General features: G+C 40.7%; 2 protein-coding genes across 2 annotated transcripts; one reads left to right on the top strand and one right to left on the bottom strand.

Annotated features, from left to right (window-relative positions):
- Positions 1-1,423: 1,423 nt before the first annotated feature.
- Positions 1,424-15,557, bottom strand: ACOD1 (aconitate decarboxylase 1). Its single transcript, XM_084632753.1, has 5 exons — positions 14,360-15,557; positions 11,346-11,507; positions 7,763-7,852; positions 4,924-5,129; positions 1,424-3,374 (listed from the first exon to the last, which is right to left on the bottom strand). Exons 1-5 carry the CDS (start codon positions 14,369-14,371, stop codon positions 2,423-2,425), a joined length of 1,422 nt encoding a protein of 473 aa, XP_084488879.1. The 5' UTR covers positions 14,372-15,557; the 3' UTR covers positions 1,424-2,422.
- Positions 15,558-37,545: 21,988 nt separating this feature from the next.
- Positions 37,546-42,996, top strand: KCTD12 (potassium channel tetramerization domain containing 12). The gene is made up of 2 exons (XM_084649810.1): positions 37,546-39,814; positions 40,501-42,996. Exons 1-2 carry the CDS (start codon positions 38,862-38,864, stop codon positions 40,520-40,522), a joined length of 975 nt encoding a protein of 324 aa, XP_084505936.1. The 5' UTR covers positions 37,546-38,861; the 3' UTR covers positions 40,523-42,996.
- Positions 42,997-59,990: the final 16,994 nt, after the last annotated feature.

Here is a 59,990-nt window from a genome sequence, read left to right as displayed (position 1 = left end):
GGGACATCATGGTATGAGATAGGGAGCTGTGTAGCTTTAAAACCATGACCAGGCTGGAGAGAGGTGGGAGCTAGAAATCTTATGTGGGTCCCTTCCAGAGACAGAGGGGTCACACAGGTGCAGTTACCCTGAAGCTGTAACAGTAGCCCCCCAGCAGAATATCCTACACCTCAGATGCTTAGAGCACTCTATTGGAAAGTAGGATTTGAACGCAGGTATCCTTTCTCCCCATGGCAGAGAGGGGGCAACTGAACCAGGTAAGCACTCTAACCACTGAATTATAAGGTGGGAGATGCTTCTGCTGCCTCCTCCAGCAAAGCAGGCACCTCTCTCATTCCTTCAAGAAACTGCTTGGGCACCAAAGCCACCCTGTTCCAGGAGACATGTTCCTGTGTGTGGGTTACTAAGCAGAGATAGAGGCTTCCGTCAGAGAGAGGAGGGGCTTAGGTCATACCTCTCGTTGCCATCTTGCCTAGCTTAGCCTAGTGTGCTGGCTTTTAAGGCTTGCATTCTAAGGTTCTTCTCTCCCTCGATTCATTGTACAGGGAGCCCAGGTGCCCACCTTAGGCTTTGTGGATCACAGTGTTGTTCCTGTGATTTTTCTAGGTGCCTAAAAGGTGCCACAACACTCACTGTTGCAGTGCCTAAGTCCCTTTATGGATCCAGGCTTATGTAACTAGTGATGTGCGCTCTTAACAACCATTTGTATGCTGCCCTGTAGAAGTCATTCATCTAGCTGAGCTGACTGTAGATACAGAAGCTGATCATTCTTTCAGTATAATAAGTGATTGGATTCCAGTGTGGTGGTAGTTATGCTGAAAGGCCTCCGTCTACCATAACAAAATGTACTTAAACACAGGCTTTTCTTAATCCCAAAAGGCATAACATTGTGAGTGATCCATGCAGCCTGGATATGACAGTGGCTGAGGGGTGGAAGAGATCTGCCCCTATGAACAAATAGCTCATGTACAAAATTGAAACATCACAGAAAGTCTTAGTATATTTAGTAAAATTATACAAATAGTTACAGCTTTTTAAAAGTTGTATCACTCCAGACACATTAACATCCACAACTTTTGAAGATATAACAGTGATGTGAACAGCATATCAAACATTCCTCCTAAACTAGCCTGATTTTAAAACATAGGCACCTAAATAAGCAATCTAGACCCAAATGCTATTACAGGTGCCTAAATATGGCTCTAAATGCCTATTTTTAGATCCTCAAATAAGAAAATTAGTCCCTTAAAGCAGAAGACAAATGGTGCACATGGCTTCTACAGTAAAGCACAAGCTCCGTTAAGCACATGAACTAAGATATCCATCTGCCTGCAATAGTCACAATTACTGACTTAAAATATACCTTTCTGTACTGGAGAAAGACAAATCTGATTTGATAGACTTCAGTGTAAAATGTGCAAGGATGTGTTAGCAGCAGTGTTATGTTAATTTAAAAATATTATTTAAATCTTGATTGAGTTCTTTTAAAAGTGAAAACCCCCTCTAAAACTTTCCTGGAACAACAGGTTAGACAGTTCGGGTCAACGATGCAAGTCCTATGTACTGACAGTGAATAACAAGGGAAGCATCCTAAGGCTACATTCCTTAACATGTCTGGTCAGCTACATTGTGGCTGGAGGAATGTGACTTGACTGATGTTAGGGAAGGTATAGTGAAGGCAACCTCAGAGTTACAAAGAGCCAGTGCCACACAACTGGAACAAGTGTAATTTTCAGCTACGGTAGGAAACAGATTGTCAAAAGTGAGTCCTTATGTTTTTAGAGCAGCCAACTGTGGAAACAGAAAGGATCGTATTGTTTACCATTGGTGTGATTGTCAACCCAGCTTATACAAGACCAAGTTTGATGGGGAAGTTGGGATGTTTCTTGGAGAATACCAAGCACTACAACTTTGGTGCCTTGGGTTTTTCTTTTAGCGTAGACAGAATTTTTACATATATTAGCTATAAATTGCTTATTCTCTACCTGACCTTTCAACTGCTTCCCTCCCAGAAGCAGTGACTGCCCTATCCCTCCAAAATTCAGGTCTGCGCTACCCAATCCTCTAATATAAGCAGGATATTTAGGAAGAGGCTTTTGTTTCTGGCACCAGCATAGCAGAGAACTTGGTAGCAGGAATCCGACAGCAGCAGTGGTACTTGGTGGAGCCTGCAGCCAACACTCTTCTAGTAATGGTATAAGGATAATCAAGGGGGACACTGCCAGCACAGGATCTTCCTTCCAGGCAGTGGCACGGCACAGCTACAGCAGAACACAATCTTTGTAACTAGAGCCGCAATACTGGACTTAAAATGCTGCTCATGTTACAGGAGTGCAATATGATAGGAGTTTTCAATTCCTGATTCATTTTAAGCGCAAAGGAGTAGCTATGAGGATGTAAGTCAATAAATGTCAATTATTTTTCAAGGTAAGCACATTTTTGAAAGTACTTTGGTTGACTGTGTCCCTTTTAGAAATGCACTTAACACAGAACAGTCTTCTACTTTTTCTAAATTCTCCACAGTCTCTATAATGCCTTCTGTAGCTTCCACTGAGAGCACACTGGAAGCATTGGAGTGAAACTTTTTCTTCAGATCATCTGTACTCAGAGGTTTCCTCCAATGTCCATAGAATGTATCGCAGTGTTCACGAAACACCTCGCCATCCTGAAGAGTGACATTCACCTCACAATAAAGGTTCTCAAAGCTAGGCTTGTTATCGGCAGGATGCTCTAGCTTGGTTTTGCTGAGCAGTTCCTTTAACTCTGGCCTAGAAATGTTCTGCTCACTGAATGACTGAACAGAGATGCTGCCATCCAGTAGAGCAGTGCATGCAGCAAACTGGAAAGAATGCCGGGCTTCGTGTTCAGAGTTAGGGAAAGGTCTGTTCACATATCTAACATCTGGGACTTTGACAACAATTTTCTTAATTCTACTAATGGGGACTGGCTCATCACTCTCCACAAGGTGCTTCCTCAGTGAAGAGACTGCATCTGCCACCCAGTGTGTTCCAAGATGAGCAGGAAAGCGCTTGATGGCCACGTCTTGTTGATCCAAGAGCCAGGAATAAGATTGTAAAGTTGGCAGAAACCGGGGGGTATAGTCTGTATAAAAGGCACCCAACCCTGACTCCATGTCCAAGATCTGTTTGTTTCCTTGAAGACCCAGTGATGCTAAGCAAGCTGCTTCCAGGCCATGCCTAGCTGCATTGCCAATGTGGAGGGGTTTGGTTTGTGTTGCTGCATTAGCCATTGGGGCACCTGCATAAGAAGCAGCAACAGCCAAAGCTGCTTTACATTTAAACTGATCAAGTGCTAACAATTTAGCAGTAGCTGCTGCACTCCCCATGGTACCAACCACAGTTGGTGGATGAAACCTGAGAAAACAAACACACAAAAAAATGCTCTTCATTACCAGATTTCAGAGAGAGAGAGACATGAATTTTAGGAAAGAACTCACTGTAAGCACCTCATCCAACTCTTTTTGACATTAGTGGGAGTTGGATCAGACCATAAATCAGCATATATTTAAAAGCTCAGGGTCCAGTCTGGTAGTTCTAACTCTAGAAAAGCTCCCATTTTGCCTAGATGTTGACCCAAAATGCTGTATATTATTATTATTAATGCAGAGAAAAAGCTCTTCAGAACCTCCAAACACGGTGGAAGGAGTGCAGTTCTGTTGTGGGGCGGAAGAGCACAAAGTCTTTAGGGCAGGCTTAATGGCTTTAGACTAGATTCACAAAGGTACTGAGGTGGCTAGCTGCCTCTTTAAGCATATAACCAAAATTAAGGACCACTGGAATTCTCAAAAAAACTCTGCTCTAATGCCAACTTACCTTGCAGGCATCTGAATTTCCACTGGCAGGCATGTGAAAAGCCAGCTAACACCACCAACAGCTAATTAGCCACATGGAGCCCTAGTGCAAGCAGAGGCCCCAGGACCCTGAAGCAGACTTCTCAAACCAGGTCTGTCCTTCTATCCAATCTTGCCAATGAGGTCCAATCCTGTAGGCATTCTCAGAACATGCCTACAGGCTCGGATCTCTCACGAAAAAGTGTGTCCACCTATGTCTAGAATACCAATAGCCCAGTGCATAGGGCCAACACCTAAGTACCTGTGTGAATGTGGCCCTTTGTGATACATCACTAACTCCTCTACTCCATATGTAGTAAGCAGCAAGAGAACTCTAAGGCTGTGGTAGCAACAGCAAAGCGTACATCCTGGTGGAGGGGATTTTTTGTTCCTGAACTGCTTTGAGGCTATCTTCAGTCTATAGCCTGTTTGCTCTGGGATTATACTGAGCCGAAGGTTAGTGCTTGGGAGAGGTGAATCTTCATTTGTGGGAGCAACCGATGGTCTTCTGTTTGCATATTAAGATCTGATCAGATGCATTTCCATGTCCGATTAAAACTGACAGTCTGAGATTTTTCCCCTGAGCATTGTTCTCTTTTCACTATTTTGAATCAATATAAAGGCTAATAGAGTCTTTTTAAATGTCCCACTGACTGCACAGCAAACAGTGCCCCCACCCTAAAAAGACAATGCCATTTATTATGCTAAAAGGCAAAAATTACAATGGAATGGTTTTTTTGTTTTGTTTTTAAAGATTGGCTTCAATTCTTGTTTTTGAAATTCTGGACAGAACCACATAGAAAATGAGATTAGCTGTACAACTTTCATGACTTTGAATCCTGAAGTGGAACAGATGATAGTTACCAATTGTCTCTAGCTATGAAAGAAATTAATTTATTCAGACTTTGAAAAAAGTGTCACAAAAAGGCAGTTCTGGAGAGGTTTCTGACAGAGTAATTGGAGATTGGAAATGAGCATTGCTTTTACCTCTTAATCTTAATTATATTAAAAAATGAATAAATATAGCACCTCCATTCGACCCAAATACTATATTTCAAATATCCTTTACATACCTTTTTGGAACATTGCTGGCTTCGTTGGAAAAGTGCATCAATCTTCCTTGTACTTCAATCCCTACATTGAAAGCTAAGAGCATGTCAAGGCCAGAGAATTTTTGCTTTTGAGGCAGGACTTCTGATAGAGCAAACAGAGCAGGAAGCACAGCCCCAGATGGGTGTGTGGCTGGATGCCATGTATCATCAAAATCCATTGAGTGAACCTTATGGGAAAGAGAAAGGCCTCGATTTGTAATCAGAGATTCATTGTCTGCCTTGACAAGATCAGCTAATCCCAAATGAAAAGATTTTAACTACATATAAATAAACGTTGAAGAATTTAATTTTCATTCAGGATAATCTTTATTTTTACTTATGCTTTCTTTTTATTGAGGTATGCACAAAAATGATAATGAAAAATTAGAATATTATAGTATATACTTTGCGGAGAGGGGGCTTGATTCAGATCTCAGTTTCACCAGCTTTAAAGCAGTGTAACTCTAAAAGCTTGTCTACTCTAGAAAGCTTTGCTGTTTTAAATATATGGATATTATTTAAGCAGAAAAAAAAATCCTTGCGAGGGCACAGTTATACTGGTATAAAATTACTTATACTGGCATAGCTTATTTTGGTTCAGGAAGTGAAATTAGCTATATTCGTAAAGCAAGGGCTCTACATATAACTGCCTGCACACTAGAGCTTATACTGGTATATCTATAAAAACTCTCAACCCTAACTGACATAGCTATGCTGGTAAAATGTTTCTAGTGTAGACCAGCCCTAAGTGACAACAGAAGTAGGCTTATGAATGCAGACATTATTTATGTAATATTTATATTACATACGAAAAGAATGTTTTCAGTTTCAAAACACTAGAAAGTTAGGAAATGTCAGATTTACAGTTGCCTGTCCAATCGTATTTCTGCCCCTTTGAGCATCCATTCTGTGCTCCAAAGGAGGCAGAGTTCTTGTAGGAGAATAGTATGTGACCATGCAATAAAAGACTGTGTCATGTTTATGAACAAGAGCTAGAATTAAAATGGCATGGGCAACTGTAAACTGGCATCTCCTAGCTCACGAGTGCTTGGCTTTGCATTCTAAATAATGTAGCTTTTTCTATGTAATTGCCTAGGTTCTGGGAAAAGGAAAAGGTGAAAAAAACCTGTTATGTGTAACCGTAGCCACCTCCCCAACTGGTATCATCAGTGGGGTTTCAGCCCCTCACAACAGATTTCTACCTCTTGAGTAACAGCTGGTACCAGGAGAAGGCTGTTATCCCAGAGTTAGGATGGCCATTGGCCCTGTGGGGTCATGTGCTGCATCCATGGAGTATTTGGGGTGGGGAGGGAGGGGTCCAATGCAGTCTGGGCTGGTTCCTCAACCCCACTCCAGCTGCCCTGGCAGCTCACAGGTGTTTCCAGGTACAGTTTCTGCTACTGTAGCGGCATCATGAGTCCTGTACTTTAGAATGTTTGTGTCTTCAGTTGTTATTCTGGCAGGCTGCCAAATTTTTCCCTTCAGAACTTGAGCCCCACAGGGAAGGGATGTTTTTAACAGTTTATATCTCTGCAAAACCTGGATGGAATTAAAGGGACAAAAGACACTTTTCTTGCTTACAGACTATTACCTTGCCACATTCCAAAGGCCTGCTGCACACGAAGTATGTGTTAGCCCATTTCAAGAAAGGTGGCAAGAATCTTTTATAATGGAATATATCAGACAATCTAAATACAGGGCTCACTAACAATGTCACCTATCATTATGGTAACACAGAGAGCCTGTCAGGTCCTTGTTGTGTTTCATGCTGTACAAACAGAAGTAGACACTGTTCCTGCCCTGAATAGTTTTGAGGTCAGCTATGAAAACATCCTGTCCTAATGGGAGCTGAAGGTTATGCCTTATGCTACTGGTAAAGCAATTTTCCTTTGATGTTCAGCGCGGTCTTGTGTTTGACTTATGACCATGATGAATGAAGGAATTATCATATATAGGATTTGGACATTCTGAATGTATTAACTGTCATACTTGAATACCTTCTAGACCATTAGGGGTGCTAAGTGTCATGTCAAAAATAATTTTTCCTCCATTTGAAATGAGAGGTCTGATTTGACTTATGACCTCATTGTCACACTAGTTTGGGCATTCCTAATATACCATTTCCCCAGATTGGCACCTTCACTAGCTTTGCATAATTCAGAATAGGTCTAATTCAAATCTGGTGTAAGTGGGTGGAATGCCATTGACTTCAGATTGGGTCTGAATTTGGGCTAAATTTCTGCCCAAATCATGACTTTATTGATAAAACGGAGCAAGTACAAAATGTATGTTTTTTCTCAACATGTGTGACTAAAGATTAGAATATTTTCTTGCATATATTTGTGATTGCTATGATACTGTGTGTGTGTATGTCTTTCTATATTATTGCCTGCTGTGTGTGAAATCTGGGTCACATTGAAATCAGTGGGAGCTAGATTTTTTTGTGTGACATGTAAGTACAGTGCCTAGCACAATGGGGCCCTCACCTTTGATTATGGCCCCTACATACTACTACAATACAAGTGTCATAAGATGGACAATGAACTATCCTATTTCACCCTTAAAAATTGGTCCCCGGAATAAAGTTGAGGCACATTGGTAGGACAGTCTAGGGGAGTTTTATAGTGGCTGTAAATCTGGCATCAGTCCTAACTCCAGAAAAGCTCCTGTTTTGCCTAGATGTTGACTCAAAATGCTGTATATTATTATTATTAATAATAAGGATGAAGTAAATTAACAAATGTAGTGAAAATAAATGTAAATATCACTGCATATAGCATATAAAAGCAGATGTAGAATAGAGAGAGAAGATGTTTCTTACAGCTATTCCGTTCACAAAAGCTGCATACAGAGGAGGAAGTCTGAAATCCGAGTGACCCCAAACCGTGCTGGATGCATCTGAATGGTAGATCTGGGAGTAATTTGATATCATTTAATGTAAAATACTGAACTCAAGCATAAGACAATACATTGTGCCTCACTCTTACTGTTTTCATTATTTACAAAGCAATTATCTTTACCAGCTGTTGAGATTAAATCAGTGGAGTAATCAGAATAACCAAAGGGTGCAGAAACACAGGGCCAGATTCTGATCACACTAACACCAGTGTACATGCAGAGTAATTTCCTTGAAGGTAACAGCGTATTTTGGTAATGGAGTTAGTTTTAGTAATGTAGTTAATCAGCATCCATGCTGCTCTAACTAACATCAGAATCTGACTTTTTGGGACTGAATTTGAACCCTCTCATGGGAGAGGAAAGCCCCAAGAACGTCACCTCATTGTGACTCCACTACCGTGTTCAGTCAGGAGGTGTGGTGAGAAAGTTTGCTGTTCTGCAAACTAAACCATGGGACCCACCCCTCTACCCTGTAGATCTCAGGGGATCAGCAGAAGGGCAAGGCCATCAGTATGTAAGTTTTGTGCCTCCATAGCATCTCTAGTCATTGGTATCTCCTCCATCAAGGTCCACCAGCCACAACTCCCAGGGTCTTTCCCCATCCCCTTGAAAGACATTCCCCCCTTGCAGAGAGTCTCTGGAAAAAATGAGAGATTCAGGCTTTTCCTTGCAATCTTCCCTGGATGCTGGGGTGAACAATGTATGGCCTCCTGCTTCTGGACAACCCACACCACCCTTGGCCCATCATGTCCCTGGCCCTCTCCCTACATGGATCCCTGAACCACCAGAAAGGCCACCATGGGATTCAAGGAAAGGACAAAGTGCCAGAGAGGCAGCTAAGTCCCAGTCAGCTTGTGAGGATCCTCTCTGCATACAGACTTCTGGAACACAATCCCAACCCACCGTGGTTTTCTAAAATAAAACAATGGGCCCAAACAACCTCTCATTTATCCAGGAGTGATACCATTTGTTAGGGGGCTTATTCCTTCACCCACTTACTTCCCTGGTCCTTCTCGCATGAACAGAGAGCAACAATACCCAAAGTCCAAAGGCGCAAACAATTCGATGTTTATTGGGGAGAACTTCCAGCAAGCATGATTCCAGTTTCCTTCCTTAGTGTCCCCCTTCCCAACTCTGATACCACAGAGCCTTACCTGTGGCCCTGTTCCCATTCCTGCCCTTAGTTAAACATGATTCCAATTTCCCCACCCACATTCCCTGTTCCCATTTCCCCCTTTAGCAAAACATGATTCCAATTCACCCCCCCATTCCCTGTTCCCATTTCCTCCCCACACCCACTTCCTGACTGACTGCAGACTATATAGTAAAACTTGAGTTCTGCTTAGCTATACCTTAACCAATCATTTTCCTAAAATTTAACTCACCAATCCTAACATATTGTAACATGATTATGTAACCAATTATATCCCACACCTTAATTAGCTTACACCCAGCAAAATTAATTATACAGCAGACAGGAACAATCACAGAACCAGACAGAGATTATACAGACAAACAATAGCAAAGTGAAAAGGAGGACTTGTGACACCTTAGAGACTAACCAATTTATTAGAGCATAAGCTTTCGTGAGCTACAGCTCACTTCCTCAGATGCATATCGTGGAAACTGCAGCAGGCTTTATATATACACAGAGAATATGAAACAATACCTATTCCCACCCCACTGTCCTGCTGGTAATAGCTTATCTAAAGTGATTTCCAGCACAAATCCAGGTTTTCTCACCCTCCACCCCCCCACAAAAATTCACTCTCCTGCTGGTGATAGCCCATCCAAAGTGACAACTCTTTACACAATGTGCATGACAATCAAGTTGGGCTATTTCCTGCACAAATCCAGGTTTTCTCACATCCCCCCCACCCCCATACACACACAAACTCACTCTCCTGCTGGTAATAGCTCATCCAAACTGACTCTTCAAGTTTAAATCCAAGTTAAACCAGAACATCGGGGTGGGGGGGGGTAGGAAAAAACAAGAGGAAACAGGCTACCTTGCATAATTATGCAAGGTAGCCTGTTTCCTCTTGTTTTTTCCTACCCCCCCCCCCAGATGTTCTGGTTTAACTTGGATTTTAACTTGAAGAGTGGTCAGTTTGGATGAGCTATTACCAGCAGGAGAGTGAGTTTGTGTGTGTATGGGGGTGGGGGGGATGTGAGAACCTGGATTTATGCAGGAAATAGCCCAGCTTGATTGTCATGCACATTGTGTAAAGAGTTGTCACTTTGGATGGGCTATCACCAGCAGGAGAGTGAATTTGTGTGGGGGGGTGGAGGGTGAGAAAACCTGGATTTGTGCTGGAAATCACTTTAGATAAGCTATTACCAGCAGGACAGTGGGGTGGGAATAGGTATTGTTTCATATTCTCTGTGTATATATAAAGCCTGCTGCAGTTTCCACGATATGCATCTGAGGAAGTGAGCTGTAGCTCACGAAAGCTTATGCTCTAATAAATTGGTTAGTCTCTAAGGTGCCACAAGTCCTCCTTTTCTTTTTGCGAATACAGACTAACACGGCTGTTACTCTGAAATAGCAAAGTGGGAACTATAATGACAAAACAATACAGAAGTGAGGATTTCACATCCCAGCTATTGATAAGTGAGTTCTTGCCAGACAGGATGCTATCAAACTAAGTTTCCTTTTACATTTTCTAGGCACTTCCCTTTCTCTGGAGGTGATAGGCACTATCAGGACAGGATTGTATTACTAACAGCCCAATAGCACCTTATTTCAATGTGACTAGTTTGGAATGTGAGGAGGTGACCGGTGGCTTCCTAGCTTATGGCTGCCTCTGTTGCTTAGCCAAAGGCCTTAGCCTAAGAACAGGGCCTCAGTCTGTCACAGTAAGAGAAGGACCTTACACTGGCAGACAGTGATTTTGATTCTTTCTTTTATACCTCTAACTAGCCAAGTGATAAGAATACACTTAAATTATTAGAGTATAGGCTGTTACAGACAGGCCTGAATATCTATATCCTAACACCACTGAAGTGCAAAGAGTTTCCCTTGTGTAAAGGACAGGAGATTGGAGGGGAACCAGAGCCAAAGTTTCTATATAGCAGTATATTATATAGTAGAAATTACTTTAACAATGTTGTGTATTTAACATTCTTGTATCCTGTGCATTATAACATTGTAGAACTGTCTTCTTAATATTGTTTGTTTTGCTAATATCTTTCCTAGAATCTCAGATGTGAGAGAAAAGGAGTACTTGTGGCACCTTAGAGACTAACCAATTTATTTGAGCATGAGCTTGATGTGAGAGAAAGGACCTGCTTGGTCTGCAGGGATTTACCATACAGCATACTTTCTAGTGCTTTGTCCAGCATAAGTTTAAGTAACTCAAGCAATGGAGCTTCTCTACCTCCAAGGGAACTATTCCACCATCTAATAGAGCTCTGGGAATTTTTCCTTCATATCTTAAATTTACTTTTTCCTCAATTTTCTTTTAGCTACAACTTTTCTATAATGTGAAGTTCAAGCATCTTACTTTACTGTATTGTGTAACTTTGTGGAAGACATCCGTGCTGGTACCCAGCAATCCCACTCCCAGAGTATCCAGGATCATCCGTTTGCTTCTCTGAATGACTAGATCTGTCAGGTGGCTTGCATTCAAACCATGGATAACATTAGCAAAATTTTCAGTGACGGTCTGGGGGAAAAATAGAGGTCTTAATTTAAAAGAAAACATTAAAAATCTCCAACATTTTATTTCTACTAAATTGTTTTGCTTTTATTCTTTCAAGTCTAAAATATGGGACTTTTAATGTTGTGGCTTTACTCACCAATAATTTATATTGCTTCCATCACTCTGTAGATGACTGATTTACACAAATTACATAAAGTCAACCGAAGGTTTAAGTTAGCTGAGTTTTGATTCACTTCCCCTCTTTTCCAGTAAGCATATGGGAATATGTTTATTTCTCTTTCTCCATCTCCTTTCAACACCCACTCTTGCTTCCTTCTCTCATTGTCATACTTCAATGTATTTTTGCAGTGTTGTTGTAAGTATGGATGTCCCAGTATGGAAGCGAAAAGGTTGGGGGAGGTATTAGACCAACTTCTGTTTGTGAAAGTTTTGCAGAGCTCTGTGGAGTTCAAAAGCTTGTCTCTTCCACCAACAGAAGTTGGTCAAATAAAAGATATTACCTCATCCACCTTGTGCTTTTCATATCCTTTAATTATTTTTATTGCGTGGTGGGTTTTATTGTGGGGAAGTTATGGAGAAGAAATAGAAATGTAATCCTTGAAGTGATGAGGCCCCTGCTTTCATTCACAGTGGTTAAGAGTACCAGTTGTGATTGCACAGATCACTGTGGTCAAGTCTGCATCTGTCAAACTAGGACATAATTTCTTGGCTAGTTTTAGATGGAAGGAGGAATTTCTACTATTTGTTGGTCTTTGTGCATCTAATAACAGAGAGTCCGTAGGGCTGCGTACCATTTTGCCATCTTTAGGGCAGACTTTTCAATTGAGGGTGAGATTATGATGTTGGCTGGCTCTTCAAAATATCCCCTCCTCCCCATCCCAGAAATGGGTTCAGTTCTCCCCTGATTCCAAGTAAAGCTCAGGTGCAGGATAGACTGTGAGAGCTGACAGGGATCTGATGTCAGTTCCCTGATTTTGCTCTGTCCAACCCTGGCATAACTTAAGGCTGCAGGGGGAGTAACAGAGAATCAGATACAACAGCACCTCACTCCAGCATACCTCCTCACCTGACCCCTTCGTCCCCTTTGACCTACACCTTACCAGCCCTCACCCAACACACCCTCTCCTTGCCCACAACATGGCCCCTCCTCCATTTACGCCAGACAATGCAGCTTTGATGGAGGAAGTGTCATTAGTGGATGGTAGAGCCTGTGCAAGAGACAGCAAAGCCCCCTCTGCCTGCTTTATACCAGATGGAGATTCTCTCTACACCTCAAGAATTCTCCATAGGGTTTCTCTGGGCTATCTAAGTTCACTTTGCACTGCATAAGCAGAGTGGAGCTTCCAGCCCATCACCTCTATGTTGCCCAGGTTTAGTATCAGTCTTAATTCAGGAGTTAATCTGGTTCTAGCACTGGGAGAAGTGGGAGTTGTTTGCATTTCCTTCAATGTGCCAAGCAGAGGTTGGCTTCATCCAACTATTGCTGGCACTGAAATCAGTGACACCTCACAATCTCCCCACAATGTTAACTTGGATTGGGGTGAGGATAGAACCTTGGGTGATACAAGAAGTCTTGGCATGGAGGTGCAGCTGGTCATCATGAGCCACTGGGTCAATAGCATCTCAATGCTATTACAGTACTTCAGACAGAAATTCTCACATTACGATGTATACTTTTCATAGTGGTATCAATAGTTCTGAAATTATGCACTTTATTGGAGGGACAGATGCTCTCCATGGTTCCTCCTATACCTGGGTGTCCACACGGCCACAGATAGAGTGCTATTTTTAGTGTGCTGGCTTGATGGAAGCTAGTGCACACATGGCTGCCTGAATTAGGGTATGTCTATACTGCAGCCAGGGTTGTAAATTCTAAGTCACTTAGACCTTGTAATGCCAAGCAGAGCAACAGCTCAATACCTTTAAAAAAATGGGCCTTAGTCTCTCTGTGCTTCAGTTCCCCATCTGTAAAATAGGGATGAATAGCACTTCCTTACCTCACAAGGGTGTTGTAAGGATAAATGCATTAAAGACGGCAAGGTGCTCAAATACTATGGCAACGGGGGCTATAACTACCAGATAGATGTGAAACTAGTTTGGTATTATCAGTCCAGATCTTGGAGGCCAATTGTCTGTATCACAGAAACCACCATGACAGCTGGTAGGAATTGAGACCCTGTTGGTCAGTCTGAGTAGAAAAGGCCAGTGATAAAATGCACAGATACTTTTCAGCCCTCGAGGTGTTCTTTCCAGAACAGGACTGATATTGTGAGGGTGTTGTGGATCGGCTTCCATTGCTGCTGTCTGTGGGGACCAGATGTTTTGAGAATAAATACCATACTTCATTCACCAGACTGTCAACCTGGTACCTTCCCAAGAATTAAAGTCACTGAAAATACTTTAAAAAGGAAAGGTGAAATATAATGCTGCAAAAAATAGTTCTGATTTGGGTTCCTTGTTTTCCAAGATGGGTCTAATTTATAGCACAATGATTAAATCATTCCGTTGAGCAGAATTCCCCAATACACCAACAGAGCAAAATCCCCCAACAGCCACAGCTCCCTGATTACTCCCCTTACCCACTGTCTTCTCAGAAATCCATGTGTCCGAATAACAGGATTCACTCTGGCTAATATATTGATGGAACAAAGAAGGAATACACTTTTGTGTATCAAATCTGTGTGATTTTCTCCCTCTTTTCTTTTCTTTTCTTTTCTTTTCTTTGTTGAAGAACATATGAAACCTAAAGCAGATGAACTACAGGCCCCACAGGAGCCTACTGAAGAATGTACAGCAAAGATACAAAAGGTTAAAATGAAGACACAAACTTAAAATGCAGAAAAAGAAAGCAATACCTTTGCCCACATGTTGCAATGGATGACAACTGGTCCCTGGAGTGAAGATATGAAAGGAACAGCAATGGGTAAGCTAGTAGGAAGCTTTGTCTCTATATAAGCAGCTCTGGGCTTCTGTACTTGTCACCCTGACCCACCCCCTTCCTTCTCTACCCAGAAATTTCCCCCTTTCATAACCTCCAGTCTTCCTTGACTAACTTCCTCCACACCACAAATTGCTGAGACTCCTGGTTACAGCACTATGTGGGGCAAGTTCATAAGTCATGTGCAAATTGGCATTTGTTTTATGGCCATAAGAGTATAAATTGGGGTAATTTACATCTGGAGCCCATGGAAGATGTCAGTTAATGTGTGTTGGTCTTATCCAGATCTCACTTCCACCAGCATAAATCATGAGTAACTCAACTTGAAAGTAGTGCAGTTACATTACTGTCAAACATGTGAGAGGAGAATCAGGTCCTGTGTGTGGCACAGTCATAACTTACATAATCCTGTTATGTTTTGTCCTGCTATATTCCTCTGTCTTTGTACCTTATGTAACTTGAGCTTTGTGCAATTAGAAGCTCCACCAGAATGTTGTATTAAAACAGCTGTGTGCATTTAAACTACCCTTTTCTAGACTGAGTTGTCACAGTGAGTGCAGTGGGGATAGGCGTCACCCCCTTGCACCTAAGTGGGCTGCTGCACCCTAGACATGGATTCCTCCCCCAGGTAAGGGCAGGAATTGTTCATTCCATAGAATCATAGAGGTATACGATTGGAAGGACCTCAGTAGGTCCGTTAGTCCCGTCCCCTGCATTTAAGGCAGGACTAATTATTAGGTAGACCATTCCTGACATCACCCCCTTAAGAGGTTCAACCAGGGTAGGGGGCTCCGAGATTCTACAGGAGTCCTTGCTAATCAAGGCTGTTCAGAAGATGACTTGAATAAACACATCTCTTGGCTGCCTTGGCCAAACCTACCAGTCTTGCTGACTTTCTAGGCTGTACTGGCTGGTTCAATATTAGTGAAAGATGATGGCTGCTGGTACCATACCCTCCTGCAAATCTTGTCCAATGACTTCCAGCCATTGGGGATCCACCACTTGATTGTGCAGCATTTATTTACTGCAGTATTTGTTATAATGTCCAGTGTTATTACAGTTTACGAAGCAGAAGTTTTCAGACATCCTTGCTTCAAGTGCAGTCAGAAAATCTGAACCACAATGGAATAAAATTTGCTTTATGTGGGGTACTTGATATGATGTGTCATTGCAAGTTAACAAGGATTTCTAAAGTAATTAAAGTGAATACCCCAAGAGACATTTTATTACATTATAAATGTACCATGCTGAGCTATAACAAAGTATTACAAATTACTACAGAAATCATTAAAAAAAAAAGCAACAAAGTACTGGATGGTGACACTTAATTGAAACAAATATGGTTACAAACAATTTCTGAACAAAATGAACACCAGACACCATTTTTTAGAGGAAACGCTTATTTCTACCAATTAAGAGTATAGGAAATTCAAAGTGGAGTCTTGACTGATATATATGAATGCAAATTGCTGGGCTCATTCATGTAGGACTGATGAATATATTCTTAAAAAAGTGTAGCAAGTTTTGCTTGGAGTCCTAACTTATGCATCAAGTGCATGGTCAGTTGAAAATTTGGGACTGCATTTTTCTAAGTAACAGCAGTGTGCTTGATGAAGGAATATAGTTTGTTAGTAATTTTTTTAGGGTTGTCAAATGATTAAAAATTAATTGCAATTAATCACAGTTTTAATTGCCACATTAAACAATGATAGAATACCAATTTAAATTTATTATAAATATTTTGGATGTTTTTCTATATTTTCAAATGTATTCATTTCAATTACAACACAGAATACAAAGTGTAGAGTGCTCACTTTATATTATTGTTGATTACAAATATTTCCACTGTAAAAAAAGATAAACAAAATATAGTGCAATCTACAAGTCGAAGCATGAAGGGGCATATGAAGGTTTAGCATATCTGACATATAAATACCTTGCAACGCCAGTTACAACAGTGCCATGCGAACATCTGTTTTCACTTTCAGGTGACATTGTAAATAAGAAGCAGGCAGCATTATCTCCTGTAAATGTAAACAACTTGTTTGTCTTAGCAATTGGCTGAACAAGAAGTAGGACTGAGTGGACTTGTAGGCTCTAACGTTTTACATTGTTTTGTTTTTGAGTGCAGTTATATATATAAAAAAATCTACATTTGTATGTTTCACTTTCATGATAAAGAGATTGCATTAGAGTACTTGTATTAGGTGAATTAAAATACTATTTCTTTTGTTTATCTTTATTACAGTGTTTATCTTTATTACATTATTTTTGTAATAAAAAATAATAATATGAAGTGAGCACTGTTCCCTTTGTATTCTTTATTGTAATTGAAATCGGTATATTTGAAAATGTAGAAAAACATCCAAAAATATTTATAATAAATTTTAATTGATATTCTAGTACTGTTTAACAGTGTGATTAAAACTGCGATTAATCATGATTAATTTTTTGAGTTAATTTGTTTTATGTTAATTGTTTGAGATTACTGAGATTAATTGACAGCCTTTTTTTTCCCGTATACAAAGAACAACATGACTTTCTTTTGGCTAAAGGGGAAACAACAAAACAAAAGAATGAATCCATGTAAAGTCACAACAATGTATGTCCCCTCTGTAATGCAGTGCATCACTTCTGCCTTACAAAATGACAGTTGCCTCTGTAGACTAAAATAAAGTCAGAACAGTTACCAGCTAAACACACCAGCATACACCACAGTCATCCATACCCTCCCATGGGCCACTGAATATGGTGAGGGTTCCTTACAGTCCTAACATTGGACCTTGCAAATCACATCACCCTACCTCATCTAACTGGACCATCCTCATTTTCAAAAATTGACAAAAATTATCGAGCCAAATGGTAACAGAAATTCTGTCAGCTATTCATGATGGCAGAAGACTGAAGAAGGGGATGTTATGAAGGCTAAATTGATAAAATCCACACTTTTCTTCTTCTTTCAATTCCCACTTTCCTGCCAGGAAGATACAATAAAATGTAAGAGCTTGAATTAAATAAAAAGTTATTTAACCTTAAATGTGTGTCATTCTTTTATTTCTTTTCCATTTGACATTTTTAATCCCCATGCTTTTATCCCATTTTCATTCTTTCCATCTGGGATAGTCTCTGATCTAAGTGAAATTCTAGCTTCCACTATGGCTCCTCTATGCCCCAGTGTCAGCACAAAGGGTGTTGACTAACAATAAAAGCTGCACAGCCACATGGGGGAGAATTTCCCCAATGCAGTCACTGTGCAGTTCCCCTCATGACTCCAGTGCAAGGGCATGCCATGGTCATGAGGGGAATTTTTCATACTGAACTCAGATGACTAGTCCATAGTCCAGGGAGGAGAAGACCACAAAGTAGAGCCACTCCTGACTGTTCTCATTTATGCTAGGGCAGTGGTGTGCAAACTTTTCCAGTCATGCCCCCCTTATCATTCATGGAATTTGACAGGCCCGTCTTCTCTGGGACTGGGATCCCACAGGACCTGCTGCCATAATAGTTAGAGCGCGATAAAAATTTCAACAAACAATGTGGGAGCAGGTATTGTGGGACAGGGATGGGAGGAGAATTAAAAAATATGATCTTCCTGCACCGCAAACAACATGAATGCTCTGGCCAGCAGCCACTGTTCTCCAGCTGCCCAGTTCTGAAGGCAGCAGCACAGAAGTAAGGGTGGCAAGGGGCACTAGTAAGTGCTGTGAAACATACAAATATCACTCTTGTATTTTAAAAGGGCCAAAGTCTGAAATTTCTTCATGACCCCCCTCCAAGAGACTCTTGTCCCCCAATCGCCGAAGGGCATGCCCCCATTTGTGCACCACTGTGCTAGGGAACAAAGCCCCAAACTGGGATGGTGCAAGAGTGTCAGCCACCATTGCCCCCCTTCCTGGTGAGCTGCATCTTCTGTGCTGTGTCTCCAGGCGGCACAGCACAGAATCCTCCCTATGGGTATATACTAAGTGTAACTCTATGGAGTCTCAGAAGGATTTTATTAAGGAAGGTAAGTATCATAATCTGCAGCCTATAGGCAATATTAGTGCATAATACTTTCAAACACCTGTGATTTCAGGCAAAAGGTGAAATTTTCCCCTGTGCAAGTGGCTCGTACAAGGCCTACTCACCACTTAAGCTCTCAAAATAGGGTTTAAATGGGACTTAAGTGGAGCATAAGCCTCGTCCTGGCCCTCTGGCACAGAATAAACTTTTTCACTGGTCTCCAGTCACACAGATTTTGGATATAACTTACCTTCCTTCTGTAAGATCACTTGTAGGATACATTATTCAACACTTTATGACTAAATGACTTTAGAGGAGTTATACCAGGAACAGATTTAGCCATTTATGTGAAATGGACTTTTAAACCTTAAGTGGAACTGAGTTCTATAAAAGTAAATTGCTTGCAGACTGACAAAGGCTCACCTCTTTGACATAAGGGAATCCTCTTCTCTGACATAAAGGAAACAGTTCTGCAGTTTTGGTTGAAAATTGCTACCAAGTGAACGTACTGGAAAGGCAAAAATGCACTAGTTTCGTTTCAACTTTCAACAGCAGAGACAGGTATATATATGAGCATGCTAATTATAGACAGAGGCTTTGGGTTGTCAATGTCCCATTGTTGCTTGTCTCCTGCAGACATATATTTTTCTTAAGCTCCTTACTTTTCATTTTACCACTGCTGACTTAGGCTGAACTCTGCTCACAGTTACAAAACATACAGTCAGTGGGAAGGTTTCAGAGTAACAGCCATGTTAGTCTGTATTCGCAAAAAGAAAAGGAGAATTGTGGCACCTTAGAGACTAACCAATGTATCTGAGCATAAGCTTTCGTGAGCTACAGCTCACTTCATCGGATGCATACTGTGGAAAATACAGAAGATGTTTTTATACACACAAACCATGAAAAAATGGGTGTTTATCACTACAAAAGGTTTTCTCTCCCTCCCACCCTACTCTCCTGCTGGTAATAGCTTATCTAAAGTGATCCCTCTCCTTACAATGTGTATGATAATCAAGGTGGGCCATTTCCAGCACAAATCCAGGTTTCCTCCTCCCCCCCCCCTTTTCCACACATACAAACCCACTCTCCTGTTGGTAATAGCTTATCTAAAGTGATCACTCTCCTTACAATGTATATGATAATCAAGGTGGGCCATTTCCAGCACAAATCCAGGGTCTAACAAGAACGTCTGAGGAACAGTGGGGAGGGGGGGGGAAGGAATAAACAAGGGGAAATAGGTTACTTTTTATAATGACTAAACCATTTCCAGTCTCTATTCAAGCCTAAGTTAATTGTATCCAATTTGCAAATTAATTCCAATTCAGCAGTCTCTCGTTGGAGTTTGTTTTCGAAGTTTTTTTGTTGAAGGATAGTCACTTTGAGATCAGAAATCGAGTGACCAGAGAGATTGAAGTGTTCTCCGACTGGTTTTTGAAAGTTATAATTCTTGACATCTGATTTGTGTCCATTTATTCTTTTACATAGAGACTGTCCAGTTTGACCAATGTACATGGCAGAGGGGCATTGCTGGCACATGATGGCATATATCACATTGGTGGATATGCAGGTGAACGAGCCTTTGATAGTGTGGCTGATGTTATTAGGCCCTGTGATGGTGTCCCCTGAATAGATATGTGGGCACAGTTGGCAACGGGCTTTGTTGCAAGGATAGGTTCCTGGGTTAGTGGTTCTGTTGTGTGGTATGTGGTTGCTGGTGAGTATTCGCTTCAGGTTGGGGGGCTGTCTGTAGGCAAGGACTGGCCTGTCTCCCAAGATTTGTGAGAGTGTTGGGTCATCCTTCAGGATAGGTTGTAGATCCTTGATAATGCGTTGGAGGGGTTTTAGTTGGGGGCTGAAGGTGACGGCTAGTGGTGTTCTGTTATTTTCTTTGTTAGGCCTGTCCTGTAGTAGGTGACTTCTGGGAACTCTTCTGGCTCTATCAATTTGTTTCTTCACTTCCACAGGTGGGTACTGTAGTTGTAAGAATGCTTGATAGAGATCTTGTAGGTGTTTGTCTCTGTCGGAGGGGTTGGAGCAAATGCGGTTGTATCGCAGAGCTTGGCTGTAGACAATGGATCATGTGGTGTGGTCAGGGTGAAAGCTGGAGGCATGTAGGTAGGCATAGCGGTCAGTAGGTTTCCGGTATAGGGTGGTGTTTATGTGACCATCGTTTATTAGCACTGTAGTGTCCAGGAAGTGGATCTCTTGTGTGGACTGGACCAGGCTGAGGTTGATGGTGGGATGGAAATTGTTGAAATCATGATGGAATTCCTCAAGGGCTTCTTTTCCATGGGTCCAGATGATGAAGATGTCATCAATATAGCGCAAGTAGAGTAGGGGCGTTAGGGGACGAGAACTGAGGAAGCGTTGTTCTAAGTCAGCCATAAAAATGTTGGCATACTGTGGGGCCATGCGGGTACCCATAGCAGTGCCGCTGATTTGAAGGTATACATTGTCCCCAAATGTAAAATAGTTATGGGTAAGGACAAAATCACAAAGTTCAGCCACCAGGTTAGCTGTGACATTATCGGGGATAGTGTTCTTGACGGCTTGTAGTCCATCTTTGTGTGGAATTTTGGTGTAGAGGGCTTCTACATCCATAGTGGCCAGGATGGTGTCATCAGGAAGATCACCAATGGATTGTAGTTTCCTGAGGAAGTCAGTGGTGTCTCGAAGGTAGCTGGGAGTGCTGGTAGCGTAGGGCCTGAGGAGGGAGTCTACATAGCCAGACAAGCCTGCTGTCAGGGTGCCAATGCCTGAGATGATGGGGCGCCCAGGATTTCCAGGTTTATGGATCTTGGGTAGTAGTTTATGGATCACAACTCCAGGTTGGGGTTGCACGTAGATAATAGAGGGCAGAATCTGGCCCCTGAATCTTATGCTTTTGACATAAAATCCACAAGTTGATCTTGCTTTGCCCCAGGCACCTACGTACTTGTCTCTGCTCACTGGTTGTGACAACAGGAGTACATGGAAGTGAATGCATATATGCTCTGTTGCTACATGTTGGTATGTTTAATGGCTTTGCTAGGACATTTTAGCCATGGTATAGGGGTAGGAATGTTGCCACACTTTGGCCTTCTCCTCATGTAGAGTCTCTGTTAATGATCTGAATTATTTGACAGGTTTCAGAGTAACAGCCGTGTTAGTCTGTATTCGCAAAAACAAAAGGAGTACTTGTGGCACCTTAGAGACTAACCAATTTATTTGAGCATACTCAAATAAATTGGTTAGTCTTTAAGGTGCCACAAGTACTCCTTTTCTTTTTGATCTGAATTAGTTGTATTAGTATATAGTTAACAAACTTACAGCTATAAAATCCTTTGATTCTTTAATTCATATCACAAACAGGCCTCCCATTTTCACAGTAGCACCAGGGAGAAACTGATGAGTTAGCGTACTCAAGCAGAAACCGCAGAAGGGAATAGCAAAAGAGGCACCCGCACTGATTACACCACAAAGGACAGCCTGATATGTTTAACTTTTGAAATCATGTAAAATGCTGAAGGGAAAATTCCCCTACTTGTAGCTCTGTTACTCACTCAGTTGCGAAACTGAAGACAACTGAAACAAAATATACAAGTTACTTGCAACATCTGAGGTTCCCATTTCCAACTTCTTCAAAACAAATATCAGAATCACTATGCCCTATACCAGTAAGTGTTTACCCAGGTCAGTGCAGTAAGTCCAGGATATGTTCTTCTCCTTCCTCTTTTGATATAGTACATATGTATAAAGAGATGAACTTTCAAAAAGGATTTAAATTTACAACTAGCACTAACTATGAGATAGCCAGTGCTAATTAACAGACGGGAACTAGATGTGGCTGTAACATTCTGTGCATAGCATCTTGCCCAAAGGGGACTGAGCAATAATCTCAGCAGATTTAAGACGGGATATCGTGAACTGGACACCTGGTTCTCACTTAGGAACAAAGGTGTGTTTGAGGTGAGCCAAGGAGTGCATTGTTGGACTAACAAAAGAACCCATTGAATAGTGTTTATGGAACAGTATGACTGACAACAAAAGGTGACACCACAATTCCATGAAATTCCAACCCAACCCTGTGAAAATCTTACTCACCGAGTTAAACTGTTGCACCTGATCATAATAAATTACTTCCCCAATTTCAGCTATGTATATGGCCTTTTCTTGATCTTCTCTAAAGAAGGTGCAGATACTTAATATTAATTAGGCCTAACTCTCTTTGAATCAAGCCCTAACTCCTTGTTAGTCTTAAGAAATACACTGACTAGTATCAATAGTAGGTACATTGCTGAAGTCAGTCTTTTTACCTGTGCTCTAGGTTCTGGTACACCGAGGACAACAACATTTATTGAACATAAACATTTTCTCAATGAGATGCCAGAAGCAACTCCATGTACAATATACAGCCTAACATCATAAAAGTGTTGCAGGCACTGTACATTGTGGTCTGTCTAGGGACATTCAAGTAATTTGAGAAAAAGAAAATTTGTTGCTGTAACCGTGTCTGTGTGGGTCGCAACTGAGAATACCAAACAGGACAAACCACTGAGAAATAGGGCAGCTACACCCCAAAACTAGCAGTTATTTTTCCATAAGATATACCAAGCCAACAACAAAAGCAAACTTCTGTCTCACCACACTGGCTAACAAGAAGTCATAAAAGCAGTTTCCAAGGTATTCCAGTCCTTGTATTACCCCCCCCCAAAACTGGATTTAAAGGTGAGTGGTTCTTTACAACCAGTCTCATCAAATAAAAGGTTCTCCTGATCCCAAAGGACCAGCCACACACCCAGGGCAATATACAACTCAGATCTTACCCCAAAATCATGCTGTTGCCAATCCTTTAGTATCTAAAATCTAAAGGTTTATTCAAAAAAAAGAAGAAAGAGAGGTGAGAGTTAGAATTGGTTAAAGGAATCAAATACATACAGTAACTGCAAAGTTCTTGGTTCAGGCTTGTAGCAGTGATAGAATAAACGGCTGGCTTCAATCAAGTCTTTGGCTGCTTCCAAAACATTGGAAGGTCCTCAGTCCCTTGGTTAGAATGCTCCCATTAGTATAAGTTCATAGTCCAGAGGCTTGATCAGGAAAAAGGCTGGAGCAGGATAGAGGCAAAATGGAGGAGTTTCCATGGCCTTTTATCTCTTTTGCCACGTGGAGGGAAACCTATTGTTCTGACTGTGGAAAAGGAGAGTAACAAGATGGTGGTTGGAGTCAAATGGACGAGTCACATATCTATGCATTTCACCTAGTCACAGCAGGAAAGTCCATTAAGTGTAACAGGTATCTCCCGTGGTTCATTGTCAGTTAAATGTTTTTTTTGATGGGCCACTCAATTTGATTAGTCCCTCCAAGATGTGCTGGCTAACCACCTTGGGGGCATTACGCCAGGAGCAAACATTTGAAAATCCAGGTATAGAGCCAATACATATAACTTCAAATACAAAAATGATACATGCATACAAATAGCAGAATTATATTCAGCGAGTCATAACCTTTCCACAGACACCTCACTTGACAACCTTTGTACAAGATTTGTGGCAAATATAGAACAGTGGTTATATCATATAGCGGATGTCTTGGGTTTTGTGTATTGCCTTGTGTGCTCCACTCTACTAGCAATGTCCTGGCATATATCAGGTAGAGCAGTACCTACAAAGATGTAGAGGCTGTTGACTTGAGTAGACTTAAGGCAGCCTGTAATATACCAGTGGGCTGTGTTAAGTACAGTGTCAGGCTTCTGGAACTCTGGAACCTATATACTTCAGGGATCTTAAAGCTTCATTCCTGTAGCTGGTTGCATAGTAATACTGTCAGCCTAGAAGGAGTTCAGTCTAGGTCAGGGGTTCCCAAACTTGGTTCTCAGCTTGTTCAGGGTAAGCCCCTGTCAGGCCGCGAGATGCTTTGTTTACCTGAGCGTCCTCAGATACAGCCGCTCACAGCTTTCACTGGCCAGGAACACAGTTTTTTCATTCAGTAAGTGCCATTGCCAATGTTTTTTTATATGCACTCTGTGGATCAACCATCACTATCTTCTTAAAGAACCAAACTTTTTTTAAAAACCACTCTATAAAATTCTACAGCAGGGATAAACTTCCTTATTTAATTCTGTTGCTTTTAACGATGCTGTGATTCAATCTATGCTGATAAATGTGTTGTTAACAGATGTGTGTTGGACTGATTCCTGAATGAATTCCTACCTCCCCAAAGGCTCCAGGAGGTATCTTCACCTTAAGGCAAGGGATGCGAGTTTGGAACTAACTGCCAGAGAGGGGAACGAGCATGATTAATGCTGTTCAAGGTCCTCATTTTTTAAGTAAAGGAAAGCACAATTAAAAATAAAATTAATAAGAGCATTATAATATTTTCCATTTTTAAAAGTTGAAGGATCGCTCTCGTCCAAATAATAAAAACATTACATAGTGGAGCAAAAACATACCACAGGTATCGCTGGTTAAAAGCATTTATATAGTTTCATTCTGAATTTGGAGGGTATGTTGACAGCTACTCCAGAGAAGCTTGCAAGAATCTTTCCACTGCTTGTGGGCAGAAGCACCTATGATTGCTGGAACTTTAGCCATCTAGCATATTTCATGAAATGGCTTCTCTGAGCTGTGATACTTCAGTGCTTTGACACTTGGGAACAGAGACAACATTGCCACCTACTGTCCTCAAAAGCATTGGTCTCCCTCTTGCCAGGAGAATCGCAAGTTAAAAATCTCCAGCACAGACAGTAGGAGTCCCTTATCAGACTTTAATGATTAAAAATAAATATCAACTATGCCCTTTGCCAAACATCCTGGGACAAATTCTGCATCAGGACAGTCCCTTATCACATTTCAAAAAGTAAAATGGGCAACCTCCCTGTCTCTTATTTTGTTACTTAGAATTGCACCTAGACATTCACATTTTTTGTTGGTGCAATGTGTACAATCTTTAAGGAACTGTGCACTTCCAACCCCATCAATGGGATTTGAGTATTCTCGGCACCTCCCTGGACTGAGGTTCATGGTTTATACTGCTAAAACTATTCCCAAAGGAAGATTTGATGGACAGGGCCAGAAAAATGTAATTTTTCCAGAAAGGAAGAAGAGTAGAGAAGAAAATCAAGATCATGTTATAGTAGATGAACTAGCAGTGAGAATCTGTTTAAGGGTTTTCTATAGCATCTGTTACCATAATATATCTAAGAGCTGAACAACAAGTTTAAATCTGTAAAGCATTGCCCATGGCAGACATCACAGTAGATTCAACCATTACCAGAAAAATGCCTGAAAAGTGTTTACACTCTAAGATCATATGACAGGTTTCAGAGTAGCAGCCGTGTTCGTGTGTATTCGCAAAAAGAAAAGGAGTACTTGTGGCACCTTAGAGACTAACAAATTTATTTGAGCTTAAGCTTTCGTAAGCTACAGCTCACTTCATCGGATGCATAAAAGTGGAAAATGCAATGAGGATGTTTTTATACACACAGATCATGAAAAAACGGGTGTTTATCACTTCCAAAGGTTTTCTCTCCCCCCACCCCACTCTCCTGCTGGTAATAGCTTATCTAAAGTGATCACTCTCTTTACAATGTGTATGATAATCAAGGTGGGCCACTTCCAGCACAAATCCAGGGTTTAACAAGAATGTCTGAGGAACAGGGGTGAGGGGGAGGGGGCGGAGAGGGGGGGGTTGCGTAGGAAAAAACAAGGGGAAATAGGTTACCTTGCATAATGACTTAGCCACTCCCAGTCTCTATTCAAGCCTAAGTTAATTGTATCCAATTTGCAAATGAATTCCAATTCAGCAGTCTCTCCTTCACTCTCCTTACAATGTGTATGATAATCAAGGTGGGCCATTTCCAGCACAAATCCAGGTTCTCTCCCCCCACCCCACTCGCCTGCTGGTAATAGCTTATCTAAAGAATGGACACAAATCAGATGTCAAGCATTATAACATTCATAAACCAGTTGGAGAGTACTTCAATCTCTCTGGTCACGTGATTACAGACATGAAAGTTGCGATATTACAACAGAAAAACTTCAAAACCAGACTCCAGCGAGAGACTGCTGAATTGGAATTCATTTGCAAATTGGACACAATTAACTTAGGCTTGAATAGAGACTGGAATCTGAGCTCACTCAGCCTGGCAAGGCAGTTAGTCTAATTTTTTGCATCTGATGAAGTGGACTGTAGCCCACAAAAGCTTATGCTCAAATAAATTTGTTAGTCTCTAAGGTGCCACAAGTACTCCTGTTCTTTTTGTTCATACAGATTAACATGGCTGCTATTCTGAAGTCTAATTTTTGATGCTCAGGCTGAAAACCCTCTCTGCTCTTATGTCCATCAAGGAGTTGATAGGGGAACCCAGGCCCACGCACTCCACTGGGTTCCAGCTCAGGGCCCTCAAGCTAGATAAGGGTTCATTGACTCCAGCTATGCCCAGAGCTCCTTCCTACCCTCCCCTGGGTTTCTGAAGGCTCTTCAGCCTGTTGGTCTTGTCATCTCATTTTTGGGTGTTGTCCCTGAGTGGCTCTTCAGCAGCTTGCTGGCAGGCGTTCCCTTCTCCAGCCTTCTCACTTCTCTGGTAGCTGCCCCACCCCTCCACTTCCCAGCCCTTTTATCCTCTGAGCTGCTGTGAGGCTGCCAATCAGCCAGCGCTGGCAGTGCCTGGGTTAACCTTTTGATTGCTGGGCCAGAATGGGGTATGTGACACTACACCCCATATTCGTCATAGTAATATTAGTATGATATGATTATGGTATAATTATGAAGCATTTTGTACAAGATGGGTCATGTAAGGTATCATTGGAAAAGTTATGATTTGCTGAATATGATTATCCTATTTGTATGCATGTATCATTTTTGTATCTGAAATTATAAATATTGACTATGGATCTGTATTTCAAATGGGCTTTCTCTGGAAAACACCAGTGTTGGGCTTTCAGGTACAATAATGAAGAAGCCAGACAGTGCTAATGGCTCATCAACAAAGACAATGGGCTGTGGAATAGCTTAGCCTTCCTGTAAACGTTTCAGATGGCCTGTAAGTAATGGCAGCTATGACTCTGCAAGGGCATGTGACCAGGCCATATGACTCTGAACTCCAGTTTGGGTACCTGTATTTTTCCACAAACTGGTCTGGGAACCAAGTTTGGAACAAAGGTCTCCTGCCAGAGGAAAAAATGTTATATAAGGCAGGGAGTGACCTCATCTGTTCTTCACTCCCCCCACAACTCAAAACCTGAGAGAAGCTCTGAAAGAAAAGAACTTGGAATGTGGGTGAGGAGCCCAAGCTGCAAAGCAAGTCCAGCTTGTGCCTTAAGAATCTGCAAGCCTGCTTGTATCATCAGTCAGGGTGAGAAATTGCTAATTCGTATCCAATCTTTCTAGTATTTTAGGCTTAGTTTGCTTTTTTGTTTATTTACTAGGTAATCTGCTTTGACCTGTTTGCTATAATTTATAATCACTTAAAATCTATCTTTTTGTGGTTAATAAACTTGTTTTTGCTTTATCTAAACCAGTGTGCCTTTGAGTGAAGTGTATGGGGAAAAATCTCAGCTTGGTTAACACAAGTGTATTGTGCATATCCTTCCCACATTGAGGGGAGGGTGAACTTTATGAGCTTACAGATCCCTGTGCAGTGCAAGATGGTACAATTTTGGGTTTATACTCCAGCAAGGGTGCAGGGTGGAGGAGCTCGGAAATTGGTCATTGTCTCCTGCCTGTCTTTGAGTAAGGCACTCAGGTAGTTCAGTTTGGGTGTGTGGTGCCACCAGCTGTCGTGTTGGGTGACCACAGGGCCTTGAAAGGCTGTGAGTCACCAACAGAGCAGTGTAGGAAAGTCTAGCCCAACTGGAAGGTTAAAGGGGAGCAGTGGTTCCCATGGCTCCCAAACTGCACCCCAGGGGTGACAACATGTCACAGGGTACATATACCCCATGATCGGGTGACACTAGTAACTTTTCATGCTAGTCAAAGCTACAATAAAAAACCTAACAATGTGACTCTTTTAATATAGCTAAAATGACTAGGCCTTGCCCATCTCTCAAAATGCATATGAAAAAAAAATCCAACCTCCACAAAAAACCCAGAAACCACTGAATATGTGATGAAGTGGTAATAGGAAATGCGACTATGAAATTCAGACTTGCAGCATGGAGAGGGAGGGATGGAAGTTAACACACCAGTTATGCTGGTTAAATTACTGAACATGTGTGTGCAGCACTAGTAGGGAGAATGTATCAAGCTCTCTCATGTGTTTAGGAATATGTTATTCTCTCACTCTCCAGTAGAATATCTTGAGGGAGTATATGACCACTAACAGACTAACAAGCAGAAGACCATCCTTTAGCTCAAGTGACAGAAGCATATGCTTTAGGAGTAGAAATTCATTAATTATGCTCTCATGCTCTGCATGAGTTTTCTAAGTAACTATGGCATCTCTGCATTACACAATCAAAGGTTCAGATTTCCAAAGCTGATTAGTGGATTTAGCTACACAGCTCCCATTAATTTAAGAGGAAGTTGTATGGCCAAATCCCCTAGTTACTGTGAAAATTTCAACTCAGGTTCATTACAGTGGCATGCCACTATCTGTAGCATCAAGTGTTGGTGTCTGGGGACAACAGAAAGGCTGAATACTGAACGGTACAATAAAAGTTTAAATCCTGCAGGAAAACCCAAGATAGGAACACAAACAGAAGTGCCTGAAAGGAACTAAATAGGAGTGTTAATTTAAGTTGGTGTGATCTATATGTTTTAAATATTAAATATGCTTATTGCCAGTACCCAGCTTTGGGTAAGTGAGCCAAAATGTTATTCTGTAGAAGTGCAATGCTGGCAAACCTGTGGCTTTGCTCAGTGTATGGTACAAGGGTTACACAGAGAGAAACAATCCTGTTCAGCTTAGGGAAACTGGCCATATAGTGCTCTTTTTGCTACCAAATGTGGCTTATAGAATCAGTCACAATAGTTTCTATATATGATACCACCCTGAAGGATCTCAAATTGCTTTGCAAACGTATTACTGACATACAAGTTATACATCACTGCAACACAGCCAACCCGTTGGGGAATTCACTTTTAAAAGTTCAAGACTCTTCCTATTAATAACATTTTAAAATATATTTTTTCTTTGAATAGCTGTCTAAAGGACTTCCCCTTCACATCTAACTCTAGGGAGTCCTCTATTCCTGTTTCTATGGCCGTTCTTGCTCCTTACTACTCTGGATGCCTGAGGCATACCTTACTCAGCACTACTACAGACAAGGTCAGTAGGCCTAAGAATTGACCTAGTGCAGCAGTCTCAGGATCCCAAAGTGGGTCTTGACCCTGTTTTAATGGGGTTGCGAGGGCTGGCTTAGACTTGCTGGGCCCTGGGCCAAAGCCAAAGCTGGAGCCTGAGGGGTTCAGCCCTGGGTGCCGGGGCTTAGGCTACAAGCCCCCTGCCAGGGGCTGAAGCCCTTGGGCTTTGGCTTTGACGCCCCCACTCAGGGCAGTGGGGCGTGGACTTCGGTCCCCCCTCCTGGGGCCATATAGTAATTTTTATTGTCAGAAGGGGGGTTGCGGTGCAATGAAGTTTGAGAACCCCTTACTTAGTGTATTTTAACAACTGATAACCATTACACAGCATTCCTCTTCCCCCTCCATCATCCCTTCTATGGGAATTCTTATTATCACTTATTATATCACTTATTCTTAACTGATAAATAAATAGGTTAGTGCATATGCTTACTCTAAATGACGGAAAGCTATTAGCACTATAAAAGCGATGCGGTATTGTGTCTAACAGTGTCTGATAAAAGTGAACAGTAAGTTCTAACAAACACTACCAGTTACTTCTATCCAAAGACCGTGAGCCAAATTCTACCCCCACATACATATTCACTTCCTACTGAAGTCAAGGGAAGTTTCATATGCATATATAAGGGCAGAAGTTGATCCTTAAAGAGGAACGGGGGGAGGGATAGCTCAGTGGTTTGAGCTTTGGCCTGCTAAACCCAGGGTTGTGAGCTCAATCCTTGAGGGGGCTATTTAGGGATATGGGGCAAAAATTGGGGATTGGTCCTGCTTTGAGCAGGGGGTTGAACTAGATGACCTGCTGAGGTCCCTTCCAACCCTGATAGTCTATGATTCTATGAAGAGTGAAGGAGAGAGGTCATGTGTTTGTGTGTCTTGCTCTTATACAACAAAAGTAATATGAAGCAGCCATAAGAGCACAATGAAATTGAAATAACTATCTTTGCTAACTATATATAGTATGTAAGACCCCTCTACATACATATACTGTTGTTCTGGCAGGATTGTGGTAGCTTTTGAAACATAGAAGATGATGAGAGCCACTAGAGGGCTTGCTAACTATTTAAAGAGTGTGTAGCCTACACGCTACAGTTATGCTGATGTTTCTAGTTTATATGTTTTGTTTCTTTTCTTCCCTTCTCCTCCCTCCACCCCAACAAGATTTGTTCTCAGCTGCTTTGTTTTTACTTTTCTTTTTCTGGCTCTGACAAGAAGCTCTTTTCTTATCCCTTGAGCTTTTTGTCACTTGCCTTGCAGGCTTCATTTTCAGCCTCTGCCCTTTAGATAATCTTCCTTTTTACCAGAAGCCATCCTGCAATCTCATCCTGTCTCTGTGTGACTTAATAATGTCCCTAGTCTGTTTCAAGGCTTAAGAAAAATGGATTTCTCTTTTTGCTTTATTTGTGCTTGTAGCATAATTTCTTTAAAATGACATTAAATAAAAGATTCTATTCTCCAGGGCTGTTAGTCCAGCATTTACATAAAAATCTTAAAGTTAAAATAAAACAGAGCCTTTCCCTTAACAGAACACCCTCAAGCTAACAATAAGCTGTAGCAGTGACATACAATGAAACATCATTTTGTGGCACATATCACAGGCATGGGTATGTGCACGTACATATAGGCATGAAGAGTCCGAGGCCATGTCTACACATACAGCGCTGCAGCTGTACTGAGGCAGCTGTGCTGCTGCCGTGCATCTGGTGAAGACGCTCTATGCTGACCTCCTCTGTGAATGGCAGCTCTGTGAACAACAGAAGCTATGTTGTTGGGAGAAGCTCTCCCACTGACGTAGCACTGTGCACACGAGCACTTATGTTGGTGTAACTTATGTCACTCAGAGGGCTGGTTTATTCACAACCCTGAGCGACATAAGTTATCATAAGATGTAGTGTAGACATAGCTTGATTTTCAGACCAGCCTCAAACTGGCCTCCCTTTTTGCACCTGCAACTATGTACAGGTGCAGCTAAGACAGTTTATGTGCCTGAGTGAACCCACATATCAGATAATTATATGTCCAAGTGATCTTAATTTTGTCATCAACTGCAGGTGCTAGCTAGCCAATGGAAATGAGAGGTATTGGGGCCTAACTCTGTTTGGGATTTGTAATCTTACCCTCTCCTGGAGTTATGAATCTAAAGTCTGGTCTACACTGGGGAGAGGGGGGATCGATCTAAGATACGCAACTTCAGCTACGAGAATAGCGTAGCTGAAGTCGACGTATCTTACATTGACTTAGAATCACTTACTTCGCGTCCTCACGGCACGGGATCGACGGCCGCCGCTCCCCCGTTGACTCCGCTTCTGCCTCTTGCCCTGGTGGAGTTCCGGAGTCCACAGCAGAGCGATCGGGGATCAATTTATCGCGTCTACACTAGACGTGATAAATCGATCCCCGATAGATCGATCACTACCCACCAATCTGGTGGGTAGTGCAGACATGGCCTAAGATGTTCTTTTGTAAGAAATGCCATAGCAGCAGCAACAACTGTAGCCCAGTGTTTACAGCACTGTAAATATAGAAGACTTGGGTTTAGTTCCCCCCCTCAGCCTGCAGTGGAAAAGGGATGTGAATGCCCTCACTGGTGGGATATCCCGGTTTGGGTTTCTCAGTCTGTTCTGTTGAAACTGTTCACCTGTGCATAAATAAATATGCATTGCGCTAGCAAGAGTACGAGTAACTCTGTAGTCCGGTGGTTAGCGCACTTGCATAAGCAGTGGGAGACCCCTGTTCAAATCCCTTCCTTGCCTCAGGTGGAGGAATGAATTAAACCGGAATTGTTAGAGTGTATCTACACTGCTGCTGGAAGTGAGCCTCTCAGCAGACAGATGTGTGCTACAAACACCAAGGTGGATGTTCTGACTCTGGCTCTCAAGCCCACTTGAGAGCCTGAACTTCAGAGCTGGAACACGTGGACTGTTATTTTAGTACGCTAACTCAAGCCCTTCTAGCACAAGTCTGTCTGCCCAGGGATGGAGGCAGGCTTGCTCCCAACTGAACTGTAGATGTCTCCCCCACATCCAGGGTGACTGTGGTGTAACCACTGGGCTAACGGTTATAAGGGGGCCTCCTCACCACTCATCTGCTAGATTGGGCCCAAAAAGCAAGATAGATGAGGGAATGCCTAGTTTGCAAATCTCACTGGGGCCTGGAAACTGAGTGCCCATTCTGTCTGGTGGTCACTGAGAGTACTCAGAGGGAGTTAATACAACTCTGAACTGTGTTAACTGCTGACTAGAGATTCACACACAAAATGTCATGCGTCTGTATGGGACAGTGATTGAGAGAAGGGCTGGATGTGCTCTCTGCTACCCTGCAGATGACTGATTTCCCTCTCCCCCCCTTCATCGGGTTCTGAGAGAAGCTGATGTTCCAGAGGTAACATCTCCTCTCCCACACTGGCAGTGGGAGCTCTACCTACGGAGGGTAGAGCTCCAGACCACTATTAAGTTCTAGGTGATTGTCAATTGTGATAAAATACTTGGGGTCTGTTCAATGCATGACTTATGTAAAATATTTTTTCATAATGTCTGGCCTTTTAACAACATGCCATCAGATAAAGACAAATGCTCTCAGAATAGTCTTTATTGATGCACAAAGGATAAATTTGCAGATAACTTCCACTACTACTCCTGTGAAATAAACACTCTCATGTTAGCTGTGGAGCCACATAAAGCAGTTTAGGAGGGGTTTTGTAGGAAGTGATCTATTTTGTTTTTTTCTGGTTCAGATAACTTATACTTCAATTTTTTTGCCACCACCTACCCAACACTTGGGTCCCATGTGAGAGATTTTATGAACAGTCTACTTAATGGCCATCTGTGAATACTACCAATGATGTTAATGTGCTATTCAACTGAAGATAATGGGTGTTTTTGACAGTAAAAGTCAAACCTACAGAACTTCAAATATTTCAAGAGCACAGATACGGTCAGAACCATCAAAATACAAAACTTTAACAATCCCCAAGCTTTAGCAATTAAACTGTGCATGTTTTCAGTTACTGAATGAACTGCAGGAGATAAGGGAATCCTTACTGTCACCCCCACCACTTCATTCTTTAACCATGCATTGTCAAGCTTAAATAGTGACACTTGATAAGCCTTCAGTTCAATAAACAGTCCTATTCATCTAGTGGCATTTTCTGTAGTTAGTAAAAGTTAAATATTTTGCTTCAGAAGCAATTGAAGCATATTGAAAGGTGCCATCCGCTAATTAAAGTAATATAAATCAGTAAAATCATAAGCAACCCGTCTTTATGTGTAAAACATTAGACTCTAATATCCATATTGGTATAGGAGCAGAGGGTCAAGTTTCTTTTTTTGTCAATTCTAATGGGGAAAACTCTGGATGTAGTTACACTAGCTAATTTATAGCTATTCTTATGATAAAAAGGTTGTAATTTTCTCTTTACTGTAGATGTTCTGTTGTCAACAGTTTCGAGCCTTTGAGCCAACTTCTATTTTGGCTGCAACTTAAATCTCATACCACTAGGTGTTACCCTTTCTCTATCATAGGTGAAACTGCTTTATGAAGTAGACTGTTTTGAGTGAAAAGAAAAGGAGTACTTGTGGCACCTTAGAGATCATGTTTTGAGTGAAAAACTAATCTTGATTCCCAGTTTCCTCTGTGCTATCTGAATATAATTAGACTTCTGATTTTTATTAATGATTACTGTTGGTGGGGAACATGACTGAAACATCCTTCTAAACTCTGATACAAGGATTAAAAAAACCCAGCTAATCAATATCACTTGACATAGTGTTACAGCTTTCCTATAATGTAATCAGTAAAATTATTAGAACACAGATTAAAATAGCATGAATTCATGCACAGACAGTCCTGATATGATGCTAACAATAACAAACAAAAATACTTGCCTGTCTTCTTTCAAGTCACTGTTACTCATTTGGAAATGACAGGTCACTATACAACTAAAGAAGTTCACAGACTTGTTCATCTTTACAGAACCCAAGCTGTCTATTACTCCACATTTAGCTCTTTTAAATGATGATGTATATTTCCTAATAAGACATTTTGTTCCAAATGTAGCATTTTGAGTGTTATAGCTACTAATACTCTAATTGTGTCTCCTACGTAAAATTAAATGAGTGTAAAATACTGAGATTACAATAGTGTTGTACAACCAAGTGACTGAATATTTATCTGCCATATCAATGTGATGTATTTGTTATCCATTTTAAAATAGCTTATTTGAAGTGGAATCCAATTCCATTTCATGGAAATGTACCAAAGTGGGAGAGAAGAGATGAAAAATGATGATACTCCATTCTTACCCAAGATTCACCAGCTTGAACTAGTGAAGAGAATCTTGAAATAGCTACTGTCCCTTTCTTTTCAGGATATATTAAAACAACTGAAAGCAATCCCACTTGGAAAATACACAGAGAGTACAATATTTTTGAACAGACATTGCTTTACAATTGTGTTTATAGTTCTAGATATCATGATGTGAGGCACATTTATCACATAAAACGATCGCTATTTCACCGAGACAGGCTTCAAACACTACTTGTGTCATGGGCCAATATTTTGTGATACAGTCTGTACTAGCAGAGGCTTCCCCTTAGAAGACTCTTTCTTCACTTTATAGATACCACACCACACTCTGCATATGTCCTGGTTTATAGTACATTTTACTGTAATTTACCCAGAGATAGTTAGCCTTCTGTGGCAGGGATCTGGATAAATTTGTTTGGCACAACTCCCGTCCCTTAGTGTGCAGTGCCCATGTACTCAAAACAGTGCTATATAATGATACAGTAAACCAGTCAAATGTTGCTTCCCAGCAGATGCTAGGTTTGGAAACAATGAACATTTATAAGGGGTTGCATGTGAGGGAGCAATACAACTTATTAATTTGTGCAACTGCTAAATTAGTTATGCTCTAGACCTATTAACCTAATAAATAGGTTGCAATATGCTTTTGTTAACATATTTTAAAGCCCACTTGAACATGGAGAAAGCCACAGTTTATTGAAAGGTAAACTGAGCACCCATTTATGCTGATTCAAATATTTGAAAATCTATATATTTTATTGTAAGCTCTGTTATAAACAATAGACCTTGCCAGCATTACGTATTCTCACTTTCTGGATGCATAGTTCAAACACAAGGCTCTCAATACATTGCCTACACTGGGGAAGATTAGTTTGAAATATGAATGAGTGGGAATCTGTAGAAAGCCACCTCAAAACACAGGGTGCACTTGTAGGAAGTTACTAGTTTAAGAGAAGGAGAGCCAATATCAACCATCCCCTAAAATGGTTGCCAGCTAACCATAATCTGAAAATCTAGTGTACATATATACTCAGGGTCAAATGGTTCTAATACAGTTCAAGAAAAACCCCTTTCTAACCAGCAAACAGGTACAATAAATAATACAAATCATCTTTTTTCCTCATAAAAAACAATGCCAAAACCATTTTATAGTTACATGGGTAGCAGATCAGTTCAATTCAGGGTTCTTTTCCTGCTCTTGCCATGACAGTGCTATCAGACCAAAAACCAACAGCAAATTCTTTATTTTAAAATAAAATGAGTTTAACATTTTGCATTGTTACCCACAACAATGCAAAGTTATTGGTGGCTTAACAACCCTTTGGCAGCCAACTTTTTACCAAATAAAAAGTAATAGACTGCCTTTAAAAAAAGTTTTCTTGGTTCAACTTTTTCTTTCCTCAACATTTCCTGTCTCAGTTTTCTTCAGACTAGATTTGCTACAATGTTCACTTCAAGTGATGGTTTTGCCAAGCTAGTCTTGATTTCTTTCTTAGTCCAAAATACCTTTTCTGATTCTCTGTCATTTCGGCATTTTCCTTGCCAGCCAGTTTTTCCATTAATCCTTCTTTCTATATATACCCACCTGTTTCTTAACTGTTTTTCTTTTCCTTTGTAAAATGCCTCCCTTTTGAGCTAACTTCCCCCTAAACACTCTCTTTTCTTAAACCTTTCTAAAGTCTCTTCTTTCTCCATGCCCACCCCCCTCCCCCTGGACCTCCAAACCTATGATTGCTCAAAACAAGTTTACATCTGTAGATACCTACAGAGTGTATTGCCTGCTGCTATAACTCTCCTCAAACTTTCATGCCTATTCAGTTGTTCTCTGCTGGAAGTCAGAAAGAGCACTTTCACTCTCAGAGGAGAAAAGCTGAGAAGCTGGAAGCAGTGACTATCTCTGCTATTGCTTGCAATGCCCATGCCATACACCAATATGTATGAAATTCAATGGAGGTAATTTACAATCAAAAGAAAAACAAAAACATAAACTTTAACCAATGCATTTAAAATATATATGCATGTTTCGTACAAAAGCCTAATCAAATGAATCAACATTAAATCAGAGCTATAACATCACCTGATTAAACACATAGGTTCACACAGCCCTACATGTGTCATCTTGTAATTAAAGTACTGGTTTATTTGTTCTACCTCTGTAGGATGGAATATATCAGACCTACACAAATGTTTTATCATTTTGATATTGTCTCACTCTCTATTGACTGAATCAAGGACTGATATGAGGATTACCTCCCTCCCCATCATAGCTATCAGCCAAGGGAAATTCTTCATTCATTCAAGTGGCAGAGTTCTATGTATTAGAGAAGAAGATTGTAAATTCTGTTCCCTGTGTGGTAAGACTGGCAACTTTGGTATCTGTATGTACGTGACCACCATTCATGAATAGAACAAACATGCTGCAGTACTGAAATTCAGTATTGGCTTTCTTGGAACTTGTGTGTGTGACATTAAGGATCAATGTGACAAAATACAGAAACTTATCAACGAATTTATTTGTTGAACAACATGGTGAACTACTTGTGGACTACATCCTACTTCAGCACTGATGGTAAACCTGTAAGTGTTTTCACAGATGCCACTATTTTAAAGAGCAATAGACATTTATTATGCAAATGACAACAAGTCTTTTAACTCCAGGGAAATGCACTGGACTAGAGAAAAATACATTAAGATAGAGATAAACATGTCCATGTTGGAAATAAATTTTCTTTAAAAAAAAAAAAAAAGGTGCGTGGATGAGGAACATACTTCTCATCTTGTCAGGGCCCAAGGGGGAGATACAAGTTTGGACAAAAGCTTAAAAAAGACTAGTGCAGCAAGCTCCCTGAACCATGCGGGATTAATTTCTTTACCATCATTAACACTTTTAATTTTATTTTCACGATTCTGCATTTGTGATGTAAATCAATTAAAACAATGAAAATGAGAGAACACCAATTGTGTGAAAAGGAGATTAAATTGGACTCTGAGGGATGTCCTTCATCAAGAGCAGATGAGAGGCATTGGGTATAGGGGTGTATGGAAACAGCTTTGACTGGTGGCAATCATTATTTGCAGTACCAATCCAAAATAAATGCTTGAAGTTAATTCATAACGTTTAGAAACTTTGCATTACATTGTGCTATACATATCCAAAGCACTGTCCAGCCATTAAATCCTGATTCCTGCCTGCGCTGTGTAAGGTAAGCGGCTAACTACTCTGATGATGTTTATTTAGATGGATGAGCAAATGATCCGAAGTACGGACATTCCCGCAGTGAATCTCAGAGGCCGGAGCCACATTTGGAAAAGGAACCCGGCTTTGCAGTGGATTAGGAAAGGGACACAAGGGCTCTGGAGTCTCCTTTGTAATTGGGGAAGGGAGGGTACGTCAGTGTAAATCCACCCCCTTTCGCTCCGTCTGAGAGTCTCTGCGCTCAGCTCTGCCTCCCAGCCACCCTCCCACGCCTCCTGCGAGGTGCAGCAGCTCTACATAAACACAGCCCCGCTGCTCGCGCAGGGCACTCGCCTCTCAGCCTGACCCAGGAGGCTCGCCCAGCGGGCAGGGGGGACGGAAGCGGGACATAAGCGAGGCGGCGGCGGCGGCGGCTCCTTCAGCGCTTGGCGTGAGGCGCTGCGGCAGCTCAGCCCGCGCCCGCAGAGAGGGAAGGGGCCGGAGGAGACGCTGCCCGCGCCCGCAGCGAGAGGCTCTGCCAGCGCGGAGCAGAGGACGGCGAAAGGGGCCGAGCGGCGGCGGCTCTTCCCAGGGCCGGGGGGAGGAGAGGCGGCTGCACCCCCGCCACCGTAAGGGCAGGAGGCGGCCGCGGGCTCGCTCCGGGATGGCCCTGGCGGACAGCGCCCGGGGGCTGCCGAACGGGGGCGGCGTGTCCCCGGCGGCGGGGCCGGGCTCGGGGCCCGCGGGCTCGACCGCCTTCCCGGAGATCGTGGAGCTGAACGTGGGCGGGCAGGTGTATGTGACGCGGCGCGGCACGGTGGTGTCGGTGCGGGACTCGCTGCTCTGGCGCATGTTCTCGCAGCAGCAGCCCGGCGAGCTGCCCCGGGACAGCAAAGGCCGCTTCTTCCTCGACCGCGACGGCTTCCTCTTCCGCTACATCCTGGACTACCTGCGGGACCTGCAGCTGGTGCTGCCCGACCACTTCCCCGAGCGCAGCCGCCTGCAGCGGGAGGCCGAGTACTTCCAGCTGCCGGAGCTGGCGCGCCGCCTGGCGCAGGGCCGGGGGGCGGCCGGCGCGGGGACGCGCCCCGCCGCCCTCCACCGCGACGGCTCCCTCTGCCCCGACGAGCCCCCGCCCCCGCTCGGCTCCCTGGAGGCGGAGTCGCCCGAGGGAGGGGGCGCCGCCTCGGCCCCGTCGCCCCCCTCCAGCCGCAGCCCCTCGGGCGGCCCGCTGCTCACCCCGTCGCAGTCCCTGGACGGCGGGGCGGGGCGGCGCTCGGGCTACATCACCATCGGCTACCGCGGCTCCTACACCATCGGGCGGGAGGCGCAGGCCGACGCCAAGTTCCGGCGGGTGGCGCGCATCACCGTGTGCGGCAAGACGGCGCTGGCCAAGGAGGTGTTCGGCGAGACGCTGAACGAGAGCCGCGACCCCGACCGGCCCCCCGAGCGCTACACCGCCCGCTACTACCTCAAGTTCAACTTCCTGGAGCAGGCCTTCGACCGCCTCTCCGAGGCCGGCTTCCGCATGGCCGCCTGCTCCTCCACCGGCACCTGCGCCTTCGCCCCCGAGCAGGGCGGCCCCGCCGACGACAAGATCTGGACCAGCTACACCGAGTACGTGTTCTGCAGGGACTGAGCCGGCAGACGCGGCGGGGCTGGGCGTCCCCAGCCCCTCACACACGGCGCCCTCCCCGCCCCCCCCATCAATCTCTGCCCTGCACCCCCGCCATGCCCCCAGCTGCGTGCCCGCCCCTCCTCCCCCACCCGATAGCAAGTGTGGAAAAAATTGGAACAGAGGGGAGTGGGGGGCTCATTCGAGCCTATATAAGGAAAAGCCCCAAATATTGGGACTGTCTCTATACAATCGGACATCTCCTCACCCTTCGCACAGGAGATGTTCAAAACTCTGGCTGTCCGCTCTCCACCCCTCAGACCCAGCCGGTGAGGGGAGCTCCCTCTCCCTTACTCCCAGGGACTCTCTTTCCATAAACTGGGCACTCTACCCCACTGAGAATGCGGGGGCAGAGGTAGATCCCATCCTCATGTTTTAACTTCTCCTCCCATCCCATCGTTTTAACTTCTCCTTCTTGCCCCTGGTTGGCAACCTGGCAGATTTACAACTGCCCACCCAACTATGATATGGTGAGTGGGACAGCTATCTGTGATGATGGGTTACCCCTCTTGCTCATGATTTTCCTCCAAGAAGAGTGTGTGATTGGTGGGGGTGGGAATGACTAATCCTCCAGGACCAGTTACTTCCTTATCCCTTCTTACTCCATCTCCTCTATCCTTCCCCAAAGCCCTGAACTTAGAAACTCTTGAACTGGATCAAGTATGGCTGACTGGTGAAGAAGGCTGATGGCCAAGGACAACTATCAAACCAAGTACTCTGGATTATATAAAGCAACAATTTTTCTTGAAACCTTACAGTGCTTGTGAATCATAACTTTCATAGGTGGTGTAAAATCCTTAGTGTCACAAAGTTACCATATACGGTTGAACTTCATAAAAATCCATTGCACGTTCCTTAAACTCCTTTAAAGTGGATTGGTGTGACATAAACCGGGCTGGTCAGAGAGGAGACAGAGTGCCTGTTTCCTATGAAAGTGAGATTTTTAGATGTTGAAGTGATACAAGTTTACAAATCCAAGTAAAAACAAGTGAATCCTGATTGCTACTTTCAATGTTATCACTTTAGCACTATATAATTGTTGAAGCTGACTGAAATGCTTCCTCAAATGGCTTTCTTAACAAAATAAATACTGATTTTTAGTTTTTTGTAGCAGTATTATCAGAGAAATCACACTGCTAAGTTCTAAGTAACATTTCCTAGGCATAATAAGTACTTTCTCAAAATAAGGTACAGAACTAAACGCAGACCCAGCAAAAACAGGAGCAACAATATCTTCCTTCAGTGGGAGTTACCCCTCCTTACAGTAGTGCTGAACTTGGTCTATATAAGCTAACAAGTTTAGAACTGCTTCTCTTCCAGAGGAAGCAGCCATAGCTTTCCGTGGAAGAACAACATACTATATAAGCACAAGCTTTTGTAATGAATGAAGGTTTAGCCTCCCTTTCTAATAAGCAGCTAAGGATCTGAGAATAAAAGCACTTTATACTTCTTGAATTTTAAAACATGAGTTATCTATTCAAGCTTCAACAAAAAAAATTACACCTTTTTAACCATCCTAAACATTCAAGGACTTTAATGGTGCATATTAAAGTTTGAAGTTACAAAGATAAAACTGCAGTTTAATTGGTTGTTCTGACTCTTGTATTTAGAAATAGTACTAGCACTTACAATCTAACCAAAGAGTTTCACATTGGGATTTCAATTTTAAACCTTATTTCCTTTTTACAAAGCTATAGCTTCAGATAATATGAAAACTTTTTATTTAAGCAATGTTAATCAATTTGAGTTTCAGTGCTTTCTCTCTTTTCACCACCTAGTCTCTTAACTAAAGGCATGCATGAAAGTAATACTGAAAATAATTTGCAGTTTTAGTTTTTTTATACATTAAGGTAGGGTTTATCCATGTGATTAAGCTGAAAATATACATGAGAGCACCAGGTATTGTCCAGTTGTAGATAATTGTAAAATGAAATATTTTTAAAAGTGAAATATACATTTCAAATTAGATGAGCAATAATAAGATAGTAGTGGGAGGCCAGTGCACCAGAAAACAGAGTGAAAGCTGGTTGTCCTATGCCTTATTCTAAGATGATTTATTTGTGCATATTTTATCTATACCACAAGTGAAAGGATATTGATCACAGCTACTAAGTATTTAAAATGTCATTCTTAAGTCAATGACTGTCTTTTTCTAGTTTCTGTTAAGTAACTTTATCTGAAGTACGTTTTTTAAAACTTTGTATAAAATGGGTTTTCAGTAAGTGTTTAAATTAGCTCCAGCTAGTTTTTTTTTTAAGAACCTTATACTATGGCTTAATAAATTCATCATAGGAGTTATGAATGGAGGACCATTAAATTGAATTTGAGATTTAGTGTATATACACTATATAAACATTTTACACGAATCATTTAGTTTTTTATTCATTTTAGTGCTACAAAATTTCATAAAGTATATCTAGCCTGAACACTTGCATATTACTCTGTATATAATATGGTAATGTTTTGATCCATTTCTTATTCCTGTTTCTATGGAGAAAAACTAAGTATGAATATCAACATAATTGTAGAACTAAGTTTGTCTACACTTATTTGCTTGAATGTGAATTATAACTAAACTTCCTGTTGGCTAGATGCCCCCTTAAAATGAAGATACCTGTATTTTGATCAGTGTCTGTTTAATAGCTAGCAGATGACCCAAAAGCTCATATGATTATTTTAAAAAAGAATGGGTGTAAATAAAATCAACTCAAATGAATCATTTTTTCTAATCTTTGTGTTTGTGATATTAAAGACTAACCAGTGACTGGTAGTGAGCTATGGAGCCTTTCACTTATAGGTCTCTGGTTCTAATTTGGACTCAGATTGATGATGACCTAAAGTAATTAGCTGTTTGATAGCTATCATACTTATTTGTAGTCTATGTAAAAACTGAGTTGGTAATTGCAGTCAAATTCCTAGTGGGCAGTCTTCCACTGGACAAGTTACTGACTCTTACTGTCTCTCTCAGAGAGCCTAAGGAGTGCGTGGATGTGGTTGCCTTTAGAGGTAGTCCCTCTCCAGGTTAAAGTGGAGGCATGCTAATGGAGCATTGTATACATTTCTCTAATTACTGTTGCTCACTCTTTGCCTGTTCTGTGAATAAATACAAGTCTGATACTTTTAATGAGAACTTTTTTTTTTTTAAAAAGGCACTCTTTTTTAATTAGAAATGAAGGCACAGGTACCATACTTTTATCAGTCTCGTGTGTCAGATGGTATCTTTACAACAAATGTTTGATAGGATGTTTATATTTTTATACATGTAGATAATTAGTCATATATTCATTTTTTTTTCACATTGTATAGTGTTGGAAACAGACATCCTTCTAGTTACAGACCAAATTAAATTCTTGTTCTTTTGATACTAACTTAGTCATGTTATTTATACTGTCCTTTTACTTCCGTTAGCGGCAATTTACATTATGTCATTACCCTTACTTTATATTTAACAGCATTAGGTTCACCTCTTCAACAAAGCTTCCTAACTAGTCTGTAAAGCTGAAACATGGAGCAAGGGATAGTATGTGTATAGTGCTGTTTCTCTAAGGACATTCATGATGATGTGGATAAAGATTAGTAATGCTGATAACGTCACACATGTTCTCTTTAAGATATACAAGAAACTATTGTGGTGCCAACTTTGGTGATAGGCGCCATCCATCAGTCTAGAAGAAACCATCATTTTTCAGTAGCTTAATTTGGATAATATAGCTGGCCAGCTGAGATATTAGTATTAGTACTTCATATAACACTGACCTCTAAAGAGGAAAAGGTAATGAGAGCATCTCATGACAAATTTTGTTTGGATTCATTAAAAAAGCAATAAAAGCTTTGCTGCACTGATGGAAGAGTGACTTTATTAACTAAAGCTGATATCTCTATAATGCATATTTTAATGTAATGGAAGTGAATTTTGTCTCATTCATGGAAGATTAGTCATTAATTGTTAGTAAAAATCCAAATTTTCCATTACTGTGAAGCATTTGGATATTAAGGGATTTTCTTTAGCTATCCTGTTGAAGATTTTAAAGAATCAAACTACTGTTCTTTTATAAAATACATCTAAGTCAGCTGCTTCATGGTATTTGAAAGTGTTTCATTATGACCGCAATAATAGTAGAAAAAATATTGACCATAGTCAGTTTCTGGCATTGTTAAAGTAGAACTTTTTGCTGAAGTGGAACAATGGCAATCCAGGAATGTTAACTAAGGGTGGGGGAGATTCTATGCTGTGTTCCCAAGCAGCACAGCATACAACTCTCAGCCAAAGAAGTGGGTGGGCTAAAATGGCTTTAAGTTGCTTCCAGGGGGCTGGAGAGGCTCCTGGCATACAAAGTCTTTGGGGTCCTGTCTGAATTTCAGTAGTCTCCCTATGCTGCTCAATATCTCGGCTGCCTAGCCCTACACCAGGGAGAACAATAGTAGTTCCTGTATGGGCCCCTAGTGCAGTCCAGTTGAGAGTTAGGGCTCTTCAAGCCTAGTCCCTGGGTGTCCTGTCCAGTCCAGTCTGTATTCAAGCAAATACGAGCTTGTGGGTTTCCAAGCTAGGTTCAGTTGGTGTCTCTCATTGGGTCCCCTTTGCATGGGCTTCCTTTCCAGTCACTGCTACTTCCCCAGATGTCCCACACAGACCTGCACCCAAGTGTAATACCGATGAGAAGTGCAGTCGGCAAAGTAACTGAAATACTTCCCTGATGGATTGTATTTTCTAAATGGACAACCTACCCTAAATTCTCAATTACTTAGGGACAATCTTCACTCATTGTTATATTTTGCTTTCCACAACCAACTCTCTGTACAACTTTTCATGAGTGATGTACCCAAATACTTGGATGTTAATATCTAAACTGTATTGTTAAATTTATTCACCTAAATTTGGGTTATTGCTGATTATGCACTATATGTATCTTATGACTTTTAAAACAAACTTTGTATTTGTGGATAATGTAAGCACTATCCCCAGATGTACAGATACTCTTTTCTTAACCTGTGTATTTAATTTTTTAACATTAGCTTTAATAACTTTTTAAATTTGGCACTCACAGCCCTCCGTACGCAGCTCTGCATATGGTTCCTAAGGAAATCTTTTCTGCCTCCAGGTTCCTTGCAGCTCCTGGCTATTCTTGAGGCCTCTGCATCCAAACAGAGCCAGGCCACTTCCTGGTTCAGGGCCTTTCCTTGCCAGAGGAAGGGGATATGCAGTGGGGACAGAGATGATGGGACTTGTAGTCCTCTGGTTAGCAGCTCCATCACTGGCTTCTCTGAATACTATTCTCGGGTGTCTAACTCTTCCCATGCATTGTACAGTGTTGCCAACTCTCATGATTTTGTCATGAGTCTCCTGATAATTATTGTTTTCCTTAAAGCCCCAGCTCCTGGAGTTAAGTGGATATGTGATGATTTCAGCCTTCATTCTTAAAGAAAAAGTAAGTTTTTTTTTTTTTTTTTTTTTTTTTAGTCCTTGTGGCTGTGGAGAAAGCTTCGAAATGTGACCTAGTGCACCCTAAAGGGTCAAAAAGCAGAAGGCAAATAAAAACACCAGATCTATTACTTTTACATAATCTTTGATTTTTAAAATCATATCTCATGATTTTTGGTCAGCCGGATTTTTGAACATTTGAGGTTGGCAATACTGATTGTATAGGGATCCTGAGCTCTGCTTGCGGTAGTGGATTTCACTAGGCAGTGGGGTGCCTAAAGTTATGCAGAGCCTAAATACCCTTTGTGGGTCCAGTCCAACATGTGTATTCCCCCCTCCCCATCTTTTCCAAATTGGAAATAAAATTGTTTTTACAATATTAAGTCCTACACTTCCAGCTGTGAACTTGTTTAGAGTATATTGTAGAATATTTGGTGCATTTCTATAGAACCTGCTCTAAATTAGCAGCAGTTGGTAAACGTTTAAAAAACTTCCCTTCTGCAGTGGAAATAAAGTAGTGCCAAGTAGATCAGAAAAGCAAGAGAGCCTTTAATACAAATTCTGCAGTAAACCCTTTGTAGTTTTGTGCTGACTTTAAGAGGAAGTTTCTTTTGACACTACCGGGTTACTCAGACTTTTCATATCTAAGTGATAAATTCAGAGATTAATGGAACATCATTATTAGTATTTGGCAAACTTTTTGGAAGAACTATTCTTGAAGATGCAGGGCTAAATTTTCATTGGTCTGTTTCATGTGTCTTTTCTGGATTTTGACACTGCTTCATTTGAGGGAAAGCAGGAACCCTTTTTCCTCCATTTAAAGAGACTTCAGGGGCTGTAGCTGCTGAGAAATGTGGATGCTAGCAGTAGCATGAGCTGAGATAGATCTGTGGACAGAGTGCAGCTGTGGATAATATCTTGTCATCCTTGCCATTTAACATGTTAATGAAAGAGTTTCCACTTTATCCTGTAGTGATAGAAATGCATATAGATGGTGGAGTGGGCTGTGATTTCTTCAGTATGCTGAGGATACCCAGCTCTGTATCTCGTCTAACCTGGCTATTACAGAGGAATATTACTCAATCCACGCATCACACTATGGTTAAACTGGCTGAAGTTTAAACTACAGCAGACAGAAGTAATATTTATAGATTAGGGGAAGCAACTGGAAAAAATGGCACTTAAGTGTGCTTGTTATTCCAGTTTCTAATTTTGGGGTAAAATTAAACCCACTATTACTGTATGTCCCTGGAGCAGCTGTGGCTAAAACCACTCTTTCCCAATCTCCTTTTCCCACTCCCATACAAAGTAGAGTTCACTGTAGGGATAATCATGGTATCCAGTGCTGGTGAGAAGAGTGTAACCTTTCCTTTTGGTTTCAGGCCTTGCTACAATTATCCATTCTCTACCATCTTCAATATAGATGTCTACAATGAGGTTGGCTATACCTTAAGATATAAGATCATTCAAAAACTTGTTAGTGTTAAGTGTCTCTGCCTACTTAATAAGCAGTGCTTCACAGAGAGCATGTTACATCAAAGCTGTGTAGACAGCACTGGATTCTGATATAGTTTGGGTTTGATGTATAAAACCCCAAATAGTTTGTTTCCTACCTACCTAAAATCAACTCTCTCCTTTTGATATTGCATCAATTGTGACAAATAAAGGTACTTTAACTACAGCCCCCTGCTTTAAAAGGCTGTTGGCAGGAGGTGTTTGTATGTTTTTGGTTTTTGTTAGGGGCCTTAACTCTGGAAATCTCGTGATCCCACTTTCATCCAAACCCTTTTGTCACTGTTTCAAGTGAACAGTACCTCTAACCCTCATGGACTATGAGTGCACCCTTTCTAGATCTCAAGCAGTCACCTCTCTCTTTAAAGGTTCATAGATTCTAATGCCAGATCTAGTATGCTCTTCTGCATAACACAAGCCATAGAACTTCCCTGAATTAATTCCTGTTTGAACTAGAGGAGATCTTGTAGAAAAATATACAGTCTTGATTTCAAAATCCCCAGTGAAGGGGAATCCACTACAACCCTTGGTAACAGAGTGACAGCCGTGTTAGTCTGTATTCGCAAAAAGAAAAGGAGTACTTGTGGCACCTTAGAGACTAACCAATTTATTAGAGCATAAGCTTTCGTGAGCTACAGATGCATCAGATGAAGTGAGCTGTAGCTCACGAAAGCTTATGCTCTAATAAATTGGTTAGTCTCTAAGGTGCCACAAGTACTCCTTTTCTTTTTGCGAACCCTTGGTAAGTTGATCCAATGATTAATTATCCTTATTTTAAAAAAATGCACTTTATTTCTAGTCTGAATTTGTCTATCTTCAGCTTTTAGCCTTTGGATCTTGTTATAACTTTGTGTGCTACACTAAAGAGCCCATTATCAAATTTTGCTCCCAATACACATATTTATAGCCCGTGATCAAGGCATCCCTTAAGCTTTTTTTTGTTAAGCTAAATAGATAGACTCAAGGAACCCAATTTCTAAGCCATGTTTTCCAATCCTTTAATCATTCCTGTGGCTCTTCTCTGAACCCTCTCCAATTTATCAACATCCGTCCAGTATTGCTACACCAGAACTAGATGCAGTGTTCCAGTGATGGTTACACACTGCCAAATACAGAGGTAAAATAACCTCTCTACTCTTACTCAAGATACCCCTGTTTATACATCCAAGGTTCCCCTTAGCCCTTTTGGCCACAATGTCGCATTGGGAGTTCATGTGCTGCTGATTATCCAGCTGATGATTCTCCAAGTCTCTTTAGAGACATTACTTCCCAGATAGAGTCCTTCATCCTGTAAAAAAGGCCTACATTCTTTGATCCTGGATGTATAACTTTACATTTAGCTGTATTAAAACACATTGTTTTCTTGCACTCAGTTTACTATGTAATCCAGATTACAAGTCAATAATACAAAGCATTTTTCATTATTTACTAATCCCCCAATCTGTGGGTCATCCGCAGACGTTCACTGATGTTTTTATGTTTTCTTTCAAGTACACTTCTTTCAAGTACATTTTATCAAAAAAATTAAAGGGAGGTAAAGTCTCAAACACCCAAATGGACCAATGGATGCTTATTTTAGTTAATAAAGGGGTAACCACAAAAACAGTGTCCAAGCTAATTAAAAAAGGGAATCAACATAAATGTCCAGAGGTCACTCTAAAGCAAAAAATTGCCTTGGTAAAAGCACTGCCACTAAAAGAATTAAATACTGTGGGTCAAGAAAAGCACATCTGGTTTACTAACAAAAGAGCAATGATAGTATTAAAAAAAAAGTGTAAAATACACGGCCCTTAACTTAAAAAAAAAAAAAAGTAATTCAGGGACGTTTAGACCATGAATCGGCTCAGCATGCCAAGTTCCATTCAATTTATCAGGTTTTAAGGCAATACAAAAATTCCTCATGGCCCGTATATATTTATGCTAACAGTAATTTTTGTGTAAAAAAAGAATACAGTTTTAAATATATAATTGGTATAAAAATGGTAAAAAGCAGCAAATAAATACTGCATATTCAAAAAAATAAAAATTAATTTACCAATGGGTAACAAAAAACCCTAAACAGTTAAAGGTGTGACATGTAAAAGCACACAGTAAAGGAATGGGTATAAAAGCCATCTAAAATCGGGTAAATACAATAACCCAACAGCATAACGTAACAGTTATAACCAAAACTAAAAAAAAAAAAAGTCTATGCTAACACATCTGAGCCAACAAATGGCACTACAAACCGCCCTAAACAAGTTCCAAAAAATACCCCCCACCACAAAAGTTCCTTTAATGTAGTCCATCAGTTTATGCATAAAATAGTAAAAAAAAAGAACACTTTAAAAAGGTTGAAACAAGTAGCAAAATAAAAGTATATAAAAATGTTAAAACATGGGTGCAAAATTGTGTGCAGTGTGCTCAGGACAAGGCTTGTCCACCGCATTAGCTACCCAGAATGAACCAACAAAGGCCTGGGCCATGGCACAAGGTTCAAATTAATTTTATTAATAAATTGCCAAACAAAAATTAAAAATCCAATATTTATTGGTAATAATTCATTTTCAGGATGGGTAAAGGCATTTCCTACTAAAAATAATAGTACCAGGGTAATGTTAATAAAATTGTATGTAAATATGGCACCCCCAAAATAATAAATTCTAACAATAAAAATGCCTTTGTAAAAAAATGTTTTACAACAATAATACAAGCCTTAAATATTAAACAAAAGCTTGGTATACCATACTGGCCTCAGGCCAAGTAGAGTGCATGAATCACACTATTAAGGAAATGCTCCAAAAAATAGTAAAAAAAAACCCTGGCCAAATAAACTGCCTCTAATTTTGGCTGCCATCTGCGCAGTAATAAACTAAAAACAAAAATTCAACCCTTTCAGATTCTGTTTAAACATCCAATGCGCCTAATAATTAATCCTAGTTACCTAATACAAAATAATAAAAAGCAGCTCTAATATAACCCATCATAATTATTTCCATTAGCTCTTACAATTACAAAAAAATAAAACCATCATCCAGTATAAAATTAATCAGGCCATCAAACACAAATAACAAAATTTAAAAACAAAGGGCCACAAAAACAGCCCTATAAAAACAAAAAAACAAATCATATTCCTTAAAATAAAAAAAATAAACTCAAATAAATACATATTTCACAAATTAAATTATTTACATAAATAATAATGTTTAAATTCTTGCAAAATATAAATAAATCCCAACACCCAAACACAAAGCACTGCTTAACCATCACAATTTTAATCCACAAAAAATAAAACTCCAGTGTAAGGTATGGCTTTACCAGCTTCTAAAAACTTTTAGTAAAAATGCAGCCCTCCTTATAAAACCTAAAAGTAAGTAAAAATAAGTTCAGTTCCTTTTCATAATTGAAAAATAGTCTCATTCAAAAGCAAGCAAATAATACTATAAATTTAATACAAATAATTCTAAAAAACCTAAAAGCAACATAAAATATGTGGCGGTGGCTAACCACCATCTCCTAGCTGCTATATAAACTACAAATAAAAAAAATAAAACGCAACTTCTTAGTTTAGCATCACTTAAACATAAAATGTTTTGGGTAATATCTAAAAATGTTCAAGTATTAATGCATCTTTTAAAACAACAAAAAAAGTCCTTGTTCAATACGTACAAATATAAATAAATTAAATATATTTCCAGCATAATTAAGCCTAATTTGTTATTAGGTGAAATTATTGTTAAAATTGCTCACCAACAATCTATAAAAACAAAAATATAAAAAATAAGCTCACTCCCAAACTTTATCATAAAATCCTTTTGGCTACCCCAGGTTATAAAGCAATATATTACTATAAAACAATTATATAAAATATAACCCACTCAAGTATTGTTCTTAAGGGGTCAAGAGGGACATGTAGTAGCAGGATTTTATGTTTGTATTTTGTATAATAAAAATTTATTTTGTATAATTTAAAATAAAGAATAAAAAATAAGATAATAATGTTGCATGTATTAAATGTATTGATGTATGATTTGACCATATCCTGCCAGCCACCCTTTTTGAGTAGCAGAAAGGAATGGCCTAATGTGCCATTGGTAGAGATGCGTCAGCCACAATTTCTTTGTGTCTGGACTGATTACAAGGCAGTAACAGACCTTTGAGGGTCACCACTTTGTTGTAGGTTTAGCATTTTAAAATAAGTAAAAGAATGCCATGATTGTTTTTCTTCTGCATTGCAATTTGATGTTCCTGTTCAAAATGTTCTGTGTAAATTAATTCTGTTTTGTGTGTAAATAAAAAATGTGTGTTAAAAAATAAGTGTAAAGGCCATCACTGAACCAGATGTTCTAAACTCCCCCCAAAACAAACACAAGGGCGCCAAAAGGCTGCAACATGCCCCTATTAACATATATTAAAAAAGCAAATTATCAATAAAAACAAAATAACTATAATCAAAACCAGCATAAAATAACTCCCTAAAAAACTTAATTAAAAAAAAATTAAAAAAAAACAAGCATTCATCAAACAACAGCTAATTACAGCATGATGGTGCAAAACTCATTGGTCCCAATAAAAAAAAATCACTTGATAAACAAAATGCCTTGCCATTAAACTTTAGGTTCATCCTGCCAAAACTTCCCCAAAGCATTGTGTCGCGACCAACAAAACCCAGCTCCTACCTACCCATAATCAACCTAGCTAGCCACTAAATTAATCCAAAGTCTAAACTAATAACTATAATATCAACCAACAAAACTCTCTCTCTCTCTCTCTCTAATTAAATGCATACACTAATTATTATATCTTCAATAAACGTGGCGTATTGCCTTTTCCGCTAAAATAAAATCCCATATGCTTCTTATAAACATAACATCGGTATCCCATGCTATAAGGCAATACCTAAGTGTTTGCTCTATAACTGTAAAAGGTTTGTTCTGAAATTCTGTAACGCACCAAACAGGAACAAATCTTCACCTAATGCAAACTACTGGATTCCTACAGAAGGAATTATCTCCTGCCCATCAGGAAGGACTACTGAATCCAAATGGGCCATTGTGGAACAAAGACTTTGTTGAGTGCTCCCCTACCCATCCATGAAGAGGTTATATGCAGAAGCACTTGTCCCATTTGCTTGGACTTCAGGAAGGGTGGGTGGGGAAGAATCCCTGACCAGAAGGTCCTGGAGTCTGTTTATGCTGTTTGGACTCTAAGGGGCAAAGCTTTCTAAACATAAGCAAGAGATCCCAAAGCTGCTTGGCTTGGGTTAGCTCCAAAGGACATAAAAGCTTGCTTATGATAGATGCTTCTATTACCTTTTGAATTTAAGCTTGCATCTCATTTGCGTTTGTATGCTTACCTGCTTTAACCTTATAAATAATGCTCTCATTTCTTTTTCCTAGTTAATATACCTTTAGTTAGGGCTTGTCTACACAAGTGGTTCACAACCAAGGGTATGTGTACCCCTGGGGGTATGCAGAGGTCTTCAGGGGGTACATCAACTCATCTAGAACAGTGTTTCTCAACTGGGGGATCATGGGATGGGATTAGTGGGGCTGCAAGTGCAGGGTTGGCATTAGGGGGTGGCAAGAAGAGCAATTCCCCGGGGCCCCAAGCCACAGGGAGCTCCACAAAGCTAAGTTACATACTTCAATATTTATTTTCTATGGCTATTTCATTTGCTGTAATGGAACAATTTTAGAAGGAAAACACGTTCTCAAAAGCCTTACTTTGTCTCAGTACAGATTCCCTTTATTTTTTTTTTTGTAACAATGCTGACTAATGTAGATGTATTTGGAATGAGTTTTCCATACATGTTCAGCATGGCCAAAAAGAAATATCTGAATAATCCACACCCCTGAGCGACACAAGTCACACTGATCTAAGTGCTGGTGTAGACAGAGCTTCTCTTGTGGAGGTGGAGTAATGAAGTTGACGGGAGAGCTCTCTCCCGTCGGCTTAGAGTGTTTTCACCAGACGTGCTACAGTGGCACAGCTGCACGGGTAAAACTGCGTCGCTGTAGCGCTTCTAGTGTGGACTACCCCTTAGTTTGTTACAGAACTGATTACAAGCATTGTCTTTGAGGTGAGATCTACAGTGCAAATTGATCTGAGGAAAGTAACTGGTCCTTTGGGACTGGGAGTAACCGGAATATTTTCTGATCTTTGGTGTAAAGTGACCATCTGTCACAGAGTCAAGCTTGCCTGTGTGGCAAGATAGATTGGAATGCCCAAGAGGACTGTCTGTAACTCCATGTTAAGGCTGCACGGTGCCTGCCCAGTGTTTGCACTTGTTACTTGGTTGGTGAAATCTAAGTATAGAACTCACAGCCAGTTTGGGGTTTGTGTTCTGCTTCTTAACAGTCTGCCCTGAGGTTGATATTCTTGCTCTTGAGCCACTCCAGACAGTGTGACATACATAGACCCTATGATCAAGGCATACAGGCCCCTCTAAGTACATCAAATCTAACAAGTAAATGAGATTTTAGAAATAAATTGCAGTGAAGTCATAGAACACACAAATTGCCATACTGCACCAGATCATAGGTCTGTCTACTCAAGTATCCTCTCTCCAACTGTGGCCAGTACTAAATGTTTCTCAGGAAACTGCATAAAGACCAAAAATGTTCTTCATCATCTATTCCACTTCTGGACACCTGCAGTTATCATCAGCTCCTCCATAATAACAATTACCATTACATAATTAAATCAGCATCCTTTGGCAAGCCTTTTGGTAACACTACCTCTATTCTCCCATTTTTTCTGGAGCAATAAGGATGAACTCTCTTATCCACTATGTGATGTTGTCATCTGGAGAGATTGTGTTGCATTACTTTGTTCAAAACAATATTTATTTTCTGTGGCTATTTAATTTGCTGTAATGAAACTATTTTAGAAGGAAAACGCTTCTGTCTCAGTACAGATTCCCTTTATTATTTTTGTAACAATGCTGACTAATGTAAATATATTTGGAATGTTTTCCATGCATGTTCAACATTGCCAAAAATAAATATTTTTAGGTACATCCACATTTTCAAAAATGTGTCTTTTTAAGGGTTGCATCTGTGCTAAGCCCCAACAAGCTGAACAATTTATTTCTAGAAGAAAGCACCTTAACTTAAACCTTATTTTTGTAATCTTTCAGAACATCTGAGATCTTCCCTCCTCTGCATCTTTCTCAGTTATCAGTGTCACCCAAATAAGAGATGACATCATTTAACTCTCTCAGACATTTGGGTTGCAATCTTTTCCCTTAGTTTTACCACTTTTTTCAATCAGCGACTTCAGGAGGCCAAAATGTGACTCCTCATCCATCACTACTACTTCTTATGCTATCTCTTCATATCTGAACAACTGTTTGTGTATTTTCAGAGGTGGTTCTTTTTAAAAATCTGGCTCTTGGAGCAGGTTTAGTTTTGTATCCTTAGTAAATTAATCTTGTGGTTTTGTAACTAATGGCATACTGGGCCACCTAAAACCTGTAGTCCATAGTAACTTTGTAGGACCAAACAAACTCTAATACACATGCATACCATGTGCAGTCTATTCACTGAACTCCAAAGGTGGAAATTATTCTCTTCTCTTGTATTTCTTCTAACTGTGTTTCTATGGGGTCCTGCAAATTGTAAGGTTAAAGGATAAGCCTTTAGAAATTGCACTTTCAACCATGTGCAGCTTTGCCATTACCCCCTTATTAACTACATGTCTGTATTAAATTTACATTTCACTTTTTAATTTCCCTTCTGGAATCACAGTGTTCCAATGTGAGCTCATTCAGCCAATTTCCTCCAGTCAAAGGTAAGAGACATGGTGAGAAATTACCTTTGTAATGTACAGTGACCTGCAGGCATTCTAATACTTGTCTTTCTCCCTAACTATAGTTTTTCGAAGCTATATCAATTTCTCTTGGTTTATGATTAATCAACATTTATTTGCATATTTCTGGTGTCCACGTATCTATTTCCATTCTCATTTTCACATCATTTCTATTTAACCCAGTATGGAGTATTTGAGTCCTGTTTGCACATTGCATATAGTTCTATTAAATAAGTAATATACAAAAGTCACTTTATTCTAAGATGAGCTCCTCAAAATTTAGAGCTAGTGAGGGGGTTCATGATTGTAGGTATTATGGATTTCCTTTTCTGGGTGTGCAACAGGCCCTGACAGTCTGTCCCTATTTCCAACAGGTCAGAGTTTCTGTTCTGCAGCTTATTGAATAAATCCTACTCTGACCATTGCAATGTCTGTGAGCAACAGAAATATGGATCCATCTAGTTTGCTGATATTATCTGGGTTGTGGCAAATCTTGTTGTCTTAGGCTCTGTCCACTTATTTTTTTTGCACATGGCATGCTGCCAGAGGTGCCTTCATATATTGTCAAGTAAGGCTGAGATTTTTCAAAGCTGCAGTGAGCATCTGGACATGCACTTTTAGAGGGAATTGGGCATCTGGATCAAATCCATTAGTTGACTTTGAAAATCTTAGTCTAAACTCCTTCCTGAACAAAGCATCCCTCTTAAAGCCTTAGAGTAGTGGTGGGCAACCTGCGGCCCATCAGGTTAATCTGCTGGGGGGCCACGAGACAATTTGTTTACATTTGAATGGCCACCCACAACTCCCAGTGGTTTTGGTTGGCTGTTTCCAGCCAATGGGGGCTGTAGGAAGTGGTGGCCAGCATGTCCCTGTGGCCCGTGCCACTTCCTGCAGCTCCCATTGGCTGGGATCTGCGGGCGGCTGTGCAAATGTAAACAAACTGTCTGGCAGCCCACCAGCGGATTACCCTGATGGTCCACAGGTTGCCCACCACTGCCTTAGGCTCCTTCTCATTCTTTAGAGAATGTTTTTAAGCACTGCAAATGTCATCTTCCTCCACACTGGTATCAGAAACACTTTTTTCCTGTGCCACAATTATAAATAGTATTTGCATAAACCGTTCGTTTTTCTGAACATGTGTTCCAGTTTCTTGAACCTCTCTATGAAATGGAAGCTTCATATTTTCAAAGTGGATATTTTGTTGTTTTTAAACAAAAAAAAAATCTCTTTGCCGTTGCTTCCCTTTCTCTGAACTTTTGGTTTTAGGTACATCCATGTTGCTAGTGCTAGTACATCCATGTTCTTTGTTTTCCTTACCCAGAGAGCAATTGTACAAAGAACTCTTCTTTTTTCTTCTCAAGCTAAAAAATGCAAAAGTAAGGTCTCCATGAGAGAGGCAAATGTGTCTGCTCTGTAAGATGCTGCATCTGAACTAAACAGAAAGCAGCAGCTGTGTCTAGCAAAGAGACCACTAGATATTTAAAGGTGCTGTGCAAAGAAGCCACAATCTTTACACCACTGGCACCAGTGGAACTTTCAAGAACCATGTCCCTTTCATGCTGCTGCTTTGGAAAAGCTATCAGCAGCAGAAACAGGCACAGGAATCACGAGAGAAGGACTCCAACAGGAGGATGGGTGAGGAGTGGAATAGTGGAAAACTTTCACTGCCTCCGTAACAGGAGACTTGGGGGAGTGGAAGAAGAGGAGACATCCTTCCTACTAGGCTGGAGGAAGCAAAGACAAAGATCTTTCTTTCCTTTAGTCAGTGTGGAGTAGAGCTTCAAATTTATCAGATACTTACTTGCCAGAGGTTGAGGGCAAAAGATGAGACCCATGAGTAATGTCCAGAGACAATAGTTTGGTGGACATCCTGGCATTCTTCCCCTTACCAGTAACTGTAGGTTGTTCTTGGACCTCTTACCCTAGCATGAAGCCCTTACCCTAGTCTTTCATATCTACTTCTGGCAGTGTGGTAAACTTTCCAAGCTCTGAGCTAAAGGTGAGTACATAGTATGTATCTGGAAGGCAGGATCTCTGGGGCATATTGGAAGGGTTATTAGAAAAGGTTTTAAATCACTCTACATAGCATGGAGATTCTTCCCCATGGTGAAGTAATAGGTGGCAGAAGGGTGGTATTTTTGCACCAGGTAGAGAGTAAGATATGATTTAGTTAAAAAGAGGAATTAATTCAGGAAAATCCTATGGGCAGTATTATGCAGGAGGTCAGAGTAGAAGATCACAAGTGGTCCTTTCTGGCCTTAGATTCTATGAATAAGATGTGATATGTTGTGGTATCTTTATGATGTTGTGCTATGGTGGAGGATAAGAGGCAAATGCCTCTATGGTCTGTACGTTGAAGCTGGGCTGGAATAGGAGGGCAGAGCTAAGGTTATTTATGGTATTGCAATGCGATTTGCATTTCTTTGAGAGCGAACTGAAAGTAAATTATATATATATATATATATATATATATATGATCTTCCCTTAATGTTTTGTTTCCATATTTTTAACTGCTCAAGTATTTTAAGCCTAGTGTCCATTGGTATATATTTGTTTCACCTTAAAGTTAACTAGCAACTTTAATGTAGAGATAACAAAGTGCTGTTACTTTTCTTTGCTTGCTAGTTTCCCAAGTTTGTTTCATCAACACACTTTGCCCATTAATGACAGCTGGTCTGCTAGTTGTGGTCATTTACATATATTAACAGCTGAAGGCCAAGCACTCACTGGGATGTCTTAGAATGCTATCTCTGAGTTAGACAAAATGTCTGTTACAAGAAGTGACAGTGACAAATAGTCTCATATTTTAAATAGTTTCCTTACACTTAATGCCTGTTGCCTCGTCCAACAGCTTAGTACTTAAACAGGTGCCTGGGGTTTTGAGTTCTGCCAAATCATCTTGAAATTCAAATTATAAAGCATATGGTGGGTGGCAAGACTTTTTAGGTACACATTATATTATAATGACAGGTTTCAGAGTACCAGCCGTGTTAGTCTGTATTCGCAAAAAGAAAAGGAGTACTTGTGGCACCTTAGAGACTAACAAATTTAGTCATTAGTCATCTGATGAAGTGAGCTGTAGCTCACGAAAGATTATGCTCAAATAAATTTGTTAGTCTCTAAGGTGCCACAAGTACTCCTTTTCTTTTTATTATATTATAAGGAGCTTATAAAAGAATAAATTATGTTTGTCCTTTCACAGTCAGCATCAAGTAGAAAACAAGTTCACATTTATGGCAGGTATTATTGTTAGAGGCATCATTACAACAACAGATAGGGAGAGAGGATGGTGTGGCAGGCATGATGCTAGCATGGGACTCTGGAGACAGGGGTTTAATACACTATTCTGTGACAGACTTCCTATATGACTTTGGGCAAATCACTTAGTCTCTCTCTCTCTGCCTTGGTTCCCAGCTTTAAAATAGAGATAATAGCACTTCCCTACCTCATAGAAGTGTTGTGAGGATAAAAACACTAACAATTGTGATGGTATTCAAATACTATGGTGATTGGAGGCCATATAAGTACCAAAGCTAGATACTATAAAGCTTAGGGTCTCTTCATTTAGTCAAGGTAGTTCTGAGACGCTGCACAAGGATGAGTGAAAGTGCTACCCTTGGATCTTTCCCAAGATCATAAGTTTGGCATGAAATTACATGAATTAATGAGTTTGGCATGGAATTACTTTTGTAAAGCACTTTGAGATCTACAGATGGAACGTGTTATATAAGACCTAAGTATTATTATTATCTTCTTCACCAAAACAGCACTCTAAACAGGGAGTTGAGCTTCTCATATGAACAAGAATAATATACCAAGTAGTAGTTTGAGGTGTACTGCAAATAAACAGTTGAATTGAACCACGAAACATGGTGAGAGTCCTGCTTTTCTATTGAACAAATCTGTTCAAAATCTATCTGCAGGAACTGTCCATGTGTAAATAAAAATTCAATGGGATAAACTATTACTCCTGTGTCTGCTGTCCCCTCATGTTTTCTCATAGAAATAACTCATTGCTTACTGCCTGACCCTGATAGTGCTAACAACTGGAAGTGCTGTTATGTTACAATAGAAGACCAATACCTTTAAGAAGTTGGTGCTTGGATTTTTTTTTTAAAGGCAGCATTTCGTGGCTGTATGAAAAAGGAAATCCTGCTTTACTGCATTATCCACCTTCTCCGCAAGCCACTCAAAATTGTCAAGTAAAATGTTTGACAAGCTACACCTCTTTCTCATCCATAATTGTATTGGATTATTTTTTTCTAATCTGTAGTGTATACTGTTCTGTTTTGCCCCTCAGCACAGTTCCTTTCCTTTGCATCTTGCACATTACATGGTGTGGATATCAAGCTGGTGAGACTGTGGCTTTTGTTGGATGGGTTTCTCTTTTTTTAAATATAACTGCAGTGTCATCCTATACCTAATCTTGTGAAAAGAAATTAAACTACCAGAAGTGCATAGTGAGTTTTATGTATATGAAACTTCTAGCTTCTAAATTGCTAAAACCATTAAACTAAAACTATTAGTATTGTATCTAATGGAAAGGAGATTAAATGATTGGTTCTGAGACCCACTACCCATAAAGGAAGGTAAAGAGCTGAGGACCAGCCTCTCATCTGGTGTTAATTGGGGTAGCTCCATTGGACCCATAGTAGGATTTTATAATTTCCCCTTAATGTTCACTGTTGCATGTGGGACTTGTGCATGGCCCCATAGGTTACTGCTTTGAAATGGCTCCAGGACTCAAGAGTATGGTTCTCAAGTAGTAACTCTCAGAGAACTTAACCTATATGTTCCAGTATTATATAGTTAATTGTCTAACTTACTAAGAAATTTTGGTATTAAACCAGTACTGATGTAGTACTTAATACAACTAAACGTTCTTACATAGGGATTCCACATTGCTGGTGTCATAAATGATGGCTCTTTGCAGAGGTATGGCTACCACTACCATTAATAGGCTCAGGCATATTAATTATAATTAAAAAAAACAACGAGGAGTCCAGTGGCACCTTAAAGACTAACATATTTATTTGGGCATAAGCTTTCATGGGTAAAAATCCACTTCTTCAGATGTAAAAACCTATGTGATTAGAGCATTTGTCTGTGAGATCCAGTATCCAAACCTCCTACTCCAATGACTTTTTAAAATTATTTATCCACAGTGGAACATCATAGAGTGCTCTAACCACTGAGTTTTGGAATATTCTGGTGTAGGGCCCCCTTAATCTCTCCTTTTGAAGTTGCACTGTGGACAAATAATGAGCGGTTGGAGCAGGGGGATGGGACCCAGCATCTCCCCACCTTGGTGCTCTAACCACTGAACTACAGACTTGTGTTCTCTCTCACTCACTCAGTTCCCAAAAAGACTATTCCACTGTGGATATATACTTAAA

The sequence above is a fragment of the Lepidochelys olivacea genome (genome assembly GCF_965140295.1).
Source record: "Lepidochelys olivacea isolate rLepOli2 genome assembly, chromosome: 1".
Lineage (NCBI taxonomy): Eukaryota > Metazoa > Chordata > Testudines > Cheloniidae > Lepidochelys > Lepidochelys olivacea.
This window is presented reverse-complemented; position numbering and strand designations above follow the sequence as displayed.

Coding starts and splice junctions, on each gene's coding strand:
- ACOD1 (XM_084632753.1), bottom strand. Junction 5,130..7,762: donor CTTTTGTGAACGGAATAGCT/GTAAGAAACATC, acceptor CTTTCCCATAAG/GTTCACTCAATGGATTTTGA. Junction 3,375..4,923: donor GCCAGCAATGTTCCAAAAAG/GTATGTAAAGGA, acceptor TTGTTTTCTCAG/GTTTCATCCACCAACTGTGG.
- KCTD12 (XM_084649810.1), top strand. CDS start 38,862: ATGGCCCTGGCGGACAGCGCCCGGGGGCTGCCGAACGGGGGCGGCGTG. Junction 39,815..40,500: donor ATCTGGACCAGCTACACCGA/GTACGTGTTCTG, acceptor CCTTCCCCAAAG/CCCTGAACTTAGAAACTCTT.